Below are 72,089 nucleotides of genomic sequence, written 5' to 3' on the forward strand. Positions count from 1 at the left end.
AGCATTTCGTCTTCTTTTATGAACTTGTTGTACCACTACCTTTTTGGGGGCTTCTATCATCTTTTGAGGGATTTGGCTTTTTGGTTTGTTTTTGCTTTGGCATTAGGATCACATTTTAAAAGGGACTGAATAATGATACCTCCTAAAGAACTACTTCCATCAGGTTTCTAAATGATTTGCTTTTTGGTTTACATATTATTTCTCGGATTGGCTAATTGTGACAACACTACTTTGATTTTTGAGAAAAGCATTTGGTTTGATGGGTTTTGTGAATGATGTCTTGAAGTATCTGACATGCTGTCAAAGTTAACCATTGTAAAACTTGTTTGAGACCAACTTCTAACAAATGTGCACAGACTTGTACATTTGTTGTGTGATTGAAGTGATACAGTACATCAAACAATATGGCAGGAGAATGAGACTGAAAGGAGGTCATGTTGATTACTGTTTGAAAAAAAGCAGTGTAGAATGTTTGTCTAGACTTTTTTCCTGTTTTTCAGAGAGAAGCCAAAGGGGATGTGTAAACAACAGGACCTCCTCCAGGACAACAATGGAGATACACATTGGAATGAATTCTAAAATAACTGGAGTGGTGGGTTTTAAATCAATGAGTAAATGCACATTAGGAGTTTGAGTGGAATCGTCCTACAATAATTCAGCCAAGGGGTTCCTAACTGTTTGGCTTACACTTGCACTTGATATTTATCTCTTGGAATTTTAAATAATATCATGTTGTGGCTAAATGAGATTGATGATGTGATGTGATGTGATGGGCATTACTTTGTTGAATTTTGTAATGGAATTATATTGGTGTTATATCAGAAGGGGACCACTATATATATATATATATATATATATATATATATATCAGGATCTACTTTAGAATAGTATGCATTTCACTTTGCCAATGGAATATTATACTTGACTACAGGAATTATACATGTTCCTCCAGGCACTATCACTATATGCTGATATAAGCCAATGGACTAAATCTATTAATGCCTTCTTCTTTGGTACTGTTCTCCTATAACATAGTTCTCAAACTAAAGGTCAAATTAAAGGTCATGGCCCATTTATGGGCTGTGAACTTGCTGGTGATATATTAGCCATACACAATATACCTGGAAGTGGGCCACAGGTGCAAAGAGTTTGAAAACCAGTCCTATAATGTTGTTTGGTGGAGTACAGTGCCCTTATAAGATATTCACTTTGAATGAAAACAACAACACTATTTGTTATTACAATGTATCAAATAATTGGAATAAAAAATAAATTACATCAAAAACTACTTTATCAACATTGAGACAATTTAACTTGTATGAACATCATTTTGGAATTAAGATTAATTAATTCTTCTAGTATCCATGCTAATAATATTACATATATTTTTTCTTATGAAATAATTACACAATCACATCATGATGTATACAAATAAATACATTTTGAATTATAAACAAAATATAACATCTATCTAGTTAAACAGAGTTGCAACAAGAGACACAAAAAAATCATCCAGAATTTGGAATAATGTGTGAGTATATCTCACATGGTGCACATGCAGCAATGACTAAAACAGTAAGTAATTGTAATCAGTAAACCAGTTGAGAAAATACAAGAACTCTTCATAACAGAAACTACACTGAGAAAATGCTAATATTAAAGAAATTTTTCCATACAGAGGCAACTCACAGATTTTTTTAACAGTTGGCTTACTACATGTATTTGTTTCAAATGTATTAAAACACATTATGCCTAAATTAACAACAGTGGTGTGCACTAGTTTTAGGAATATATTAAAGATAGTTCCTGAAACAGACATATACAAAGAAAATTTGTGTAATAATCCTGGTTCAAATATATTAAAACTATGTAGAAAAGATTTAGCAGAATTATTAAAACATCAATTTCTATCAAATACAATTACATTTTATAAAGTTCCAAGAAAGAATTTAAAATACCTCTCTGAGTCAGGTTAATTTAATCAGTAGATACAATTATAATTTTGGCAGTGTGTTATTTTATAGGATACACAACAATTTGTGCAAAGATTCTCAAATGAACAGTTAGCACAGTGTAATGATGGATTAAAGCCAGTTATATTCCTTGAATTTAAAAGATGGCGCCAAAGAAAAAGTGGGTCGAGGGTTAATGATTATTCTTCAGAAGGTAAGTGACATAGAGACAAACATTAAAAAAATCATTCACAAAAGATTGAATTAAATCTGTCCAACCTGAAAAGGATGTTGCAATAAGGTTCACTTACAGCCCCATTTGAGGAACGAATTTAAAAGGTCATGTCAAAGAAGGAACATGTTGAGAGGTAAGTTATAAACTTAACTTGTAAGACATTTAAATGGCAGCGTGCATGTGAACAAGGAAACAATTATTGTTCAATTAATACTGATATATTCAATTTAAAGCATGTTGTTCATATAATAAATTTAATATTACTCCTCTCCAGATGGCATATTACTTGTTGTCCATGTGACAGCTTAATACTTATCATCTTAAGTTGGCATATTAGTTATTATTTTAAGTAATCTGCCAAAGTCCCTCATCTCCAGTTGTCAGAATGTAAATTGTTAGAGTGTTGATGCATTAAAAATGATCAGACATTACTTCCTTGGCTTGAGACTGACGATGATTCCATCCCGAGGCCTAAGGATCAGCTCTGCAAGGGGGAACAACTCTTCCTTGGTTTGTTTAGAAGTGACATGGAAGTTACGCAAAATGGTTGACAGCAGCACCTTTTCTTCCATTACAGCAAATTTCTGGCCTATGGATAAGAATTAAATAAAAAACAAGTATAATGTTGTAAGAAATATAAAAATATGCAGTGTGTAATAATGAGAATAATTAGTCATATGCGGCAATCCATGTGAATCGATTTGAACTGACATGGAAATCTGAGATTTTTAAAAATGCTTCATTTATCTCAGTGGCCTAAATAAAACCTTTCACTTAAAGACATGTAAAAATGACAGATGTCTAGCTCTTTTATTTTCTTCATAAAATAAGTCCTTTTACTTGGAATTTATTTTAAGTATATCCAAATTTAGTGCTGGAAGTGTACAGTGGACTTTGAGGGGAAAAAAATGTAACAGAAACCTGGAAAATGTAATCTACTATAGGCAATAAAAAAACTAACACAAATACAGTAATATTTCCCAAAACAATTCCTCTGTAACATGGTTTCCTCTGCAGACTGGCCAATACCTCCCTAAAACAGTCATACTGTAACATGGCTTCTTCTGCAGACATACCAAACCCTCTTTACCCCAAATCCCTCTGTAATCTGGCCTCCTGTGCACAATGGCCACAACTTCTGGGTCCTAAAGGGCTGTTCCAGTGATAATGAAACATCTGTAAACTGGCCATCTCTCGTAAAATGGACAATATTCTTCATCCTTCTGGTGTCCAGTTTAGGGAACTTTTAATATACCTGTACTTGAACGTTCCATCTATATTAATTGAACCTTAGGCTAAAAGTTACAACATTTACCTGTCTTATCTATGTCCCAGATTCATGATAGTCTGGGTCAAAATATGTTTATAGCAGGCAAAATGTCCAGTATAAGATGAAAGAAGATAAATTTGTTGCCTACCGATACAGTTTCTGGGACCAGCGGAGAAAGGAATGAATGCATATGGATGTCTGCTGATAACATTATCAGGCAAGAATCGATCTGGATCAAACTTCTCTGGATCAGGGTAGACTTTTTCATCCATGTGAATTGCTGCTGGTACTATTACTACTGTCTGGCCTTTCTCAAACTTATGATTTCCTGAAGAAAAAAATTAAATTAATAAATCAAAAAAATCACTTACTGCTTAAAAAAATACAACAAAACACAAAGAAACACTTGAAGCTCAGACATGGAACCTTAGTTTATTCAACATACACTTAAACATGGAAAGAGTCCGAATAATTTTTAGGAAATCAATTAACATAAAATATATTTATCCAACAGGCAACTTAATGAAACCATTTTTATGGAATGGAACAGCTTGAGTTCTGCAAACAAAATATGACCATATATACTCATTAAGAAAACACACACATGCATGCCTCTGTCATTCATCTTTTGGGAAATAACTCTTTGTTATATTTAGTATGCTAAAAAAAATTGAATCAAGCAAATAATCATCATAAATCTATTTAAAAGATTTTTGTGAGGACAAAACAGGTCGTGCATGGAAAATGGTCTATTATGACCTTGTTTTACTTTATGTAAGTGGGTGATTAACATGCAGGTGAACAACATCAGGCTTATATAACAATTATGCCAAGAATGAACAGCTCTTTTACTTCATATTCTTTTATTCTCTGTCATGATTTTATATGTTTTTATCAGAAAATCTCAATGCTTTCCAGTTTAAGCGCCATCAAATTACATCTTTCTAATTTCACAAGATACAAAAGACCCTGAAATCTATCTGTCAAGTGGCTCAGCATTGTATACAATCCTGAGTTTAATGACTTTCTCATGATAATGATTTCATGTTTGAATACAACATTCCAAATATGGCCTAACAAGACTTTCATAATATCATAAAATTACATTCCTAAGTCTTGATACAGAACGCCTTTTAATGATCCCCAAAACTTGATTAGCTTTTTTAACACATTCAGCACACTATCTGACAGTTTTAAGTCACAATTTATATGGATACCATGGTACTTTTTAATATACATTGGCTATATAGTAATTTTTCTCCATTTATTATTATTATATTGTAATGTTTCTCCATTTATTATATATAAATATATATACTTATCTAGTCAACACATAAGTCTTGGGATTTTTTCACACTGAACATCATTTGCTAACCATTAACTCCATTTATAAATATATAAATATATATACTTATCTAGTCACAACATAAGTCTTGGGATTTTTTCACACTGAACATCATTTACTAACCATTAACTCCATTTATAAATATATAAATATATATACTTATCTAGTCACAACATAAGTCTTGGAATTTTTTCACACTGAACATCATTTGCTAACCATTAACTCCATTTATAAATATTTTCAATGATTTATCTCAGAAGACCAAGAGCTGACTGTACTGTTCAATAAACTTTCGCTTCATTTGCAAATATCTGGATACTTATAGGTTACTACATTTGTATTGGAAAATATGAACGAGTTTTTCAGATGGAAATACTGCACAACCTTGGGAGTGCAGTATATCCATCCGACACAATGAGTTCATATTTTCCCATACAAATGCAGCAACCTTTTTATTCTATGCTCATTTTCTTATTCTACCTAAGGCTTAATTATGTAAACAAAACTACACTGCACAAAGCAATGTAACTGAATGTATGCTATATTCCCAACCAAATACACAAGCGCAGATTCATCATTACACAACAACTACAGTATTAATGTGCACATAACTCCGCCCAAATAAATTTGAACTTAGCTGTGTGCTAGACATAACTTTCAAAAGAAAATTGCATTTTTTCTACTTAAAATTGAAATCTGGAGTCATATTGTGAATGAATGCGCATTGAAAAAACTTTTCCATTTGATCTGGAATGAAGAGATTTTGGTATTTGTGTAGTTTCTACAAAATTTTGTGATTATGGACTGGATTTATGTGCCAATTCTACATGAAGAACACTCTTATTTCAGCGGTGATGGAGCAGCGTGTTCACATCTGCAAGTGTGTTTCTGTTCTGCCATTGAATGTTTGAAATCAATATGTGGGGAAAATATGAAGACTTTCAATTGCAATTATCAAAAAGACACTATGGAATATAATGTTTATTTCATTTTGAGTGCAGTATAGAGGATGTAAATGCACCTGGAATATAGTCAAAATGACAGTACAATTTCGAAATGTGTAATCCAGCTTGAGAACCCATGACATGGCTCATTTAATTCGGATCTGCAGAACTAAGAAAGTACATTTTGAGGAAATTCAGGATGTAAAACTGTAAGTATATTTTTTTCTTACTACCAGCTAAAGAAGACAGTTTATGCCTTGTCACTTGGATGTTATTTGTAAGGACCCTGTCTGGCCTCTATAGCTAGACTAAATCCAAAACTTTGTATCAAAAACATTAATGCGTAATTTGCCAAAGCAACTGGTATGTGGCAGTCCACAAAATATTTGCTTTAGTTCATTCAGTTGGTTTACTTCATCTACAGACAAATAAAATAAATCAAAAGTGCTGGCATCTGCATCCATTGTTTGTTTACAACAGAAACTAGTTCCTTTATTCACGTGAGTTCAGTATGAATTGCACGCGAGTTTAATATTGTAAAATACTGCACAATTCTGACAATGTAAAGTTAACGTAGAAAAAAATGAGCATATAATAATGCTGGATACTAAATTGTAGTGAAAACTAGGCCAAAGACAGAACACGGAATAAGACCACTTTAAGTACTTGACGAATATCGCTAAATGAATATAGCTTTATGTAGGCACAATTTAACTAACTACCTAACTGACCATTTAATAGGCACAATTTAACCCATTAGCTTTCTGAGAATCCTTTTGTGTTGACACAATTAGCTAAATGACTAATCCTTCCTGAAGGCACAGTTTAACCAATTATCTAACTGACCATCCTTTCAAGTAGGTACAGTTTAACTGATCAGCTCTCTGACTAGTTCATAAAGGTACAATTAGCTAGCAGACTATTCCTTCAAAAAGGCACAGTTTAATCACTTAGTTAACAGACTATTCCTTCAAAAAGGCACAGTTTAATCAATTAGTTGACAGACTATTCCTTCAAAAAGGCACAGTTTAATCAATTAGTTGACAGAATATTCCTTCAAAAAGGCACAGTTTAATCAATTAGTTGACAGACTATTCCTTCAAAAAGGCACACTTTAATCAATTAGTTGACAGACTATTCCTTCAAAAAGACACAGTTTAATCAATTATTTGACAAGACTATTTCTTCATAAAGGCACAGCTTAATCAATTAGCTAACTGACCATCCTTTAAAGTTCATACAAACCATTTTTAGACATGGCTGAAGACTGTAATGTTATAACTTGATAATGGATGCCTTCATCATGTCTTGCACCCAGGCAGAGTATAGTAATTTTCCAAACTGAGAGTTTTATCTTTTTGCTGAACAAACTAAGAAGTGACATAGATGAAAGATATGTATGCTTTGTGAGCATAGACAATATGTACATTTGTTTAGTAGATATACTAAAACATTTCAAGAGTAAAATGGAAACATTGTATTTTCATGAGTAGCAAACCCACAAGTGACATAACAAAATGTTCATTTCATAATGCATGGGAAGATCACAGTCCAGGCCATCTTTTCTATTTGTGATTTCATCACATAGTGTCATCACACAATGCATGGAAGATAGAGTCCAGATCATTTGCTCTGTTTGTGATTTCAAGCAAACCTGTGTAGACCCATACCTGTCATCACATAATGTGTGAAAGACCCAAGTTCAGGTGATTTCTTGTGTTTGTAGTTTTAAGCAAACAATGTTGACAGAGACCTGCCATCACATAATGCACTGGTGATTTCAATTGCATGGGAAAATCATAGTCCAGAACATCTGCTCTATTTGTGATTTCAAGCAAACAGTGTTAACCCAGACCTACCATCACATAACAGGTAGAGAATCAGAGTCTATGCCATTTGTTGTACTTGCATTTTCAAGCAAATTGTGTTGACCAAGATCTGCTATTTCATAATGCACTGGTGCATTATTGTTCAGACCCAGTAAAACAGATATTGTTCATCTGATTTACATGATTTGACTGCTAATCATTTCATTAAGCAGTCAAGACAGTCCACCCACCTTTATAAGAACACCTTGACCAATACCAAAATAGCATTTCAGCCACTTTGTCCCCATCATGTGAAGTTTCCCCTCGTATAAACCCACATTTTCATTGCAGCAAGGGGAACAACCATATTGTAAGAACACAACCTATGTAAACTATCTCAAAAACTTATATTGTGTCAGTATAAGCTATTCTGCTGTATTTTGATAACATATTTAATATGCATAATCTCTTGCTCACAGTCTTTTTTAGTTTGTTTGGGCTAAGCCCACTTTTAAGTGTTTTGTCTTGGGCAACACAACATTATAACAGTGCTTCATGATCATAATACTTCATTGGTTTTACAAACTTATTATAACCAATTAGTCTATCTATTTAGTGTGCTAATTGTCATATTCTTCATTTTAATTGCTAAAATGTATTATTTTGCTAATTTTACAAATTTTTCTATTGATAAGTTTGTTTCTTATGTTCCATTTTTTTAATAAAAATTATCTGAATTACACTTTTGTAAGGGGAATAATTCTTTGTAACCCCAAACCTGTAATTCATAACAGTCAATATCAGGGATTATATATCTCTTGCCTTCCTATAGAAAGAGAAGAATTGTATTTTAAAACACAAAACAAACTGATTACATAGCATATGAATTGAAAACTATTCCTAACTGGTGAGAATCATATTAATAATTGCTTTTTTCACTCATAATAAAACTCATGGGATATCCTGGTGATGCAAGCCTATTAACTAAGTTTGGTAAAAATCAGATCAAGAAATCGTGACTAAAGTGCTGACCAGCTCAGTCAATCATATACAAAGCTGCTTTATTAATATGCACTGATCTGACACAGAACTGTACCCATCTTAATGATTCAGGATTACTTATTAAGTTGACTCACAACTGTGTAAGAAAAACAGTCTCAAGATTGGTATGAAGTTCAGCCAAACAGATGCAGGTTCACCTCATTAATGTGTGGATATTGCTAATTACTGAATTTATGGGAGATTTTGTAATTACTGAATTTTTGGGATATTTTCATCATATAAACCTATTTTCCAAGTCTGATAAATGTCAGATCAGAAATATGACCTCCAGAGAGGTGACAAAACTGGGCCAATCACATGCAACATGAAGTCATTAATATGTGTACAGTATTACTGTATCTTGTTTAATATCAAACTTGACATTGATGATATAAACAAATATTCTAAGTTGGGTCAAAATTGGATCAGAAATATGGACTCATAGCTGCAACAAGCTCAGCCAAACTGAACTATAGAGTGATTCACTGTGATGAAATCATTAACTTTTCAAGGTTTGTGCTTCCATATATAAATCAACATACCAATGCTAGTGTCCTCAGTCAAACTTCTTCCAAAAAATGGTACAGATGGAAAAATTCTTAAGGCTTCCTATAATGAAAAAGAAGGTTACATGTTTAGGCTCTTACAAAATGTAACAAGAAAAAAGTGAAAACAAGCTTTGTAAAATGTAACATTTTATTTCCTGAGAAAGCAAGGTAAAAATAAGAAAAAAAACTTATGGTTTTACTAATCAAATCCAAAATTAATCCAAGAATTAAAAGAAGAAGTCATGTTATTAATAAGTCCTAAATAAAACTGAGTTCAAATCCTGATGAAATCCAGAATGGAAGATGATGATGTATGCTGTTACCTGTGAAGTGCTGCAGTGTCAACAGTGTCTTGTTGAATCACAGAAAATATTATTCCAGTTTTGAATTCTGTATAAATTTTGATAAATGTCCTTGTCCAAGAATTAATTTAGAGCACTAGTATTTCTATGGAAAATAATCACTTTTCTTTAAAATAATTTGAAGAAAATAAAATAATTAGCCCAAACTGGACACAACATAAAACACCTGGATGTCTCAAGTGTTAAGGCACTAATAATTATTCTTTCTCAAAACATAAGTATTAAGTCTAACTACAACGCAAAACAGATTCCTGGATGGAGTTCATCCTTCTGAGAAAACCAAAAGTTTGTAACAATAAACACATGGTATTTGTCATGTACTTCAAGTATGGCCTTGATTCCACTTTATGAATCTTACTCTAAGAAAGATTTTTAAAAAAACAAAAAACAAATTGTTTACTAAAACCCTTACTGGTTCTGAATCAAGGTCAGGAACTAGGTCATCATTAGATACAAAGTTTCTATTATTAGTTGTTTACTTTGAAAAATAAAAACTGAACAAGATCAAATCCAATAAATAAAGTTAAATTACAATAGTATGTAATGGAATAATAAAAAAAATTTAAACGAACAAAAAACAATTAAATCAAATATAAATTAAATATACATCACAAATAAAAGTTAATATATACCTAAAAGAAACAAATTAACATTATGTAATACATGTACGTAACAAGCACGAAACAGACATGATAGAGTTTTGATCTGGAGAACCTAAAACTCTGACCTTGAGTTGGAAATTAAATTTCCACTATGAGTCAATCAGAAATGACCTCTTGAAAGCAACATAATTTGTGATTGGTCAAAATAAATCTTAAACTTGAACTTGAGAGTTGCATGAACTCAGGACCTGGTGGTGACAGAGCTGCATGTTTTATAAGTCTTGACCAAATAACTTAAAGATTATCTTGTTAACAGTCCAAGCAATTTCAGTTTTTTCCAGTGTTAAAAATGAAAAATTATTAATGAATATTTATGTCTCAATGACTGCACATTGTCTCCATCTACAATTCTTGTTCTGACACAGTGAGAAATTTTAATGAACTTGCCAAGGTCAGGGCAAAAACTAAGAGACCAGCACTCATGGATGTCCCAGTGATGGCCAGGTTTTACACTGGTACAACACATTTTGACAAATTCAGAATCCCCAAATACATGAACATCTGGTCAATTCATTTCTATATAGCTGTTAGGATACAATCCCCCTAACTGATTATTGCCCATACCTCAAGGGTAGAAGGGGATCATACATCCCAGAATAGTTGCACCTGCCCATTTTCATGAGAATTAACTAATGGGTCATGAACAAAGCAGTGATAACAAATTGTCATAGTCAAGAAATTCTAATGCTACTTAAACTACTTTTATCATCTGTATTCTTGAATGTGTAAGACAAATATCAAACATTACCTAGAGTACCAGTATCTATATGGATAAATGTTTGGTTAAACTGGAAAAGATATTCTAACTTTTAGGCAGTTTGAAATTGTCCAAAAAAAAGTATACCTATAGTAACACTGCAATGAAAAGACACCAATTCTATTTGAATGTGCTGAAAAAGTGTGCCATAACTTAACAATAATGAGTATTAAGCTGATACTTTGATTCTAAGACTTTGCTGTTTTTATGTTATTTAAAATTGTTTTGGGGGTTTCACACATATGGGCACATGTGTACAAAGCTTGGTGATCTCCAACTTTTCCTGCATTCATCTATTTTCAGTATGATCTGCCTACCTATCCATATACTTACATATGATTCTATCTACACACCAATCTACATATCCTCCCAACCTCCTATATCTATCTATCTATCTATCTATCTGTCTGTCTGTCTGTCATACCCACTGCTGCAACCCCTCTGATGTAGTACAGCCTAAAGGGATCAGCAGGAAAACTCAGAAACTCCATATTTGTTCTTCAGGTGTCATCAATTAAGCTTTCGAATCCAATCACAGTGGTCAGTGAAACAATTTTTGCTGCAAGCTTGCTATTTTCATAATAATTCAAATGTCAAGTAGCCACTTTTTTCAGTTTTGAGAGAATGGTCTCTAGAGACAGGTGTTGTTTCTAGTTGGAACAAGTCATCATACTTAACACTTTCTTTTTAAGTAAGAAGATTTAATTTATCAAATATTCTCAAAAGCATCTATGCAGCAATGTTGTCAAAATGAAAAAGTCTTTGCAAGTAATCCAGATGTTCTAACTAGGATCTTGATGTGCTTCTTTAAACCTGCTTCATTAGTTTAATAGCTTTTTTAAAATGATAAGCCAGAATAAAATACTCAAAATTTTGTCAAACAAGTTTTATATAAGTGCAGTATGACACTTTTCTTTTCCACACAAAATGTCTGCTGATCATTCCCAATAATGTGTAGGTCTCTTCAATATTCAACACTGCTCATTCTGTTTTAGGCTCAATCTCTTTTTTATGATTCACAGTTCAAGTTTTTCATTCTCCATCTATTATCTGTGCTTTTACATTTTTCTGTCAAAAATGCCCTGTCCTACATAATTCTTCAGTCCGAAAGATATCTGCTGATCACACTGGACAACAAATTTTTACAAAAGTCATGTTACTGAAATAAAATTAGTCAATTCTTATCAATTTTTATGTGCTGAACACGAATATGACAGTCAAATTGCAAAATTGGCTCTAGTTTTTTTGTAATCTGCAAGAAATTAATGTTTACATAACGAAATGCATTCCAATAGTAAAAGGTCAACTGTAATAGCCTACCTATAAAAAATCAAGTCATTGACTACATCTTAGATTTCTTCGCCTGTCTCTTGTACAGCTGTTCGGGAGCATCTCTGAGGAGTGTCCAGCAGTAGTCAGCCAGCATTGTAGTGGACCATTTTCCCTGGTATCTTTGTTCCATTGTTGCTATATCTTGATGAAAACGTTCGCCGTGTTCATCACTAACAATACCACAGTTGCTAGGAAAGAAATCCAAATGGGAATGAAGGAAGTGAATCTTTAGAGACATATTGCAGCCAAGTTTCTTATACTTCATCAACATGTCTTCTACTAGTTCCTTATAGTTTTCTGCCCTAACATTTCCGAGGAAGTTTGTAGAAACTAGGCGAAAAGCATTCCATGCTTGTTTCGCGTCACCTTCCAGCAAGTTGTTGAACCGGTCATCTTTGAAAAGCTCTCGAATCTGAGGACCCACAAAAACTCCCTCTTTAATCTTTGCTTCGCTGAGTCGAGGGAATTTTTCATGCAGGTATCGGAATGCTGGCAAAGTCCGGTCAATGGCTTTCACGAAGTTCTTCATCAAACCTAGTTTGATGTGAAGGGGTGGTAGCAAGATTTTCTGAGCCTCAACCAGAGCTGGGTGTTGGATATTCTTCTCTCCAATGGCTACATTCTGCCTGTGAGTCCATTCCTTCCTCATGTAGTGCATTTCCCTTGCTCGGCTATCCCACTCGCATAAGAAACACATGTATTTTGTATATCCTTGCTGCAGTCCCATTAAAAGGGCAACTACCTTCAAATCACCACAGAGGTGCCAGCTGTACTTGTTATACTCAATGGAATTCAGTAGCTGCCTTAAGTTATCGTATGTCTCTTTCATGTGGACAGCATACGCTACTGGAATAGATGGAAGAATGTTTCCATTGTGCAAAAGCACAGCCTTGAGACTCAGTTTCGAAGAGTCCACAAATAGTCTCCATTCTTGTGGGTCATGAGTGATTTTTAAAGCATTCATGAGGCCCTCAATATCGGAACAGAATATCAGATTACTTTCCTTTCTGAAGAAAGGCTCCAATTGCTGGTGGCGCTTTCGATATGCAGTAATTGTGACATCTTCTTCTAGAAGATTCCATTGTTGGAGTCTTGATCCTAGCAATTCTGCCTTGTTCTTTGATAAGTCCAAATCACGAATCAGGTCATTTAGTTCTTCCTGTGTTATTCTGTGTGGGGTTGATGATGCACCACAGTGAAAATCTGGATCACTGCATGCTGATGGACCAGGAGAAGAACAGGTCGACTCACCTTTGTCTTCGTCAGATGAATCAAGAGAATATTCTGCTGGAGGTTCTGGAATAGGAAGTCCCTCACCATGTGGAACTGGTCTCAATGCAGACGGAATGTTTGGGTAGACTATTCTCGACTTCTTTCGCTTTGTTATTCCACCGGAAAGAGGAGGAACCAAGCAGAAGTAACAGTCATTTAGGTGGTTGCTTGGCTCTCTCCACACCATTGGGACTGCAAACGGCATTGATGACCTTTTGCAATTCAACCACTGTGAAAGCTGTGTTGTACATGTAGCACAGCATATATGCGGAGCCCAAGGCTTGTCTTGGTCACCAACCTTGCATCCGAAGTAAAGATGATATGCCTTCTTCACTTGAGAATTGATACTTTTCTTCTGGTTGGCAAATGTCACTTCCCCACAAATATAGCAAAAATTGTCCGCGGTATTAACACACTTTCGAGGCATTACTGTTCTTTATTGTACGTAAATGGATAAAATAATAAGTTTTATGTAACAGTAGCTTGAACTGTCTCGCACAACGTCTAAAATATTTTAAATGCTGAACCTATCTGATTGGGCTTTATATAGTACACTGCTTACGTCAGCTTCAGCAGCCGCCTGGCATTAGTATAATAGGCCTACACATGTATAGTACACTGCTGACGTCAACTTACTTCAGCAGCCGCATGGCATTAGTATTGCATTGCATCAGAAAATGATGCAATCAACTGTGGATGATGTGAGCATGATGGTATTATGCAATGTTACATCATTATTCCGGATGTTGCTGCAGTCCTACTGGAGAAATTTACACAGTGAAACATAGAAAATGAGGTATATGAATATCTTCAAAACGAGAGCCAATACAAATTTTTCACGGTTATATTCGTGTTCGGCACACCAAAATACTACAGATTAGGGCCTTTTCAAGTCAGTAATGATTTCACTGTTGACCAGTGTCATAGGTCAGTTTACAAAAATTGTTGATACAGTATTAGCTTGAAGTAATGTATGTACATTTTCTGTGTGTAATGGTCTATACAGTGCATACCATTGTGTTATCAGCAAATTTCTGTACCTGGCTATGTCATTCATAAAAACAACAATTAACAATAGTGTGAGTACAGACCCCTGATGTAATCTGACAATCTCAGAATATGATTCAAATTTACAAATGACAATCTGAGTTCAGTCTTTCAACCAGTTCAAGGTAAAACCAGTTAATGGCAAAAGATTTTTACAGCTAGTCATTCTTGTTTTTTTTATCCATAGCCTTGGCAAAGTCAAGATAAACAAAATCAACTGGGATTCTTCAACAAAGACTTAGCAACATCACCAAGAAAAGTAAATTTGAAAGGAACAATTTTTCATTTGCAAACCCTTGTTGTGTATTATAAATAAAGGTGTTGTTCTCTAAGTGCTGAAAAATTGAATCTGTCAAATTTTATATGTAATTTCCTGCGTTGTCTTTGACTTGTGTTAGACTGGTAACCCGCTGCTTGCATCTTACATATCCGTATAAAGACTTTGGATCATCCCCTAATATTGTGAGTCCACTTATGTTTTCAAATCTTCTCACATCCTCAACTATCAACTTCTTTCCAGCTTTACGTTCTTGTACTTGTTGTAGGTCTGTATTTGTCCATTTATCACTATGTTGTTGTGAGTGCTTATGGTGTCTGTCTAACCTCATACTTAGAAATGTCATCCTTAAACCAAGTTTCTGTATTAGCAATAACATTAAGAATATGACCACTAACTAGTACACTTAATTCAAGAAAACTTTAACTTCTTACTCTGGGCATTTGTGTAGAAATACCTTAATGTAATTACATTATGGCTAAATATTTGCATGACTTCATTTTTCTGAGTCTGCACCTTCACAAACAACAGGCATAAATGAAACAATCAGTATTTTTCTATGCAAATTCATTTCATCTATTTATTGACAAAGACTGACATATTAAAATGGTTATGATGTCTAAAGTTCTAACTCAGAAAATCTTTGACATCCATGGTTTGAAAATTAATGGGATGTCTAGTTAGGAGTTATTGAGATAAATGTACTTGAAAAAAACCTGAACTCAAAATATAACCACAATGTGTACACAGTGTAATGCTTTACCATGTAACTGCTCTTAGGGGCAAAACCAAGAGGAATAAGTGTTACCGCAGGAAGAGAAGTATGTGATTATCTTATATTCCAGATAAAAAGGGAATTGGGCAGAGGATACTGAGATACAAAGTATTGGAAAAAACTAAAACGATGTCCAGAGACAAACCCACACACATCAGATGCTTGATATCCCTTGTCTCAGGTACATACAAATCTTGACTTTGTAATATTAACTCCCAGTCTAAATTTGGTTGAAATCAATTGAGTTCTTCAAACGTTTTCAAGCAGAACCAACATTTGTGAGGTGTGGAGCAGATTGGTGAATGGGCATGGTAATACCATATGCCACTTAATAGAGAGTGTGTGTATGTATGTATGTGTGTGTGTTGTTTGGAGAATAAAAACATATTAAACTAACTAACCTTGAGTGCACATTCCAAATACTTCATTTCTTTCAAATCCTCCATTGTAACTGGCCTGTCACTGTCACCTGAAGATTATGCAGTGTCTGATTAGAACAAAAGACATATGCCTTATTTTTTGCTAAACTTGCTTGTTCACAGAATAGAGGATCTGCATATTATCTGTGCACAAGCATCCCTCATGCAGGCTCCAGGTTGTACAATAGTCCTAAAGTCATTTGCTAATAGCAATACATGTACATGGAAGCACTAATTTTCATGCCTGTAAGTGAAAGGGTTTCAAAATTATTAAGCTGAAGGGGAAAGTATAAACCAGATCTGCAAGCTTTACCTGGAACATACAACTCTGAAAGTGATACCCAACACACCTGCTGGAACAAACCCACATACTTTACGTAATTTCATCTCTCTATCTAAAACAGTTATAGGGTAGAAAGGATTGCTGATGAAAATGACCTTTGTCTTTGACCTTGAAAATGGATCCTAAATGTGTATACAGTGCACTGTAGCGACGTGTAAATGTTACCTAGCTCCATCAATTTATCCAAAAGGACATTAAAGTTAAAAAACAATGTGTGGACTGAAAAATGAATGAACTTAAACATGAATGATGAGGTGAGCAAATGGATGGATGGATTGATGGAAGCAGAAGCAGTAAGTCGTTGTTCTTCACAAATGGCAGAGGACAAAAAAACACGATGTTGTTTGCCTTTGCATGATAAAACATTGGTTTTAATTTTTCAAACAATTTTTTCATAGTTATAAAATATGCATATTTATTTTTAACCAGCACAAGACATGCAAGCTGATTTTGAGTTCGCCATAGCTGTTAAAATCACTTGGGCTCAAAAAGGGGTATCATTAAATTAAGTTACCCTGGAGTGACAAAAATGGATGCAATTAATGTCTCTGAACCCTACCACACATTATGTATCTTAAAAATATATTGCATCCTTATTAGTCAATAAATCAATTTTTTCAAAAGAAAAGGCATCGTTCCATTGGCCTAGTGGTTAAAGTATCCGCCTCAGATGTGGAAGGTTGCAGGTTCAAACCCCAAGCTGAGTCATACCAAAGACTTATAAAAATGGTACATACAGCCAACTCGCTAGGCACTCAGCATTAAGAGGTTAGTATTAGGACTGGTTAGTCTGGTGTCAGGATAATGTGACTGGGTGGGACGTCACGCTACATGTCTGCGACATGATGTCCCAGTGCTAGACATCACCATAAACTACCACACTGCAGACATCATAGCGATATGACTGAAAAATTGTAAAAGCTACATTAAAAACCCAACACACACACATGAAAGAAAAGGCATGCATGCTGCCAATCTTCATTGTACAGTGAATGAATGTAGTCTTACTTTATCCAGTTATGAATGGTAGAGCGAATGAAGTTAGTCGTTACTTTATCCAGTTATGAATGGTCATTAACAAATGAAACCATTTCATATCGAATGATAATTTCATTTCTTCAATTTACAAAGAAAGAAATATGTAATGTGTTCGTATTTATTTTAAATTATCTTAACCATAAATGTAATGATGCGTGAATACAATATTTGACCTAATAAGTGCCCTGTGCATTAAGAAAATTCAGTTTTGGCATAAATACTTCACATAAAATGTCTTCCTTAAAAGCACCCTACCACAGTTTAGCTGTATTGGTTGTCATCACTTGAAAAATTTCATTAGAACTAAATTCTTAAATTCATTTTAGCTTAACAACTTATTTTTTTTTAAATTCCATACATTAAATGCTGGACAATGTAGTTTGGGGAAGGAGCTCAAAGTAAGCTCTTTACACACTGTTGACAATGCAAAAAAATAAAATGAAGCTTTCAAAACACTGCTTAATTCCATTGGATAGGGCCACAAAACTAGTACATGTAAAGAAAATGCAACAAAAGCAAAAAATTAAAAAAAACTTTACAATAGCATGGAAACGTCTGCAAATATTGTGGTCACCAAAAAATAGACATATAGTTCTTTCAATGTATAAGATGACAATATTCTGATACATATGAAGACTTCAGTGAACATCTTGTATGCTTAACATGACACTATTTAATGATGTCCATGGACATTTCATCCGTAAGCTAGTCATTTTAATTCAAGGAGTAACAATGTGCAAACATAAAAGTTACCATCACATTTAAGATGTTCAGTTCGTGCAAAGTATTAAATAAAGTTATGCTAACTTTCGGAGAACATAAAAGAGGAGACAAAGACTCATAAATCCCTAATAACAGATACATAATGAGAATTTAAAAAAATACAATAAAAAATGTTATGAGCAACCGCTGCCATGAGCAACCACCTGTCATTTTCAATCACAATCGCAAACCATGGATCGATTTTATTATATAAATGCTCTGTCATGAGAAACCACCTGCTGAACATGACCAGTGACCATGATGTCTTGGCAAAATATGCATTTCGAGGATAAAATCGATCCACTGACCTTCTGTTTAATTCCCGTAACAATGACCATTAATATGTTCTATAAATAAAATAGGATAAAGTACAGCACTTAGTCTGGTTCCCGGCCATATCTCCCATCTGTATAAGTAGGACCTAAGTATCCAGCTCTACAAATGATCGTATCACGAGAACAGAGACAGGCACCACTGACCATAATGTAATCATTTGTAACAACAACTGCTTGAATAGTAAAGATTGTTCTGATAAAAAACAAACATTAAAAGAACAAAACAAAAATATCGTGGCTACTAGTTTTGAAATGTCTGTATATGTGACAGATGGTATGGTCAGTAAACCAGGCTAATGTACACGTCGCACATTGTCATCAGATCATTGAAATTAAGGTAGTGTTATGTATATTGTTAGCCTTGAGAGTTAATCTATATTGTCTGCAGGGTGAATAAGGTCATGTCTAGCAAGTGAGAATCATTTGTGGGATTTGATTGATAGTGTTAAAGACTTGTGATGGGGTTTTTTGGTGGGGGGGCGGGGCTGATGTTACAGTGATTATATCCCAATCACCAAGCTATCGTCTATTCAAATTGGTGCGACCGGGTTACATACTTTGTTTATAGAATTAATCCATGTATGACTTCTTTGAATAAAGCCACTGACTTTTGTATCTGAGTAAATGATTCTGTTTCTAAATGAGATAACTGTTTCTTTTTATTTCATTATTTGTTAGAAAAGCAATGCACATGTATAGATTTTTCATAATTTCCCAAAGCCCAGTAAAAACTGTCCTTACAGTCGATATTTCAACTGAGCACTCATAATGTTAATACCTAGTACCTTAATAACAATGGAAGTACCGCCAACTAAAACTAGACAAATCTGAACACTGGAGAAAATAATTATTGTAACTGAAAGAAGTGAAAAAAAAGCAAACCACTACTAAAATAGTGGTTTAAACATTGGTAAAACAAATTTAGAGCATTATAAAGGAAAAGAAATGATTTCTTATGCTAATATATGTACATGTGATCTTCAAATGAAAATGTGATTTCATGTTTAATGATGGAAGTATATCTTTATTGATATTAAATTTTGTTTTCAGAAGAATGCATACAATGTTTTAGCAAGAACTATTAATAAAGAATTGAATATATGTACCGTGATTGTGGTTATTTTTCTTTAAATTGTTCTGAAACAGGACCTTGGAAACTTGCCTTTTTGTAAAAGACTGTTATGAGAGACCACCTATCTTGAGAGACTGTTTTTTTTCTTGGCAGAAGGGGCAGTCTCTCATAACAGGCTTTACTGTATCACCTTATAAGTGGTCACCTCACAAGGTTTTAAAAAGGGCTGACCTGCTAATCATTGGGTTGACATTCTGTCCATTTGGCATAGATTTGTAACTTCTGGGGAAGCCACGGCAATATACAAGCAGTGCAATATCCAGCTGCCTCCTATGCTAAGTATTAAAGTATAAACATGCTATATGATGGGTAGAAAGCCAAGGAATATTCTTTATGTAACTCGTGCTATTAGGACAATTATTCATATTTGGAAAATTACAGGATGCAGATTAAACATATCCCATTTTCATATACTTTGAATTTTGAGACTTTTAGTTATTTGATTGCAGTCTTTTCTGATTAATTATAAAACATTAACACCAACATTATTCAGAAATGACACTATCTATAATCTTCAACAATATTGAAATTTGTATAAATTTGTACAAATACACTATTCAACTGATGAAAATGCACCCCCATTTTCCCAAAACATCAACAGCTAGTCAACTGATAAAAAAGTGTCCCCGTTTTCCCAAAACATCAATGGCTAGTCAACCGATAAAGTGTCCCCATTTCCCCAAAACATCAATAGATAGCCAATCGATAAAGACAGTGTCCCCATTTTCTCAAAACATCAATAGCTATTCAACTGATGAAAACGTATTCCCATTTCCCCAAAACATCAATAGATAGTCAATTGATTAAAAAAGTGTCCCCATTTTCTCAAAACATCAATAGCTATTCAACTGATGAAAATGTGTCCCCATTTCCCCAAAACATTAAGAGCCAGTAAAGTTTTATAACAGATCATTCGTGATCAATATGATTTCATTGCATCTGTATGTGTTTCTCTGTTGGATCTTATTTTACAATGTATGACTGACTGTAGGCTGTTTAAAGACATATAGCATTTTGCAAGCTCTAATAAAGATTCAGTTCTAAGGGATTCATTTTAGTATAAAGTTAAAATTTGGGGCCAAACATTCTGGGTTTATTCTAAAATGCATGATAATTAATCACATTAATTCCTAAAATATCATGCTGAAAAATAACAGAAAAAAGACACATCACTCTGCAAGCCCTACCTTGTTTATTTGATTAAACATTACCATTATTTAGAAATTCCCCACCATATTGTATTTTAATCAAAAGGGAATTTTTACCCTAAATTTTTTATACCTGAATAGTCCCAGAAAAATTTATTTTGGTTTTCAGAAGAATGGGTTTCCATCTACAGAGCTAAATTTGAAATTAAAGAATGAACACTCTGGACCAGAAACATGATTCACTTTTGAGGGGATTTCAGTTCCTTGAGGTTCTGGTCTTGAGCAGTTTCACTGTAAAATCTTAAAATCACATGAAAGTATATTTTTGAACACTACAAAGATAGAAGATAATTGTAATGCTGTGTTTTAAATTCACTATGCATGCTAAAATCTCTGCAGAAACTATTGCCATGAGTTGTGTGTCTTAGACTGAGCAGTGACCAAAAACAAAATGCTGCAGATATAACGAACAAAATTTCACATACCAGACAGTTGTGTCACTGACTGCCTTGCCAGTTTGGATATACACTCACCAAAGATGGCATCCAGTTCTTGATGAATCTTTTCCTGCACTTCTGGATTTGCCCCAATCAAATGAATGGCCCAGTTGGTTGCCACTGCAGTCGTGTCATGGCCCTGTATAAATAAGATTTTATTGAATAAGTTAATGCTTGATAATACCCCACTGTTAGCAAGGTTTTATTTAATAAAGCTTTCTCAATTATAAGCAACCCCGCATTATACAATCATTTTCAAGACTATCCCATAAGCTCTTCTGGTCTATGGAAAGTAGTAATACAAATGTTTTACAAGACACAAAAAAGGACTTTTTGCACAATTAATTATTAGCAACAAATAATATTATTTAGTGCTTAGATGTGGTGATCTTTCTTCATGGAAACATTAAACATGATACCGTGAATTCAGTGTTCTGCCTCCTGGATTACATTATATGGTCCCTCAGGCCTCTCTCACTTTCAGATGACCTTAATGAATATTTAATTATTTAAAGTGATTTTATTATTGCTTAATACATCACAATTTTCAACACTTATATTAAATTCCATGAAATTACTACAATAATTTCATACAAGTATTTCTTGTTGATACTAAGCTACTGTTAAATGATTTTTACACATTTTTATTCAGTATTTGAAAGTTTACCAATCAGTTAGTACTGATGCTGAGACAACATCTCTGTTTTCATTAATTTCAATTCACTTATTATCTATGACTTCTAAATGCAGTCCACTTGCATTTGTATCAGACCATGACATTTATCTCCAATGACATAAGCATTCAAAATAAAAAAAATATGATATTCTTTAATTCTTTACAATCTGCTCGCCTTAAACTCCAATAAAACATGAGGTAATTTTAATCAATGTGAAGTTCATGCATGGCCTGAGTAACAAATCCAGCATCTTGATGACTGACTGGGCTTGCGTAATATTTTGAGCATAAACTTGAAAACTGTGGCTTTTATGATGCATTGCCAGCATCTGTTCAAATTTTACTGTGCTACAAAGGTGGAGAAAACACTGAATTTACATTGTAGAGAAAATCCATTTGTCATTGAAATGAAAACTACAAAAAATTAGTGATTGTATATACATGCATTTTATGGCAATATGAAATGCTTGTAAATATTCCTCAAGCTATGCGTCTGATCGCACCAATTCAGATTCACTTTCCTTAAGGTAATGTTTAGTAAATATACTATATATATTTTTATAAGCAGTGAATAAAAGAGTGAATTCATTTATTTCGTGTGTATTTATTTTCTGAGTCTTAACATAAAAGATCTTTTTCATCAATTCTTGGTTTGGAATTCTGATGTTTTGACAGATGTATCACTAGCTTTGTAACAACCACAAAATGTTAAAGAAGTTTTCTCACAATTCAAAGTGAATTCAAAAGATCTGACTGTTGACATCTACTAGAAGAAACACCTTGTACACTCTAGTGGAATAATGAGATGAAATAGAATTATTAGTAACCAGAAGCTCACAAGACTCTTATATTTATGTAATAAAAATTAGCATTTTTAATCAATGATTAAACCATGGAAGGTAGGTCTCAATCACACAGTTTTTGATGTAAAGGACATGTTTATCCCAAAATGCAGTCAATTGTAAGTTTGGTAGCAAAAGGTGAAAAGGTATCTGAAATTGACTCATGGCTTGAAATTTAAGCAATGTTGAATAATCTCTGAAAACCTGACCATAACACTCAAGTCTGACAGTGAGATGTGCCTGCATTTTATGATGTAACCATACTGCAAGTTTGGTCTTGAGAGGCGTATCAAACTTTGAAAAAATACAGTCAAGGCAGGGAAAAATGGATATATATATATATGTATATGTATATATATCTTGACAATAATAAAAAAGTACTGAATTAGACAACCTCAAACATGAAAGTATCCACCTCCTCACGGACATCAAGGAATGGCAGCTTGTGGCCATTTTCTACAGCACAAAGTAGCATGTCCAAAAAGGCAAGCCTCTTCTTCTTTCCTATATCATCTTCATCTTTCTCTTTCAACATGTCATCCATTGTCAGGGTCTTCTCAGTCTCGGAGCGGGCTTCTTCTTTTTCTCTTATCACCTGGAAATAGGACAAATGTTTAATCCATAATGGAAGTTGTAGTGTTGTAGTCTCCTAAAACTTTTGCTAATTTACTGTGAATTCATTTATATTCCTGGATATTAAATTTCACATTTTTTCACAAAAGATCTATGGTATTTTGTGGGGTATATATATTTATGGAATAGGAATGGGAAAATAAGTCCATTTGTCTCAACTGATTAAATGTTTTTACAGAATTCCATTAAAAACACCATGAGTTACATGCTAAATAAGAAATTCATTATCAAAATGTAGATATAATCGGTTCAAATGATACCAGGCAAAAGGTGTATTTAATTGATTTAATCAGTTCAAATGATACCAGGCCAAAGGTGGGTTTCATTCATTTAATCAGTTCAAATGATACCAGGCAAAAGGTGGGTTTCATTCATTTAATCAGTTCAAATGATACCAGGCAAAAGGTGTATTTAATTGATTTAATCACTTCAAATGATACCAGGCTAAAGGTGGGTTTCATTCATTTAATCAGTTCAAATGATACCAGGCAAAAGGTGGGTTTCATTCATTTAATCAGTTCAAATGATACCAGGCAAAAGGTGTATTTAATTGATTTAATCACTTCAAATGATACCAGGCTAAAGGTGGGTTTCATTCATTTAATCAGTTCAAATGATACCAGGCAAAAGGTGGGTTTCATTCATTTAATCAGTTCAAATGATACCAGGCAAAAGGTGGGTTTCATTCATTTAATCAGTTCAAATGATACCAGGCCAAAGGTGGGTTTCATTCATTTAATCAGTTCAAATGATACCAGGCTAAAGGTGGGTTTCATTCATTTAATCAGTTCAAATGATACCAGGCCAAAGGTGGGTTTCATTCATTTAATCAGTTCAAATGATACCAGGCTAAAGGTGGTTTCATTCATTTAATCAGTTCAAATGATACCAGGCAAAAGGTGTATTTAATTGATTTAATCAGTTCAAATGATAACAGGCTAAAGGTGGGTTTCATTCATTTAATCAGTTCAAATGATGCCAGGCAAAAGGTGTATTTAATTGATTTAATCACTTCAAATGATACCAGGCTAAAGGTGGGTTTCATTCATCTAATCAGTTCAAATGATGCCAGGTAAAAAGGTGGGTTTATTACCTTCTCTGTAAATTCATGCAGTATCTTGAGGCATTTCTTGTAGTCTTTTCCATCCCTTGTAAGGTTAAAGATTAGATCAGGCCACAGCCATGGACTTCTTTGTCGTAAAATAGTCAGCTCGGTTATTCTATATTTAAAATATTTATACTATGTCATCATTTATATTAGGTTTCAAAAAATGTTTCAAAATTTGTTATGTTGGACAAATGCATTCGTTACACTGCAGAATGAAAATCATTTAGATCTGGTTGGTCAATCACAAGTTCATGCGATACTCTACCTCCCTAATCAGATTGTTTATACAGCCTGATATATGTGACGATGTCAAAGAAAGGAAACTTTTATCACTGTTACAATGGAGCTAATTTATAAATCATCATAGGTAAAATACAAACTGACAAAATTTGCAAGGTCAGGATCAGCTAATCTATCCAACAGATGCTTGCTGTACACTTATAACTTGTGATACAGACTGTCATCATGTTTTCCCAAGAACTTAAGGTTTTAAACTTGAACTTATCTAAAGCAATGATAAATTAAACAATATATCTACATGTAGAGGTCTGGTTCAGACTTCTATTAGTAAGTCCATTTATACTTTTATATTAACTTTGTGTCCTTTTAATCTTAAAATTTCTCTTTGTCTTGCATACTCAGAAAAAGTAAATATTAATGGACACACACACACACACACACACGTTTTGTCCAGTTAGCTGGAAGTCATGGACATGGAAAGGGCTCTTGTAAAGACTCAGGCAATAAAGGTGAGACCAAAAGGGAAAGTCCTAAACTGGAATTTGTTGAAGGATTTGAAGACTGTAAAATGGAGGTATGCATCATGCAGATCTAAACTGACCATGAACATTTCTCTCTTGAATGGTGTTTAGAACCTGTCTCAATTAACATGAACATTCTGAACCATGGTGCTCAAGTTGATGAGTGACAGAAGTGTGCCAATGGCCTCTGGCACAAAGTACAGTCTTGAATAAAATCCTGGTGAGTTTGTTTCAAGCAATTTCTAAGCCCTTTTTGTGTGCAGATTATCTATTTCTTGCTAGAGAATGTAAGCTCTGAATGGAAACAGATCTTCTATGGCATATGTACCAAAGGGAGGAGAGCTGAATATGATATGAAGGAAATTGGATCTGATTTGCAGGATTCATGGATAATCAGGGCAATCTCTTTACCATTCTCTGACAAAATGATTGAGCCTTCCCTCCATCAGGGTATATGAAAAGGGTGGCATGAGAAAGGCAACATTTCTTTCATAAAGGAGGCAGTGTGGAGAGAAACTGCGGAAAATATGACACAGGTCTGTGAGATGGTGAGTTTGTTTCAAGCAATTTCTAATGGATGGATGAAACAAACTCACCAATTTTTTATGGATCCATCATGGCACAATAGTGGAAAAAGTTTTGATGATGGGATGTGGTGCCTGATACTGGATCACTTAACTATAGTCCTGTAAGGCATTAATAGTGGCCATATTGGATTCATTGTTGACTTCATATCATCCACATCTGATGATACAGTCTAGTCATGATAGAACAGGGCCATTGTTTCCTTCATTTTGATACTGAGTTCATGATGCCAGGATGAATTTGGGAATATTAAACCACAATAACTGGTCCCTACCTGCATCACCTGAGGACATGCTGGAATTGATATTTACTGTTGCCAATCAACCTATGATTCCACTGCTGGTCCAGACTGGCTGTTGTACCAAGCTTGAAATGATCATAAAGATACCACCACAAAGATCTGTTTCAACTGTGAAGGCAAAGGCAGGACAAGAGTTTTTGAGTGATGCCTGTTATGAAATGGTCCACTTCAGAATTTGTTCTGAAACTTAACTCTCCACCTGAAACATTTCTGCTACTAGAAAGTAGTTCACTTGGTCAGCAGCTCAGTGTGTCCTTGGGAAAGGCACTTAGCTGCTATTTCCTTAGCATGATATAACTAATGATGTATTAAAAGTGCCATTAAAACCCACAAAAACAGAAATGAATTAGTCTAGTTATGTAGTGTACAACTAATGTAACTGTGCAGAAACTAATTTTATTCTTTCAGTCAATGTAACCTTGACCTTTGACTTTTGATCCCCAAATCTATACAGTTCTCTCTTACCCCAAATGCAAATCATCCACAAAATATGGTACCTGTAGATGATGGGAAAACTGAAGTTATTCTGATAAAACCATATTTATTCTTTCAGTCAGAGTAACTATGATCTTTGACCTTTTGACCTCTACATCAATAGGGTCCTTCAAAGCTAGGCAACTGTAGATGATGCACAACTCAAGGTATTATGTGGAAACAAAATTGGTAACAGGTAGATGACTGGCTCAAAGTACATCATAATATCATGTGCCCTGCCTTAAGGCAAACTTATAAACACCTTTAGTTATATGTCAAGACAAATTCTGTTCAACTTTTATGATTCTTTGTTAGTGCATGGGTATCATCTTATTGGAAGCATTAGTCTTTCTTTCAATGATGACCATAACATGCTTTAAGTTTCCTAGCGATCTATAAAAAAGTGCAAGACATGTTGCATTCATAAGATTCTGTCTCATACTGTATTCACCTGTTGAACAAAAAGGGCAATAACTCTAACAAAACAGCAAATGAGAACAGTGATCTGTCTATATGTGCATCTTCAAATGATGATGATAACATCTACAAAATCTTATGACAATCCAATGAAGACTGTGAGTCTAGTTGCATTCACAATTATATGCCATGCACTACATCCAGCACAAACTGAGCAGTCCCCTAACAACAACTGCAAGCATAAAGTAATTTGAGGAAATGCACATCTTCATATAATGACCATAATAAAATTCAAATTTGACAGCAATCCAATTAAACTGCTGGATACATTGTATTGAAAAGATTCTGTCATGCACTGCATTCAGCTGTAATTCAAAGGGCAATAACTCTAATAAAAATTGTGGTAAAAGCATAAAATTTGTTGATATGAGCATCTTCAAATGATGAATATAATAAGTACAGAAGTTCATGATGATCCAATTAAAACTTGCTGACTTGCTGTATTTACAAGATTCATTCAGCTACAAAACAAAGGGTAATAACTCAAAATCAAATGCAGCAGAGTGATATTTGTCAATATGTGCATCTTATATTACGAAAATAAAACTTCACAAGCTTAAAGATGATCCACTTACATATATGATAATAGTTATGTTCACAAGATTCTGTTATCATCTTCACCTTAACATTATGACTAGTTTCACAGTGATCCAGGGCCCAGCAAAGTGGAATGAATTGCCCACTGAACTTAGACACAAAGACACAGTGATCACATTCAAGAGGGCTATCAAAACTCACTTATTTCAACAGCAAGAACAAACTTAAAGACCTAATAATGTTTTCTACCTTAAATATTCTCAGCATGTTTTTTAATGTTTTCTGATTTCATGGTGTTTATTTTTGTAATCATATCATTATGTTTTTTTATTTTATAGGTGTTGTCTAATGCTGTAAAGCACTTAGAGCTTCTAAAGATTAGGTGCTATACAAAGTCCTCTTTATTATTATTATTATTATTATTATTATTATTATTATTTATAACAATAGTTATGTTCACAAGATTCTGTTATCATCTTCAGATGATAACCTTAACATTATTCACAGTGATCCATACAATTATCTCTGAGACTAGTTTTTGTCTCACACTGCATTAAGTCACAAAGGGCAATAACTGTTATACAAATTGTGGAGAGCAAAGTGACTTGTTTACATATGCATTTTCACATGATTACCATACCAAATTCCATGGCAATCCATTAAAAACCATGGGACAAGCAGCATTCACAAGATTGTATGACAGATGGAAATATAGATGGACATGTGGATTTCTATATACCCATGCCTCTGTAGAGATGAGTTGTAAAAAATGGAGAGATAGTGATACATAATTGGGAGAGCATCCAATACTTACCTATTTACTGCTTGAACATATGCTGAGTCACTGTTACCCTGGGCATTTACATTGCGACCCATTGCAGTTTCTGAAAAGAAAATGGCAACATCTTGTTTACTTCTAAATGGATTAGCATTTCTTTCTCAAATTATGAGCCTATTCAAAAGATGCATACCTGAGAAAAGATACATCAAATAAGATTATAAAAATGCAAGGGATTTAGAAAATACAATGTTATATAAGCTTCTCAATTTTATTTATTTTGAGTCCTAGGATTCTTACTTATATCACTAAAGTATTTTGGGGGAGCAGTTTTTCTGCATTGGCTCCCACTCCAGCAGCAAAAGAATCATCATCAGACCAACAAGGGCAAAATATTAAAAGTTTACATCTGACAATAAAATATTCCGTATCTGGAAGAAATCAACAGTTCTTTAAAATGGTTAGTAGGTTCTATTGGTCAGCAAAAGTAAACTGCTGATGACAGAGACTGGTCAGCATTTTATTGCAACCTGTGCTAACTGAATTGGGCTAGTTAACTGGGCACATATGATTCCAATTTTGAACAGGTGGTTTGTTTTTATATATATGTACAATATAATTGCACTTCATTTCTCTATAGTGATAGATTTTCAGTGAACTGAAACTGTTTTAATTTATGAAAAAGTTTGCACATCAGTAAAACTGAATTGTTATTGTAGTGAAGTAAAATTCTTTTCACTTAAGTCATTCTGTTTGCTTAAATGAAAATGAATTAACCTCAAGTGAAATAAACCCATTTTACAAAGATCAAAAAGAAATTCATTTCAGTAAAATAGCATTCACTTCAGTGAAAAAGAATTTAATGAAATTCTTTTTCAGTTGGGGTGAGAAAAAATTCAATTAAGAAAATATGATTTTATGTTAAAATGGTTTGCCATACAAAGGACACCTATGAAATAAGCAGGAAAGAATATAGAAATGTGATGAAATTACCACAAATGATATCCAAGGTACATAGAGCGATATCAGTATAGATATTAAAATCCCCTCCATCAGTCTTTGCTCTCAACTTTTTCTCAAGGATCTTAGCTTGATCATTAAATACAGACAGGAAATCATTCAGAATTCGGAAATGAAAGGTTGGAGTCAACATTTTGCGTCTGCTTCTCCATTTGTCACCAGTGCTGGAAAAAAAACAAAGCAGCAAAATGAATGAACATCGCATGTAAGAAATGTATAGCAAAAAGGTTTGGATCTATCATGGCTTTTTTCATCTTCTTAAAATTCCAAGAAAATTATATGCTTGATACTTTCTAAACTCTTTCCCTCCAGGAACAAATTTTCAGTGTTGGAGGTGCCTTATATTTGCTAACTGCTGTCTCAGCATTCCCAAAACACAAGAGTGTAATCAAAGATTACATACCGTATGTACTTGTTCATCAGTAAAGTTCAACTGCAAACTGCACAGACCCAGATCTGCCATTGCATAATGTGCTGCAGATCTGGGTCTGTGCAGTCTGTTAGAAGTAATCAGTAGAACAAACAACATAGACCCTGGTCTGCAGGCACATTATGCTATGGCAGATCAGGGTCTTTGTTGTTTGCAGTTTGACTTGACGTATACGTGAGTATATACAGTAGCTCAAAATCACAACGCTTTTGCTAGTCTCCAGTTGCTGTTGTAAATATTCATCCAGAAAATAAATTCAGAGTGAAATCATCTCAGTGATGAAGCAAAAGTTAGCTGAAATCAAATACAGTAGTTATTTTGTAAGTTATTAAATGGAAATGAAAGTGAGTAGGTCAGACAGTCATGGTCCATAACTCCACTAAATGAGGATGTAGAATGCTGGCAATCGAATCTGGCAATGTCATTATCAGGCAGCATACCAAATTTGGTTGAAATTCATTAAGGCTGTCATTGTACTAATACGAAAGTGGGTGGGTCTGACATTCAGTGGCTATACCTGTGCTAAATAGTGAAAGCTGACATGAAAACTTTGTCAAGCCACATCAATATTAAGCTGCAACAATTTTTTTAAAAATTAAATAATAATTTAGGCAGTCAATATATGAAATGCAAGTGGGTAGGTCAGAGTATCAAGGTTCATACCATCAATTAAATGATTATGTAGAATGTAGAAAATTTGTTCAATATCAGGCAGTATACCAAATTTCGTTAAAATCCAACTATAAGTAATGAAGTCATAGCATATCTGCCATAACATGTGTCATGCCTAAAACAATGATTTATTCCCAACCCCCCTGACACAGCCATGTTTTGAAAAACAATTTTCAGTAATCTTTGAAGAGAAAAACCACCCCAATATATGCCCATAACATGTAGCATGTATTAATGGTAGAAAGACCTTCCTAGAGCTCAAGAAAAACTATCCTTGAGGCAATTTATACAGCAAATTGTAGTAGAAGCAATTAAAATGTAAGGAAATCAGGTATAAACAACCACAATTTCACATATTAGCTAACTGGCTGATGATAACTAGGGTGATATATTATGTCCTTTGAAGACTGCTGTGGGGAGCCTATTAGACAAATTTGCATATGTAAAGTTCACAAAGTGGTTTAACCCAATTAATCTGAAGTTAGGTATATCAAAGCGATGCATGTTGATGAGCAAAAGTACTTACACTCCATTCCTTGAATGATATTATTTAAGCCATCCTTATTAAAAATTAAGTTTGTAAACGGTGGCAACATTTCTTTAAAGTCAGAATTTACTCCATATATTAAACACAAAACACAAGTATTTCAGTTGTCAGAACAGTGTTCAAGTGGGATTAATTCTCTGAAGGAAAAATGTCAAAATGCAGCTATGGTTAAGGAAACAATAAGGCATCAGCAAAGTGCACAAAGCCAAGCAAAACTAAATTTCAGAACTCCTTGTTGATGAAGTTTGATTTTGTGCAGCACAGCAGCAAGCTCTCAATAAGAACTGACTAAACTGAGTATTTGGTTTTCTTCCGCAACTCAGTCAGGTAAAAAGTCTGCAAAACACAAATTTGCAACACCAGTCTTAGTGTTAATTGTCATGACAATAATCATATGAGTTTAGTCAATTTAGATGTGTAAATTACACATATAAACTACTTATCCAGAGCTCTGTATATACATAAAACTTTTTAAAAAAACTTCAAACAAACTTGTCAATGTTGGCAGAAAAGTGATAGCTATGTTGCATGAGGAGATGAAGAAAAATCTATGAATTTTACTACCTTGTAAGAAGACCCGTGCCTAGCCAAGGATGGAGGAACCTGTAATCAACAGATTTATCCATGTGCTTGCTGCTGCTAATAAGGGCCTGAAACCACAAAAACAAAAACAAAATAGAGGCCTCAATGAATGAAAGATACTATGTCCTAAATACATCAATATTATCTAGAAGTGAGAAAGAAGATGGAGATTTGTCTTGTGTATAAAGGACATGATTACAAACATACAAAAAACTGATACAGCAGGGAAACTTCCAAATAAATACTGACTGCAGCTAATTAAAAGTGAAATTTTTGTTATCACATTTAAAACAATTCATATTAAACTGACACAAATTGGCCCAGTAATTGATAAAGAGTATGGTCTTGAGTTGCAGGAAACTGGAGAGCCTACAGACAAATCAAAGTATCCATGATACTCAGTTACCCATAACTTGAATAAAAAAACATACTGATAGCCCTCTAGGTCTTGTATATTGGTGTTTATGAACAATGAAATGGAGAAAATTATTTATATCAGAATTGTTTTATCATTTGACCATGTCAGTAATCATGAAAAAACTGTTTAATAAACAAACAAAAACAAAATGACCCAAATAGCTAACACAGCAATGACAATAACTGCCATCTTCAAGTTAATGAGTGGAATCTATTTATAGCATACTACTCTGGCACTCATCACCTGATACACAAATAAGCAAAAATATTTGCTGTGTATCTTATTATACTCTAGAAATCAAAAACATAAAACAATAGGCACAAAATAATGACCCATTTTATACACTAGAAAAAACAATAAAACAATAAGCACTAAATACTGACATGCTTTACACTCAAGGAAAAGCATTAAGTACAAAATACTGAGATCTGAAAGTTTTAAATATGCATATATCAATATGTAGTTTTCCCAAGTGTTAAACTCAGTGGTCGTAAACTAAGTTACAGAAAGAAGTAAAACCAACAAGTTTTTGTAAAACTTAACAAAGAATTTAATTATCAAAGTTATGAATGAAAATGTAAGAGGAACTTACTGTCATGTGAAGTAAATCCAGAATAATTCTAACAAAGTTCTATGAAAATCCTAAATGAATGAAAGTTCTGTAGAAATTTCAAAACAGGAAATGTACTGGTCTGCTAAGAATCATGACATCAAGATGGCATCATCCAAAACTCCTCTGAACAATTCACACCAGTCCCAGAATAATATTATAGTCTAAATAATGAGAACTTTCTATTGCCACTGAAAAGTCCAAACAAATGATTTTCATCTTGAATAATATCTAAGTAAAACATAAAACGTGTCGGCAGATGTACAACAAGAACAGAAGAAATGAGGATGACTCCAAAATTGGAATGAATCTGAATGCTCAGTTCTTTCCTTATACACACCTTCTACTGTGACCATATCCCACAATATACCCCATGTGACAGATTTTACTACTCATTTTGCCTTGAACTAGCCTATTCATATGACCCAGCCCAACCAATGGAAAGTTACTAAATTCTTCTCGAATCACAAAAAAAGACCCATGAACCAATGAAAAATTAAGCCAATGTCATCATTAAGACAACTATTAGTACTTGCCAACACACATGTAAGCATCTATTTACAGATCCGATGTAAATTTTATGCTCTTAACAGAATCAGATCATGTAGGCAAAATCTAACTAAAGATATTCAGTATAATTTAAAACCATGAATCAAAATTACAAAAATTATATAAAATCATGTACTAAGAGTTACAAAAAATATATAACACCAGGTCAGACCTATTGGGATACAGTCAATCGGTAGCATGCTGTTCTATTGATGTACAATGAAGCAAGAGTCATATATGCTGAGCTGTTGTTCAGGGATAGATGCTATCAAGACAGCTAAAAAGCAGATTAGTGGTATTTTACTAATATGTTTTCTCTACTGATCTATTCTGCATTTCAAACTAATGCAAAGCTAATGGCCATAAGGTGGGAAGCAAATTACAAAGTTAAATTTTGATTTAATACGAGAAACATGAGAAACAAAGATATACATTTTCAAATCTATTTGAAGTAAATTAATTAATAGCAGGTTATATTCACCTACAGCATCTTTTGATAAAATATTGAAAATGAAATGCATGAGCCATGCAATAATGAATGAATTGATTTAATTTGGGGTGAAGATTAGTTCTATAATTTTCCTTTCAAAGAATCTCGTAAAAGCAAACAGCTCTGGAAAATATTCTTTATGTATAAGACTAATTTCATCAATATTTGCCTTTAATCCTCTGCAATCCCACTGCATTATGATTTCGTACATATTTTTATAAATGTGGTACAGGACTTCAAGGAGCTTCCTCTAGTACAATATCAGGAGGCTCTCCAGTTTCCATACTTTCTGGACTTGCACACTAATTAAAGAGCTTCATAGGATCATTATCTCATTCAGGAAGTTGAGATGATTCTTTAATCCTCATTTTACTTGGTTACGCATTATCACTGATGCCAGCAGTCAATGGCTCTTTTGGTGAACCAGTTTTAACTGGTTTCTTTGGGGTAGAGTTTGGAGTCTTCTGTGTCACACTGAGTATGTTGAATGGTGCCAGTGATTTGCTGCTCTTTTCACAGGCAGGATTTAGGTGGCTTGTTATTTGTAGCATTAGGTATTTTATTTGTAACACTGAATCTCTTATCTCTTTCACTCTCAGTTTGGTTAGCTGCTTGTATGGGCTGGTGGCATCAAGACTGTGAATTTGATTTTATGTTCTGACTATGTAATGTCTGAGTAAAGAAGGTATCTGTGGATGATTCTTTTATTCTCTTCACTTTTAGCTGTGCTTGCATAAGATTTGCCAGATGTGTTAAGTGGGGCTTTGGTTTGCTCTTCCTATAATATAGCTCAAATTTCCTGGCCTCTTTTTCATGTGTTGGATCTCCATCTCTTCTTTCCATACAGGACAGCTTCTAGAGTATAAGAAATATTTGGTCCTGGCAATATGTACATGAGATTTACTCCGAGTAGGATTGAGACCCTCTGCCTGCATCTGGAACAGACTGGTTTCCTCTTACAGCCCTTGCTGTGGTGACCGTACATCTGGCTGTTGAAACACCCCAAAAGGACTAGAAATCAACACAGATGTTCAAGAACCCAGCATTGATCAATGTAGATCAGGGGTGTCCAAACTTTTTGCAAAGAGGGCCAGGTTTGATAAAGTGAAGATGCCCGGAGGCCAACAGTTCCTTCTGATGTTTTTTTAACCACAAAAGTTACATGCAAATATACACTGTTATAGAACAATAAATAATAAAAAAAACAAATAAACAATAAATAAATAAAACAATTTTCATTATCCCAATTATCTTTATTTTTCAAATGGCAATGTAACTAAATATAAGCCACTCAGGCAGACATGAACAACTCTGAAAACACAATTCTGCCTTTTATTCATATCTGGAGAGTCAGATAATATTGAACTGTATGTAATATCTTAAATTTCCATGAGTTAGATAAATATCTTTGCCTCATGATCATTTTAAACAGGAGTTATAACTAATGCAAAGTTTTCGGTTATCATTAACATTTAAAACAAGTGAATTTTGCTTTTGTCTTTTAAAAGATCTTTCAGAACATAATAGTTTGTGCCACATATACAGGTACATAACATCAACAGTTATAACCAAATCTTATTCAAGAGTTTAATAAAATAAGTGTTACAAAAAATATATAAAACCAGGTCAGACCAATTGGGATACAGTCAATTGGTAGCATGCTGTTCTATCGATGTACAATGTAGCAAGGGTCATATATGCTGAGCTGTTGTTCAGGGATAGATGCTATCAAGAAAGGGTTAAACGGTTCAGTGCACTTTATTGATAGCTAAAAAGCAGATTAGTGGTATTTTACTAATATGTTTTCTCTACTGATCTATTCTGCATTTCAAACTAATGCAAAGCTAATGGCCATAAGGTGGGAAGCAAATTACAAAGTTAAATTTTGATTTATTACGAGAAACATGAGAAACAAAGATATACATTTTCAAATCTATATAAAGTAAATTAATCAATAGCAGGTTATATTCACCTACAGCATCTTTTGATAAAATATTGAAAATGAAATGAATGAGCCATGCAATAATGAATGAATTGATTTAATTTGGGGTGAAGATTAGTTCTATCATTTTCCTTTCAAAGAATTTCGTAAAAGCAAACAGCTCTGGAAAATATTCTTTATGTATAAGACTAATTTCATCAATATTTGCCTTTAATCCTCTCCAATCCCATTGCATTATGATTTCGTAAATAATTTTATAAATGTGGTACAGGACTTCAAGGAGCTTCCTCTAGTACAATATCAGGAGGCTCTCCAGTTTCCATACTTTCTGGACTTGCACACTAATTAAAGAGCTTCACAGGATCATTATCTCATTCAGGAAGTTGAGATGATTCTTTAATCCTCATTTTACTTGGTTATGCATTATCACTGATGCCAGCAGTCAATGGCTCTTTTGGTGAACCAGTTTTAACTGGTTTCTTTGGGGTAGAGTTTGGAGTCTTCTGTGTCACACTGAGTATGTTGAATGGTGCCAGTGATTTGCTGCTCTTTTCACAGGCAGGATTTAGGTGGCTTGTTATTTGTAGCATTAGGTATTTTATTTGTAACACTGAATCTCTTATCTCTTTCACTCTCAGTTTGGTTAGCTGCTTGTATGGGCTGGTGGCATCAAGACTGTGAATTTGATTTTATGTTCTGACCATGTAATGTCTGAGTAAAGAAGGTATCTGTGGATGATTCTTTTATTCTTTTCACTTTTAGCTGTGCTTGCATAAGATTTGCCAGATGTGTTAAGTGGGGCTTTGGTTTGCTCTTCCTATAATACAGCTCAAATTTCCTGGCCTCTTTTTCATGTGTTGGATCTCCTTCTCTTCTTTCCACACAGGACAGCTTCTAGAGTATAAGAAATATTTGGTCCTGGCAATATGTACATGAGATTTACTCTGAGTAGGATGACCAATTGAGACCCTCTGCCTGCATCTGGAACAGACTGGTTTCCTCTTACAGCCCTTGTTGTGGTGACCATACATCTGGCTGTTGAAACACCCCAAAAGGACTAGAAATCAACACAGATGTTCAAGAACCCAGCATTGATCAATGTAGATCAGGGGTGTCCAAACTTTTTGCAAAGAGGGCCAAATTTGATAAAGTGAAGATGCCCGGAGGCCAACAGTTCCCTCTGATATTTTTTTAACCACAAAAGTTACATGCAAATATACACTGTTATAGAACAATAAATAATTAAAAAAACAAATAAACAATAAATAAATAAAACAATTTTCATTGTCCCAATTATCTTTATTTTTCAAATGGCAATGTAACTAAATATAAGCCACTCAGGCAGACATGAACAACTCTGAAAACACAATTCTGCCTTTTATTCATATCTGGAGAGTCATATAACATTGAACTGTATGTAATACCTTAAATTTCCATGAGTTAGATAAATATCTTTGCCTCATGATCATTTTAAACAGGAGTTATAACTAATGCAAAGTTTTCAGTTATCATTAACATTTAAAACAAGTGAATTTTGCTTTTGTCTTTTAAAAGATCTTTCAGAACATAATAGTTTGTGCCAGATATACAGGTACATAACATCAACAGTTATAAACAAATCTTATTCAAGAGTTTAATAAAATAAGTGCCATAAGTCCAAGTGCAGAAGTGTGCTTTTGGCCCACTTGAAGAATCGCTGTTGTGATGCCAGAGCAGCTTGGAGTTGCTTCACTTTTTCAGTGCGGTCACTCCCTGTTAGCTTGTCATATGTGTTAGCATGTTTAGTCTGGTAGTGTCTCTTTACGTTGAAATCCTTAAACAAGGCAACCGTCTCGTTACAAATGAGACAAACACAATTGCCTCGATTTTCAGTGAAAAAGTACTGTAATTCCCATCTCTCCTCAAAGTGGCGGCCCTCACTGTCAACTTTCGTCTTTTTCTTTTCAGTCACCATGGCAGAAATGAGTGGAGAAGTCTTTGCGTCCTAGCGGGCCATAAATAATACATTATATGACCGAAGCTGCAGGCCATATGAAATCTTACCGCGGGCCATGATTGGCTCGCGGGCTGGACTTTAGACACCCCTGATGTAGATAGACTGGCACAGTTTAATGTCAAGATGAGAACTGAGATTTTCAAGCATTTCAGCTTCAAGGAAGGCAATAAAGTCTCTAGATCGAACACCACCTCTTGGTGAGTTGAGAGATCTGTGTGGAAATACCTTAATGGGTATCTTGACTATTTGAGTGAAGTAGATTGTCAGAGTGAGCTTTGCAGCAACACTCTACAAGTGACTGGCCTGAACTAAGTTTTGTAACACCTGTTGGCTGTCCATCTGATCCCGGTAGCACTTTAGTTATCACAAAAGGTAACAGCCTGGTTAGGTTTTGGTTCTCATCATTGGATTCAGTGATGAGATATTTGGGATAACATCCTAAACTTGAACAAGTTTCCTCATTTGAGTCATAGGTTGAATTATTACCATTATTTTTAAAACCAGATCTCATGCCAATGGTTGAAGTTCTGGTTGATTTCCCATAATATCATGTTATTATTTCATCCTCTGTGCCCTCCACCCACCTCGGACCAAACAAGGGTAAAGAGATTTACACACATTTGTTATTTTCACATGTCAGGTCTACACAGGATAATGTACCCCAACTTCACACACTTGATCCTAACCATCACTATGTTCTTTACAAGGTTTGAAGAAACACATTTTGTTGTTTGATCAACAAGATGATTCTTGAAATGTATATAATTCAGTTAAACTGGGCCTATTCTACAACCCAATCTTGGGGGGGGTGGGCATGCATGGGGATAGGGTAGGAGGTTGGGAATGGAGATGGATGGGTATGTAAGCTTATAGCCCAAACTCTGTCTGTCTGTTCTGATTGAGAGAGGTTGATCATATGCTATGTGTCAGAACAATACACAGAGACCAGAAGAAGACTGGGGAGGTCGTTGGTTTGGAGGAGGAGGAATGGTAGGATACAGGCTTGTAAGATGAATTTTGTATACAGTGACTTAAAGAAAGTGATCACACTTAGTACGATGTTTCACTGAAATGAGTAGATAACAGCCATGTTTAACACACTGGAATCGTAGCACAGAGGATGGGGAGGGAGTGAGCCGAGAGGTGAGAGTGACAACTGTTAAACATCATATTTTCCTTGTAATAAAATAGTGATATTTGTGATGGTTTCCAGTTCTTACCTCAGCTTCTGGTGCTCTGGTAACAGCAATTAAAGGGTACCAATCAAACAGTGTCATCCTTATGACTCCACTGTGAGAATATTCCTTGCTCAAATCATACATCTGTTGGGTAAACTCTGAAATTAATCAGAAATAACATATAGCAGATGGCTGTATCCTATACAAACCTCAGCTTCCTCAGCTCTGGAGACAAGTACTAATGTGTACCAGTCCAACAGCATTATTCTGAAGACTCCATGGTGGGAAAACTCTTTGCTCATATTATACACCTGCTGGGTAAACTCTGAAATGAAACATTAACAATTTTAAGATAAAATTTAATACATTCCAATTGTTGTTTGTTACCATTAAACAAGCAGGAGTCCCAAAAAGGGACTGATGCTTTACAGATGGAAAAGAATTTCCAGAAATTCAAGAAAAGGCCATTTGTTCCTCTTAACTGCTGAGTGTTGAAACTATCTCTATTATTCTTGAGTAAAAATATTTTAAAATTAGCCACTGTGGCATCCATATTGGATGTAAGGTCAGCATTGTTTTCATGACGGATAAACTAGATACATTACAAGACTTTTGGTGAAAACACCATGTTGATATTATCATCCATTCAGAAGAATATGTGACAAGACTTTCAGTGCTCATTCTAGCAGCCATATTTGATGTTAATCTGGAACCATTTTCGTTCATGACCAACTAGATATCACAATTAGTCTACTGGTGAAAATCCCATGTTAATATGACTTTTTCTTTAGAAGCAGTAGCAACAGGGATTTCAAAATGGCTGTTGTGGTAGCCATACTGGATGTCATCAGCACCATTTTCTCTTAAGACCATCAAGACATCATAAGAAGTCTTGTGGTGAAGACCCTATGCTGATATGACTTTCCATCCAAAAGGAATAGCAATAAGACTTTCAAGATGGCAACTGTGTGGCCACACTGACTGTTAGATCAGCAACAATTTTCTTTACGACATCACGACACCATAAGAAATCCTCCACCGCTGATATGGATTTTCATTAAGAAGGAGCAGCAATAACAAGGTTCTGAAGATGGCTACTATGGCAGCCATAGTGAATGTCAGATTGGTACTATTTTCATTTAGGACCAACACGACATCATAAGAAGTCTTTCACTGAAAACTCCATGTTGATACACCGATCCATTCAGATTGAACAGAAATAACAAGATTTTCAAGATGGCAGTTGTGGTTACCATATTGGAGAACCATTTTCATTTAGAACCAACTAGACAACATAAGCAGTATTCAAGTCAAAATTCCATGTTGATTCAGAAGGATTAGCAATAACAAGATTTTTAAGATGGCCATAGTGGTACCCAACTAGATCAAGGTCTTTTTTATCACTGAACACAAAAAAATCTTGTGAAGATCAATTTTCATAATAAATCTAGTTGTAATCACAGAATGAAAAAATGAATGTTAGAGCATTTCAAGGTGGTTCTAAGTTGACTCAAGGGCCATAATTCTAAAAATGGTGCTGTTCTGACCTCCAGTATGGCCACCACAGCATCATCTTGAAAATCTTATTGTTACTCCTCCTGAATGGATGGTAATATCAACATGGACTTTTCGCTAAATGACTTCTTCAGGTGAAGAACGAAAGTTAGAATATTTAAGTAAATTTATCAAGCTTGTTCTGTAAAATTGAAATGTTTGAATAAAACAAAACTCACAAAAGCAACTGTGCATTTTCAGTGGTGCTCAAAATCATGAATAAGTGAACAACTCTGCAGAACTAGTGATTTTCAAAAGACACTAGCCCTGGCAAAGTGGATCACAAAAAATGTGTTCTCATAAGTATAGTTTCCACTTACTAATATTATTGTTTAAATTAAACATCAATATGTTTGCATTAAATACAAATAACATCATTTTCAATGGAAAGTTTACCACTGAATAAACATATAAATTCTGGCCTCCAATTGCACTGGTGAGAAAGGGCCTTCTGAGCAGGCTTCAGGATATATATATATATATGTCTAGCATAGATGAATCAATTAAATGATAAATACAAATACTTAACCCATGTAAGTAAAGTAAGATACAATGGTCAATGTTACTTTCTTCAGTTTTAGAGGGTCCCTGGAGGCTGAATGGTGTAAGGCACATGCCTTTACAGATCACTCACATCTCATCTCTGTTTGAGTTGGTTCAAGTCTCAGCTCTGCCATCATGGATGTGTGAGAAAACTTGCCAGTAGCTACCCATGGGTCAGTGGTTTTCCCCTAGGTCTTCCTAGGTTCTTCTTCCATCAAATATACTGACTGCCATGTAAAGCCTATCATATACTGAAAGTATGTGTTAAACCCCACAAACCAAACCAAACCATTTTGGTTCTAAGAGTGTTGTAACAGTGATGCATTCAATTATCAAGTTCTAAGATTGGAACATACAGTAAAGAGCACCCAGTAAATGAACTTTTAACACAAAATTTCAACAAAGTCACTAAATCATGAAATATATATCACAAAGACCTATCTTTTGCAAACAGGAAGTAGAACTCATCAGGGTACATCCACTCAAGAAGTTTCATGGTTGTAGGTAGGAAAATACGCTTATAAAAAAAACTTGTGTGATTATGAACTAAATGCAAAAATGTTTACCAAAGCCAGTAAAGATGAAATAGGGGTCACAATGAACCTCTTTTTCTTGTAAGAATGTGATAGTAACAGAGATGTATATCATCAGCAATGTTATGATTCCAGGATGGACACTGCCTGAGAAATGAATATCAAAAACACAAAATTTAACCCAGTTAGGTGAAGCGTAAAATATGGGCCATAATGACATACTGTACTACTAAAATGAAGGTGTAGTGTTCATCCAGATGTATCCCCAAGATTCATGATTCTAGATCTGATGTGTACAGAGCATACCAAAAACCTATAAACTTAACTTAAATCAGTCAAATGTGAAATATAGGTCACAGTGACATAGTCTGGTATGGGTATTGTACTAAGAGTGATCTGTAAAATCATCTAGTTTACTTATTAAAGCATAAACAATAAAACAGCATTTTCAACCAGAGTCAGTGAAATATGGGTTACAATTACCTACTTTTAAGATGAGGATGTAGTTCTCATTAAGATACATCCTCTCCCCAAGTTTCATGATTCTAAGTATAACAGTAGTGAAATATAGGTCAAAATGACCTTCATAAGTTGTAAAGTGTGGTAGTAATAGAGATGCAAATGATCACACAGATTGATGATTTTGGCATGAACAGTGCTTGCAATTTAACCCACATCTATCAAGCATGAAATGTGGGTCATAGTGACCTACTTTTATGACAAGGTTGCATGACTCATCAAGATACATCACTCACAAAGTCTCACGAATCTTGGAATTAATAGTACATGTATGTATACAGGATGCTAAAATCCTATTTGGTCATAAGCTGAACAAAGAAAACTTAAATTATGTCCTATGATACTAGACAGAAATGACATCATGAAGCTTCTTTGGTCAATGTTCAGTAAATCTAAAATGACTGAAAATAATCAGAGCAATTTTTGAAGATGGAGTATGTGTAAATTTTGTTTTATGGCTGTCATTTATTCCAAGGTATTGTAAAACAATTTTGTTGCATTACAGCTTCAACAATTCTTTCATAATATGTGAATTATCATTACTTGATCATTTTTTCAAAAGTAATCACTCAAATAAACTACACTGTTAAGATCTCCATACAGTTTAGCTTATCTATAGGTGCGATATATCCATAAAAGTACATCTGAGGTAGGAGAATTAGACTGATGGAAGAATGGGATAGTGAACAGCATGCATGAACTCCAAATCCTCCTGGTAGATTCCACTGTCTGTCTGTCTTTCTGTATGCCTGTCTGTCTGTCTGTCTGTCTGTCTCTCTATATATATATATCTGTGTCTGTGTCTGTGTGTGTGTGACCCCGCTATAGCACACTCCGTTATAACACAAATTCAGATATAACACAGTTGTGGCATGGCTCACAAAATGTCATATACATATACTTTTCTCACACACGAAATTTTTTTCTTCCTCAAAAGTACAAATAGTAACATGCAAAAAGTTTAGTATCATTTTTAGGGAAGAGATCGTATATGAATTCTAATATAAGATGATCGCAGCATGACTCCTGCAACTTCATATAGATGTATTTTTCTCATACTCAAAAAAACGTATTTTGCTTCTTAAAAGTGTAAAAAATAAGATGTAAAAAGTGTATTCTGGGATAAAGCTGGGCTTCGAAAACGTTGCAAACTGTGATTTATATTCCTTACTGGCCACAAAATATACCATCTGGCGATTTTTTCCCCTGACATAATTGACTGTTTAAACTTGTATATACAACCTTGTATTTGGAAATTCAGAGGCATCGTGAAAGGAAACTGCAAACTTGATATAAAATGCACTGGAATTTATCTACTGTTAGATAAATGAATTCTTTGTACATATTGACAAACCATCTTAACAGTGCATTGTTATATCATAATCCGCTTATTTTGACATCTGGCTGGAGTACTGTATGTTGGCAGATCTCGACATATTTTTTTTAAACATTTCTGGTAGTGGAAATCAATCGGATGAGGGACTATCTCGTAATGGATCTTTCAAACGAAATAGTGTTGGATTATTGGCCGCTCACTAGTAATTAACATATTTATTCTGACTATCCTCTGTATGTTGATGGTAAGTAAAATTCCTCTTATTTTTACTCAAAGAATTAAATCCTTCAGAACACTCATATTTTTTGAGGTAATCCCCGTCAGATCAGAACAAAAAATCACCTGTTGGCCTTTTTTTTAAACAAAAATATATGATGCACGCATGGATGGCAGCATCACTCCGCCATCAAAAATGTCACACACACACACACACACAAATACAAAAACAACAAAAATGGAGATCTACTTGTTGGTCTACTTATGCTATGGGACTAACTACAATTGATCAACTTTTGAGGGCAGGAAAAGTAACTGCTACAATTGACCAAACGATGGCTAATTCCTTTTGTTTTTAAAACGTACCCAGAAAAAATAGCTTTGCTGAAACTCCAAAGGAAACTGATCACCTCTGAATCACCGATCATTCTGTATAAATACTAAGCAAATGAAAAAAATGCAGACTCAATGTTATACAATTATTTTATGTTACCGCCGCAATAAGAAACAGACGTCTGTTTAGTCCTCCTTGTATAACACATGTACCCTTCATCAAAGAAAGCCAACTACAACCTTCAATAAAAGCAAATAACCTTTCATCAAAAGAGGTCAGCACCAAACTTAAGTAAATACAATGAAATATGATATATTGTTGCATTTCCAAAGTGGCTGGAACATGTTGATTGTGCCATGAAAGCTTCATTTTTGCAGGAAAAAAATTATGCTTACGGTCACTACAAACTGCAGCATAAAACGCAAATTAATTTCCAATCTTTTCAAACAACAGATATGTGGCCGTCAAGTTAACTGAAGATGGGTATCTTGCAAAAGATGTTTTTATACTTTTAAATTTGTTCCATTTTTCATTTCCCTATCAAAAACCTCATCCCCTGGGTAGCCTCAGCAAGATGATACTGTCACCAGCTGACCAAAATCTAGGCCAATTTAAGTACAAGTACATGTACCATGTAAACAGCTATAGCCATGTGCTACTTATGACAACTGTAGTGTTTGTTAAGTGACAATCGGATATAGATCAAAATGAGGACTACCATTTTCTTTTATAAATAAGTGTTATTTGTGTTTTCAAACTGGATGTGAGTCATACATGAAGTCTATAATATGTGATATATTCTAGAATTCATGGATTTATTATATACAAGTACAGTACTTAACGGATTATGGATCGTACTAAACAACTGTATGTTGTCATTATACAAGTGTTTGTCCGACTAGTTTATCTTCAGTTGATCAAAAGCATGTATTTTTGTGCCTGCTTTTATTAATCCCCCCACCACAATATTTTAGGTAAATGCACCACTTTCTTCAGCTAACTGACTTGGATGGTTATAACATGGTTCGGTTTATAACATGGTCGGGTTCTATGGACCCCAACTACCATGTTATAGCGGGGTCACACTGTATATATATATCAGAGGTCTGGAAGATTTGCTAACTGTTGTTGTGTTGGTTAATGTCACATACCTCCACTCCTTCATTTATCTTACCTTTGAAAACAAACATGAATAACATACAAACATTTCATAGTAAATTTTATTAGCATCAATATACTTGAAATATTATCCAATTCATTTTATTTTCCTAAAATGTAATTAAAAATTCTGATGGCAGCTTCATATTACTCACATGCACGCATGACTAGCATTAATTATGATACTAACAGACTGAACATTTAATATTTTTGGCATGGAGGGGGGCTAGCATTTCTTTATAAACAGGTTTTTTTCTTCTTGTACCCTAGGATAATTCATTTCTCTCTACTAATTATTTTTTTATAATAAAAATTATAGGAATAACCTTTTTTGAAGCTATTTGGGGTCCAGAAAATGAAATGCTTGGTCTCTAGGAGCTAGGTTATTTGAAGGGTACTGGTAGCTGGACACTATAGCAAAACCATTTAAGTTGTAGGTGTATGGGCATACTCTGCTATAAGTGGACTTACTATTCAATGTTCTTTCTTTGCATTTTAGCCCATCTGCTCTCTGTCAAAGCTGGGAACTAATTTTCAGCTAGAACACTGTAACATTTACACGAACCTAATGGCAGTTTTACAGCTGTTGTAATGTACATCTTCAGTATTATGTGAGGTCCGTACCAGGAAATAACCATAACTATATATTTATAGTATGTTGATTTGACATTATCATTTATGATTTTTGTTCAATGGTAAACTTGAAGCAAAATGTACTGATGCTCTTATATGTTAAAGTTCAAAATATCAGTGTATGTTGCAGTAATTTTTATAAATGGTTGGACTTTTGTTGCACAATATTGAGCTGCATTTTAATTTTGTTAAAAATCATTTATAATATTATTGCTTTCAACAGAGATTATTGCCAGCATTTATAAGCACACACACCCCCCCAAAAAATGTATATAAAGCATCTTGATACACCAGGTATTCATCAAATCTTAAGGTTTATGTTGTCACTTCCTGTTCATTACATTACACCATGCATTTCGACCATATGACTTAATATGTGCAAGCAGTAATGATATATTAAAATTATTTATAACAGAAAAGTCAACTTAGATTACATTATTACAAATTGTAAACAGTTAATTAACTGCTACTAGAACAAGCAACTTCAATATTTTAGTTTTCAAAACTTCACTAAAAGTAAACCAATGTCAAAAGATACAGATTTAATTTTGAACTAATCCCTACACATGTAGTTGTAAAGTTGAGGTCACTCATCTGTACCACCAGTAACCACTGTAGTCTGAAAAGATGAACACTATGGTGTGGAGACACTTGTGCATGTGCTTTCATGTACATTTACTGTTATGTATTTTTTTTAAAGAAAATGTATAAATGTTTTTTCACTGTCATTTCCTGTGAAGTTTTATAAAGAAAAATGAAAATTGCTTGTTTAAGTGGCATTTGATTAAATATTTTTAATTCTGTAAATATAATATTAATGTAATCCAGATACTCCTATCAGTCAGCTTTAGTTACAATGTATACTTTGTGTTGTATACATTGTAAGTTTTATGGACAAAATACATGTTGCAATGGCCAAGAAATAGTACACAACCATTAAATTCTCTTGCATATGGAGCCTGGAGGGTTGTCAAATTTCAGACCGTTCGCTGTGTTAAAAATTGCATCCAGGGTCTCGGTTTTATTAGGCTTGAAAAATGTGCAGGTATGCATGAAAGTCTGAATAAAGTATTTATTTTCAACACCCCGGGGTTTGGGACTTAACCACTTAAATTATAGGACTGACTGGTGAGAGAAAGAGAGAGAGCAAATCGTTATGCTGTGACTGATTCACAGTCACTTGATTATGGGGAAAACTAATGAAAACATTTCCCAATTAGGCCTAACAATTGTAAATTGATGAGTGTACACATTAATTTCTCTTTGAATCAAGTGCACGTGGCCTTAGTCCTACAATGTAAGACGTATCACATCTTATTTATGTTTCGGTAGCACCAAAACAAAAATATCGTGCGATACGTCTTACCTTGTATGACTACCGGCGGCCTGTGCACTGAATCAGTGAATGAAAAGAGTTGACCTAGTTCCTATTTATCAATTTACCATCGCTTCGTCGACTTAGCTGATGCACATTTCCCAGTATAGGAACCGTTGGCCATCCAGGAACTTTGTTGAAGCGAAGCCTTTTTCTTTCTAGCTTGATGATAATGATGGTTAACAAAACAATGATAGCCCCAGCAAGAATTCCTATTACGGACACCATTTTGTATCCTCACGTGACGATGTACAACAATTCTGTTCTATTTTTAAATGTACTTTGGACTCTCTCTCTCTCTCTCTCTCTCTCTCTCTCTCTCTGCTATTTAACTAGCAAAGCAGTAGAGTTGGAGTCGTGTATTTAATTTGCAACAGCTTTTATCAACTAAATTTCAAAAATATGTTTAACATACTAAGGCCAGGGCATATTTATAGCATGTTAAACAGTGGTGAAATTTATATCATCTTGGTTTAAACAACGTTTATTTTCTGAATCGTTCTCATCAATATAAATACCATCGGGCTAGGAAAATAAAGACGAATCTCTCTCTCTCTCTCTCTCTCTCTCTCTCATATAGTTTTATATGAAAACAAATGTAAAAAATTAAGAAAATGCCGCACCCACCACCAAGCTCTGAGTATTGAAGTCATTTGACATATAAGGCAAATATAACAAGATAAAAAGATTAAATCTGAGATTCGCCTAAATTTGTATTGGGGAATAATAATAATAATAATAATAATAAATAAATAAATAAATAAATAAATAAATAAATAAATAATACCACTATCATCTTTAGTTGTACTTTCGACAGCCGATAGCTTATATCAGCAGCAATTTACCATATAGTATGCATTCCAGTGTTTTCTCGTTGTTTTACTTGGCTTATCTTATTCCAAAACGAGAATTTCAGAATACTAAATAAACAGATTTGGGATATGTTTGGGTGGTAGGGGTGGGATAACATAGGAGGACCGTCTACTGATAAAGAAATCTTCTCCTCTTTGCCACCTCATCTTCGCTAACCAATGTTCCGATACGTAGATTGGGTTAACATATCGATTCTCTTTATGTCTCATATTAGTATGTATAAAATCCCATAGCCCCGCACCCCATCCCACCCGCCCAAAAATAAAAAAGATAAAGAAAATACAGCAATAACAAAAAGTTTTAATGTTCGGTAACAAAGGGCTTTGAGAAGTATGCAAAACTGTCTGGGTTACAATTTCAGGGAGGTTGGTTACGATTTGAATGCATACTGATAACAAAATGTTGTCTAAATCTTGATGTTTCAAAATTAAAATATCCAGAATACAAACGTTTTGTGAGCGATATATCTTGATTAGTCATGCAACCTTGTCATAAAAGTATGTCACTTTGACCCACATTTCATGCTTGATAGACATGGTTTAAATTACAAGCACTGTTCATGCAAAAACCACTGATTCTGGTTCAAGCTGATGTTTTATTGTTTATGCTTTAATCAGTTAACAAGCTGATTTTACAGATCACTCTAAGTATAATACCCATACCAGAAAATGTCACTATGACCTATATTTCACATTTAACTGTTAAGTTTATACATTTAGGACTTTTCTGCGAAGGCTTTTGGCATGCTCTGCACATATTGTACGTGAATCATGAATCTTGAGGATACATCTGGATGAACACTACACCTTCATTTTAGTAATAGGTCATTATGGCCCATATTTTACGCTTCACCTACTCGGGTTAAATTTTGTGTTTGATATTTATTTCTCAGGCGCTGTTTATCCTGGAATCATAATATTGCTGATGATATGCATTAATCACATCAACTCCACGTCATGGCGGCATGTGAGTTGTCGAGTGTACGTTTAACCAGAGACATTTATAACATGTATATATGTTAAACATGTTTCTGGTTTAATAAGTAGAGAATTTAATGTAAAATCTAAAAGCAAAGATGACAGGAAATGATAGGATCATATCATGGATGAAGTTAAAGTGAAAAGTGCTGTTTTAAACTGATAAATATTATATCTAGCACTTGAGGGGCTTATGAGGTTTACATTAGAACTCCATGATCAAACGTCTTAACCACACCACAACATGCAGTTTCGACCAAACATCGTTTGAACTAGTCCAAACCACACTCACACTGGAGCAAAGGTCAGTCCTTTTTTTCCGAATCTTCTGGACTATGGAAATTCGATAAGTGGCAACCTGGTTGTTCTTGGAGATTTCAACTTTCACTTTGACTGTCCCGGAAACCCAAACACATCGAAACTCATAGATTCCATTAATGTTTTCAACCTCAAACAGTCAGTTAACCAACCCACTCATAAACATGGTCACATTTTAGACTGGATTCTTCATAGACCTGATGATAACATTCTACAGTCATCCCTGGTATCCCATGACCTTGCATCAGATCATATCTGCATTATATGCCATCTTGACGTATCAGTCCCTAACCCTCCACATTTATCTGCCGCTAAGAGAAACCTCCGTATGATAAATAGAACCAAACTATTGCACGACATCCAAGCACACCTAACAACTTGCTTACGTCCTACAGCAGAACAACTCGATAACTGCCTGCGTTCATTGCTCGACAAACATGCCACAGCTACCAAGTGCAGAGTATCAGTTCAAAAGTGTTCTCCGTGCAGTGTTAGGGACCAGCTTCGCACTGCTAAAAAAAGGAACGCCGTAAAGTTGAGAGGCTTTGGCCTTCCACCAGACTCACTATTCATAAGCAAATCTGTGAAGCCGCTAAGATGAATGTCACAAATATAGTCCATGCAGGAAATCAGCCCACTACACTACTAAGATCAAGGAAAGTTTCAGCTGCAAAGAGCTCTTCGAGATTACTAACAAGCTAATGTCAAGGAACAAATCTACACCACTTCCAACTACTTTCTCTCCAGTCGACCTTCCGGACATGTTTGCAAATTTCTTCCGTGACAAAGTACAAACCATTAGAGATAAGCTTGACACCACAATTTTAATTGACTCGTCGTCACCATACAGTTGGGATACAGAATTTGAGCGGCAACCATTAGCAGCATTTGAACCTGTCTCTGTGGATTTCGTACGTACAATCCTGACGAAGAGTGCACTAAACTTGATCCAATTCCAACATCACTGCTGCTTGAGTACTTAGATCCAGTATTGCCTTCACTAACTGATGTTATTAATACCTCTCTCTCATCCGGGGAATTCCCATCATTTTTCAAAACTGCCATTGTAAAGCATCTGCTGAATAAACCAACGCTAGACCATAACGATTTAAAGAACTACTGCCCAGTTTCTAATCTCCCATTCATATCAAAAATCTTAGAAAAGGTTGTTCTATCCCATCTTGTATCTCATCTGAATTCAAACAGTCTTTTTAGCAATCTACAATCTGCATATCGGCCCTGCCACAATACTGAAACTACTCTTCTAAACGTAGTTAATGACATTCTCTCTGCGTTGGATAGCGGAAAGATTACAGTCCTCACCCTCCTTGATTTGTCTGCAACATTTGACACAATAGACCATGATATATTACTTCACCGTCTCCAGCATGTATTTGGCATTCATGATACAGTCTTAGTATGGTTCAAGTCCTCCTTGGTCAACAAGACACAAGTTGTATCTGCAAATGGAATACACTCCAGCCCAGTTGATCTATTTTGTGGTGTTCCGTAGGGGTCTGTTCTTGGACCTGCTGTCTTCATTCTGTACACTCAGTCGCTCTCAAGTGTCATAGATCATCATCCAGTGTCTCACCAACTGTACGCTGATGACACCCAAATATACAAATCTAGCCACCCAGCTGAAGTTGATGCTACCACCCAAGGTGTAGAGAGGTGCATTTCTGGTGTGAAATCATGGATAACATGTAACAAGCTGCAGATGAATGATGATAAAACTGAGGCCATTCTGACAACAACACAAAGACTTTCTCATTCACATCCTTTAACTCAAAACAATAAATATCAGCAACACCAACATAAAATTCACACAATCAGTACGAAACCTAGGTGTTACTCTGGACAGTACTCTCACATTGCACCAGCATGTCATGAACATACGCAAGGCTGCATACCTTGAGCTGGGACGCATCAGCTCAATTCGTAAATATCTTTCAGTTGATGCCACTAAAACACTTGTGTATTCATTAGTAATTTCAAGACTGGACTATTGTAACTCAGTTCTGTCTGGTTCATCTCAATATCTGCTCCAGAAACTTCAAAAAATTCAAAACACAGCTGCTCGGATCATACTTAGAGTACCACGATCAGAGCACACCTCTCCGCTGCTCTGGTCCCTACACTGGCTATCAGTGGCGTCGCTAAGGGGGTGCGGACCGCACCGGGTGACACCATCTCAGAGGGGTGACACCAAAATGAAAAATTGCAAATTTTACAGAGCACACACTGCTCGGTCTAGTCGGATTTCATAAGCGGATAACCGATCATAGTTAAATACATGACTAGTAGGCACAGCAGTGGCGTCGCTAGGGGGATGGGGGGGGGGTGCGGACTGCACCGGGTGACACCATCAGAGGGGGTGACACCAAAATGACATTACTAAGGATTCTGTATGGTCTGTTACGGAAGGAGGACCATGGGGGTGACACCATGAGCTACCGCACTGGGTGACACCAACCCGAGTGACGCCACTGCTGGCTATTCATTCGATCCAGAATCAAACACAAAATTTGTTCTCTACGCTTCGTTTCACTGTCAGACTCTAGTCCAACATACCTATCTGACCTCACTCATGTGTACACACTAGCAAGATACTTACATTCCTCTTCTGACAATCGTATACTCATTATTCCCACTATGAAAACAAAGTCATATGGACAGCGTTCTTTTGCATACCAGGGCCCAGCAACGTGGAATGAATTGCCCACTGAACTTAGACACAAAGACACAGTGATCCCATTCAAGAGTGCTCTCAAAACTCACTTATTTCGACTGCAAGAACAAACTTAAAGACCTAATAATGTTCCTAACTTAAATATTCTCAGCATGTTTTTTGTTTTCTAATTTCATGGTGTTCATTTTTGTAATCATATTATACGTTTTTTATCAGTAGTGAATGGGGATACTTTACGGACAATGGGAATTAGCATTAAAAACACCCCTGGGACACTTTACGGACAATGGAAATTTAACATGGCGAAAAATCGTGGGACACTTTACGGACAAGGGGAATTAACATGGGGAATAAATCGTGGGACACTCTACGGACAAGGGGAATTTAACATGGGAATAAATCGTGGGACAATCTACGGACAAGGGGAATTTAACATGGGCTTTTTTTTTAAAAATTTTTAAAAAAAGGGGTAGGCAATGGAAAGGCTATCTCTTTTCGAGAAATATGGGGGCCCTGAAAAGGACCTTTGGTTTATGTTAATATGCCCTTAACATAAAGGGCATTTGCGACATCTTCTTTTCCTCAAACTTCGTCTTACAGCAGGGCCATACATCAGAGTCCTCTTGAGGCAACCTTGTCTCTCTATATAGACTCTTCTTATCCACAGGCTGCTGTTGGTCCTGTGGACAACGGTCCACTTGGATCGGACATACATGAGCATGTCCGTCCTGAACATCATCGTTGACACAAGGGTTGAAGATTCAACGTCTGTCCACATGTTGAGGCTCCGAGAATAGGTGAATCAATGCAGTGAACGGCGCTTATTTATAGGGACAGGAAGGATTGAAACGGATTGAGTTCATTCACCAATCCGAACACGCGTTACAGAATTCAGTCAGCCCGCATCCAATCCGAAGAGAGTAGTCTGTGACGTCACGTAGTCTATATAGATTCGCTAGCGCTTGTGTGCAGTCAATCTATGCGACAGTGATTCAACATGACGGAAACTCAGAAAACGATCCATTGGGGTGCACCAGCAGGGGAGACTGCCCAAGGGAACTCGGACTTACTTTCAGAAGAGGTGAATTGGGATTTTGTGGATTTTCTCTCCTCGCAAGAATTTGTTCCGGAACCTTCGTTACCTTCTTCATTACCGCAAGTGGAAAATTTTAGACAGAGACAGAAAGAAGAATTGGAGAAATTTATACAACGACAAAAGGAAGCGGAACAGGCTTTTCTCCTACAGCAACAGCAACAAGAAGAAGAGGTAAGAAAAAAACAACAGCAGCAACAGCAAGAAGAAGTAGCAGCAAAGAAACAAGAGGGTGAAAATCAAACGGTCACGGTACTGTTGGACATTTTAGCGGAGTTAAGAAGTCTGAAACAAATGTATCAGACTTCTTTATCACGACCGAAGAGAATACGACCTTCCCGAGCTAAACACGTCAACCCTGTGACTAAGCCTACCGTACCACCCTTAGTGATTTCAACCCAATCATTATCAACATTACGCAGTCCAGAAGTAGGCCTTGGCCGTGGCAAAGGCATAAGGCAGTTAAAGTTGATTGCTTAAACTCACCCTTTCACCATGAAGAAAAAAGGCCCTTTTCAGGGCCACCCACATTTCTCGAAAAGAAATACAATTTCAATTTGCCAATAACTCAAAAAAAAAAAAAATAAAAAAAATAAACCCCACCCATTTTACCCTTATAGTACGTGTCTGTGTATGAGTGCGTGAGTGTACGTTCTTATTTTAAAATCACAACTCAAAGACACTTACCTTATATCATTCATTTATTCTTTTCTCCATTTTTTACAATCCAATTCACAATTCACAACACATCACTTTAATAAAAAGTTCATTGACTCCTTCTTTCTCCTTGTTTAGTCTCTCTGTTTTTTGAATTTCTTCACCGTCTTTTCCTCATTTTCTTCCCTTCTTTTTTTCTTCTCCTGTTTCTTTGCCTCTTGTAAATAGAATTGTCTTTTTTCTTCCTCTTCTTCCTCTAAAGAATCCCTCTCTTCTTTCGAAGAATCCCTCTCTTCTTCTGAAGAATCCCTCTTTTCTTCTGACTCCTCTTGTTTCTTTTTTGGGCAATCTGGAGACCAATGTCCTTTTTCTTGACAATAATAACAGGTATCTTGACTTTCGTCTTTTTTAGTCCCTGTTTTTGTTCTTTTTTGACGGTCTGGACACTCTGAAGACCAATGCCCTTTCTTCTGACAGATATAGCAAGTATCTTGACTTTTATCTCTAAAGGAAGGAGAGTAGTCTGTCGGCTGGTCTGAAGAGAATTTTCTAATGACCCCTCGCAAAGCTCTGACGAAACGTTCCATCTGGTTAGTCTCTTCCATCGTTGTGCTCGGCTTGAGAGTGAAATGAATAGTGAAAGGACAAGACACACACCCTTTTATATACGCTGGTCTGCCATGACTATAAAGTAGTTTATGGTGTTTGAACTTGAGTCATTTGACTTTTTGCTTTCAAGATGAAACGATCTCATTCATTCGAGAAGAAAGAAGAAGAAAGAAGTAAGAGGCAGAAACGTGATCTATCGCCTCGTACCAGGGCTGAAATCTTGGCACAAATTCATGCCAGTGATTTTGAAGAGGACATGAGTGAACCAGAATCCGAACCCTCTAAACCAAGTCCACCACCCTTTGTCAACCCTGAAAAGTACTATTCCATTCGAGAGACGGAAAAGCGCTCCTCTAGAAAATTTAGAACCACGGCTTACAAATACACGGTGAAGTTTAAAGATTTCAAGGCTGAAGTACCGTTAGAGAAAGCAGAAGTGTTCATCACCGAGGTGTGGGATTCTTTGCTCACCGCACTCAAGCGACAATGTCAACCCAAAGAAGACGATCGCTTGAGACTTTCCATACAACACGACGGTTTGAAATCCCCTGTTTGGATCGAGTTTAGCACCCCTGCAGAATTGACTGCTTCCAAAGTCATGGACAAGATTCAACACGTACAACAATCTAATGATCAGTTTGACATCACCGATGGTAAAGCCACACTGGACATGACCCACGTCTCTCCTCCTCAAGGGACAGGACGCAAAAAGATGTTATTGGTGGACGACCTTCGCAACACCAAAAAGAGTCTCGTCCGAATTGACAACCCTCATGACCAGATGTGCTTAGCCCGTGCCATCGTGGTGGGACGAACCTATGCCAACAAGAACGACACGGTAGAATGGAAAAGAACCTGGGACACTATTCAACGTTCCGACCGAGCCAAACAACGAAATGAAGCAGAACTCCTGTTACAACAAGCCGGACTGCCCAAAGACACACCCTGCGGCATTCCTGAGATGCAAAAATTGCAAGATGTCCTAGCTCCACGATACACCTTGAAAGTGCACCCTCAAGAAATGCGCGGACCTCTATTGTTTCGAGGCCAAGATTTTAAGGACGGAAAATACATTCATGTTTATCATCACGATGACCATTTCGATACCATTACCAGTATCACCGGATTCCTAGTATACGGTTATTACTGTGAGAAATGTGACCATGGTTATAACAATCGAGAGCAACACAAGCATTGTGGATCGAAATGCACAGGATGTTTGGCCTCTTCACCCTGTCTGAGCGAAGAACCAGTGCCTTGTTCCACTTGTCTGCGCACGTTTGTCAGCCCTACCTGTTACCAACAACATTTGAAGACGCAAGGTTCACAGAAAAAATGCGCTTGTCAACTCCTGAGATTGTGCTCTACGTGTGGACAAGGCATACGTACCAATAGTGTCAAGGCACACGTATGTTCAGGAAAGAAAAAATGTCACATTTGTCACCACATCGTGGACTTGGAACACCAATGTTACGTGCAAAAATACCAACCCCCACCAGAGAAAGAGGACGGTCACAAGAAGAAAGGCAATTTCATCTTTTTCGATTTCGAATGCATGCAAGAGACTGGCATTCACATTCCTAATTTCTGCGTGGCTCATCGAGCGTGCGAGAAGTGCATTCAAGAACCTATCTTCAGTCATTGCCCTCACTGCAGCAAGATTCCTGGAGGGCGTGAAAAAATCTTTCGGGGACCGAACACGTTAGCCGATTTTGCCCAATGGGTCTTAGACCCCGTCGACAAGACGTGGAGCCAAGAGGACATCGAACGTTACGGAGATTGTCATCGTCATGCCACGGTGATGGCTCACAATTTCTCCGGATACGATGGACAGTTTCTTTTGAGGTACTATACGGAACAAGGCACCGAGCGTCCTAAAGTGACTTTGAACGGAGCCAAAATCATTTTCATGCAAGTGGGACAAGTACAGTTTAAAGATTCGATGAGCTATTTGGCCATGCCTTTGAGTCGAATGCCTAAAACGTTTGGAATGACAGAAATGGCTAAAGGGTACTTTCCACACTTTTTCAATACGGAAGCCAATCAACACGCCGTTCTACCCCATTTACCTGAGGCTCACTATTACGACCCCGACAACATGCGTACCGAACAACGAGAAGCTTTCTACGCTTGGTACCAGGCTCACGCCTCGGACCCTTTCGACTTTCAGGAAGAAATGCTAAAGTATTGTCGTTCCGACGTGGACATTTTACGACGTTGCTGTGGAAAATTTCGAGAACTGTTCATGGAACACGGAGGGGTCGATCCTTTGAAAGAAGCTTGCACCATTGCCAAAGCGTGTTCCTTAGTGTACCGCCAACGATTCATGCCTGAAAAGACCGTGGCTGTCATCAGTCCTCAAACGACCCACTTTGTCAAACGTCAATACTCGGTCAAAGCCCTACGTTGGTTACATTACTTGTGCGACAAGGAAGACAAGTGGATTCAGCATGCCCGCAACGGAGGGGGCGAAAAGACCATCGGAACGTATTCGGTCGATGGCTGGGACTTAGAAAACCCCAAGATCGTGTACGAGTTTAACGGTTGCTTATTTCACGGATGTCCCGTCTGTTACCCTGACCGTGGCACTAAAAATCAGTTTTTGCAACGAACCATGGAAGACTTGTACCAGGACACTTGTCAGCGTCGCCTAAAGTTAGAACAGCAAGGATACCAAGTGGTGGAAATGTGGGAACACGAGTACGATCACCGTATGAAAACCGATCCCGAGTTTAAACGTCTCGTGGAAAGTTACCAGTTCATGGACCCGCTGAACCCGAGGGATAGTTTGTACGGAGGAAGGACCAATGCCACCTGTTTGCTGTACCAAGCCGACGAAGAGAAAGGAGAAGAAATCAAATACTTGGACGTGTGTTCGCTGTATCCCTACGTGTGCAAATATTGTCGCTTTCCTGTAGGGCACCCGCAATTGCTGACGGAACACATCGACCTGGTCAACATTCGACAATACGAAGGCTTGATCAAGTGTAAAGTTTTGCCTCCCACGAACCTCTACCATCCCGTCTTACCTCACCATTGTCAAGGCAAACTAATGTTTCCCTTGTGCCGTACTTGTGCCGAAACGTGCAACCAAGACCAAGCTTGTCAGCACAGCCAGGAAGAACGGGCCTTGACGGGAACCTGGGTAAGCGTAGAATTGTTCAAAGCTTTGGACATGGGATACCAACTGTTAGAAGTGTACGAAATTTGTCACTTTCCCAAGACACAACAATACCACAAGGGTGACCCCAGTCAGAAAGGCATTTTCGCCGACTACGTGGATGCCTTTTTGAAACTGAAGCAAGAAGCCAGCGGCTATCCTTCCTGGTGTCACACTCCCGAAGACCAAATACAATTCGAAGAGAAATACTACGAACAAGAAGGCATCACTTTAGACCACATCGAGAAAAACGAAGGCAGGCGATCGTTTGCCAAAGTGATGTTAAATTGCTTGTGGGGTAAAATGGCACAACGACCGTGTTTACCCAAGACGGAATATTTGACAGAACCTTCCCGCTACTTCCAGATGATTCACGACAAAACCAAATACATGAAACACGTGGACGTCGTTCGAGAGAATTTGATCTTGGTCAATTACGAAGAAGATCTGGACTTTGTACAAGACGACCCTTTTGGAAATGTCATCATTGCGGCTTACGTGACAGCCCATGCTCGCTTAAAATTGTACGAAGCTTTAGAACTGTTAGGGGAACGCGTCCTGTACTTTGACACGGACAGCTGCATTTACATCCATCACCCGATTCAACATCACCCTAACATCGAAGGAGACCGTTTAGGAGCCTGGACAGACGAGCATCCCGACGACAAGATTTTAAGTTTCGTCAGTGGCGGTCCCAAAAATTACGGCTACGAATACCGTGACAAACAAGGAGAAGTGCACACGACGTGCAAAGTGAAAGGACTGACTCTGAATTATCGTACCAGTCGAGTGGTCAACTTTGGGGTATTGAAAGAAGCCTTGCAATCGGGAGAGGATGGAAACTTTAAAGTGACCACCTATCAACCGAACAAGATTGTACGTTTACCCACTCACCACATCGTCAGTCGACCCTTGGAAAAAATCTATCAAATTGTATACCAGAAGCGAGTTCGACTTCCCAATCATTTCACCTTACCGTACGGTCACGTCGGTATTGGTCTGTATATAAAAAAGGAACCCTAGGCAAGATCGATAGTTCATCGTGACTACCAAGACCGAGCGAACAAGATGAATACTTTGAAAGAGACATCGTTCCAGTTTGGGGATTGTAAAAAAGTTGTATCTTCCTCTAGTGTGACTAATATTGGATGGATAAGACCCATGCATTGCGACGGAAAATGTCCGGAAGGAAACTGCGATTGTCCATGTGGTTACCATTGTAATTGCGTAACGGAGTTTGCAGACGAGTGCGATTGTGAGCCTTGCGATGGATACGATGCTGTACCTTGTGACCTGAGCGATGCCGTAAAGCATCATGGGAACTTTAGTGCCCCTACCCCTATCATGGAAAGTGATGCTGTGCGTGTCAAACCTGTGGGATGCGAAAGCGATGCTGCTCGTCCTCTTGGACATTTTACTGGGTTTCGTTTTAAAGGGGAATGTTCACCTTCACGTCTACCCCCCTACGGATGTCATCCAGCCCTGAGCAAACTCCTGTTCCTGTCACCCAACCCTCATCGAAACGAACCTGTGAAAGACGAATATTCGTTTCCTGTGCGTTTGTCGGAATACTGCGACTTTGAAAATCGTCTTCAATCGTTCAAAGGAAAATGGCCTAAGTATCTGGGAGGACCGACCCCCGAAGAATTAGCCAGAGCCGGATTTTTCTACTTGGGCGAAGGAGATAAAGTCAAGTGCTTCAGTTGCGGTGTGTCACTTCACCACTGGGAACCGCAAGATTCGGCCTACGTTGAACATGCTCGATGGTCACCGAATTGTCATTACTTACCCTTAGTGGGACCGAGACATTGAAGTAACTTCTTACCATAATAATCTGTTCATGGATACTTTGCTAGAGAACATTCGTGCCTTGCCTGTGGAATTGAGAGAATGCATTTACCGAGAGCTGGTCAAAATACAAGTGAAACGTAAAGAACAATTGCATCCGTTACGTCACCGGTGTTTGAACCACTGGTACCTGAAGGCTATACAAGGACTGATTGAGTTGAAAGTGTTCCATTGGACAGACATTGATCAACGACCTCCTGGTTATAAAAAGGAATGGTTTGGTATGGACGATTCTATCTACTACATTGTAAACGTACTGCATCGAATTCCAGAGGAAGAGTTAACGAATTACCAACATCTTTCACGCAATGTCAACTTGGTGAAAGAGGAAACTTCTGAACGAATTGTAATGTGTAGATTAGTGGTGAAACGATTTAGATTCGACAATGAATTAAAACCATGTTTGTGCAAACAGTACATTTCTTGTGTCAGACCAAAGAGGATTTAGTATGACCTATTCATGGATACTTTACAAGAGAACATTCGTGCTTTGCCTGTAGAGTTGAGAGAACGCATTTACCGAGAGCTGGTCAAAATACAAGTCAAACGTAAAGAACAATTGCATCCGATACGTCACCAGATCTTTAACCACTGGTACCTGAATGGTATAAGAGAACTGATTCGTCAGAAATTCTTTCAATGGTCAGACATTGTTCAAAACTTTGAGGTCGCTAATGATCGACATGTTCATGATCATGGTTACTTCGAGATTCACCTAGTGCAACGCATTGAGGAAGACAAGTTAAAGGATTACAAACATATTTTACGTGGAATCTGCTTAGCGGAAGAGGAAACACCTAAACGAACTCTGACGTTTCGGTTACAGTATGCAAGATTTAGATTCCCTACTGGAGAACGAAGATCTCTGGCTAGAAAGTACGTGTATTGCATCCAAAAAAAAGAGAATATAAAAACAGGCTGCCATGCCACGGTTTATGTCACATGTCATCCAACAGATTCCGTGGAAGGAACTCAATGACCATATTCAAACCGTGGATCATTACCATCGATTATTACAAGAACTGTATCCATTCAATTTGGGACGACAAGTGGTGTGTGTCTTAGTGACTTGTTTTCTGGGATTTCGTTTACCAGCCGATTCTTTGTGGACTCTTTACGATCAGTACTTACCACCTCCATGGCCTTAAATGGTCACGAAAAACTCCTTTTGCTCAAAGCCTTGCGGTTTCATCTGGATACTTCTCGACCTCAACAGGAAAAAAAGATTCGTCAACTTTTAGCTACCCAAGACGTGTATGACGATGTGTGTGTAGCTTGTGACTTACACCCTCATTGGACAGATGTTCGTGACTGGAAAAAGGGGGGTTTTGAGGCTTGGACCCAAGAAGTGGCCCAGTATGCACAAGAGTTGTTCAAGGAAAAAAGTTACTTTTCAATCTGTGTTAGTGACGGTGCCAGAAGAACCCGTCACCGAGAACAACCACTCGCTTCAGGACAGGACTGTCATGGACATTCATGAAAGGTCATTCCGGGAGGACACTTGTGTGACAATACCTCATGTAGAGACTATAAGAACATTACACACTGTCCCTAGGACATCTTGGTTACCCAAAACATGTTGTACAGACACTTGTTTATATTCCACTTTGATCGCTTTGCTGTGTTTTATATTCCTGTACATCACTATTTGGGTTGTATGTATTTTTGTCTTTCGTGTTCATATTTGAAACATTCAATAAACGTGTTCTGAAAAAGTATATAAACTCTTGTCTTGTTTGTTTTTCGTGTCACAAGTGACATTTCTCACACCATGGCTACCTCTGCTGTCTCTGCTCCCTCTTCCTCTACTGTCAAAGTCATCGACGAACACTTAGATCGTGCCAGTTGGGAGGCTTTGTATCTTCGCCATCCCTTTAACATGCTCATTGCTGGACCTAGCGGTTCTGGCAAAACCGAATTCGTCAAACGTTTGATCGAACATAAACATCATTTGATCGATCGGCCCCCTCAACGGATCGTGTGGTGTTACAAAGAGTGGCAATCGGCGTACAGCCTCTTGCGAGAAAGTCAAGGCGATTCCATCGTGTTTGTGGAAGGCATTCCTAAAGAAGACGACGGCATCGTCTCTGACTCCCGTCAAACCCATTTGGTCATTTTCGACGACATGTTAGGAGAAGACGAAGAAGAAATTAAATTGTGGTTCACGCGCAAAGGGCATCACCGTAATGCCAGTGTCATTTACATCACCCAAAATTTGTTTCAACAAAGTAAAGCCCATCGCACCATCAGTCTCAATGCGCATTACGTGGTCTTGTTTAAAAGCCCTCGAGATAAATCGCAAGTGCAAGTCTTAGCCAAACAGTTAGGAACGCCTTGGCTGACTCAGGCGTACGACGATGCCACTCAAACACCACACGCCTATTTACTCGTCGATTTGAAACCTACGACCCCCGATGATTTGCGATTTCGTACCCACTTGTTTCACCACTGGTGCCAAGACGGAGGGCCTGTCCTGTACACGTCTCCGTCCTCGACTTCATTTCACTCCCCATGAAAAAAAAATCTATAAAAACCTCAGACCCTTTTTCGTCTGTCTCACACAGTGTGAACATGACGTCCCTTCAGTCGCATCTTCCCGTCAAATTGATTCGTTCCTTGTATGGCATCAGTCGAGAAAAAGATCCACAAACACGAGCCCGTGTCTTAGAAGCTAGTCTCAAAGAAGTCTTACGATGGTTCACGGTGACGGCACGTCAATTACTCCAAGGAATCATTCAGATTCTTCATCAAACCCAACGCTTTTTTGATCGAAACAAAGTCGCTTTGGTCCAACTGGCCGATCCCCGCATCGACACTCAAACCAAAAAACAAATCATTTTGAAACCTGGAGGGAGCGGTACTCTAGGAGGGGTCATCATTCGCTCACTCTTAAGATGGGATCCTAATGCCCCCAAAGTTATCCCCAAGACAAAAGTTCAACGAAGCCCCAAGAAGAAAAAGAAAAAGACCAAGTCCCCAAGAAGAATAACTTCTCCAGTGGCAGGACCCTCCTCTGACCAGACACCACCCCGGAAAAAGAAAAGAAGTCCCCAGAAAAAGAAACAGAGAAAAAGTCCCCAGAAAAAGAAAAGTCCACAGAAGAAGAAAACTAGTCGCAAGAGAGGCACTTCGGCCAGGACGCAACCTTACACTCGCAAACCACGACCTGCCACAGCGTCTCCGGCAGCCTCACGTTTGTCCACTTCTCCGTTGATGACACCAGGAACTGAAGAGTACTTGGAGACGTTGATTACACCAAGAACTTCTCCGTTGATGACCCCCAAAAGAACTTCCCCAGTGGCAGGACCTTCCCATTTAGCGGCAGTGGCTGCTGCTCACAAAGTACCTTCTCCCAAAATCAAAGTCCATGAAAGATCGGGCATGTTACAAAGTTTACTGGATTTGTCCAAGCAAGAACTGGCTCGATTTAGTCCGTTGCGTACCCCTGCACGACGTGTCATGCCTGTCCTCAAACTGATACGCCGTAAAGACAATCAGTGGCGACGCGTTCCAGTATAAAAAAGGCCTGTGACCGAGTAGGGTATCAGTGTTTTTAGGTGCTCCTAAAGACTCAAAGATGTCACCCTCCAGAAAACCCCAAGGAAAGAAAAGGAAAGGACTGCCACCACGTTTAGCCAAACATGGGGACCTGTTATCTGTCCTGTCCAAAGCTTCTCCACCTCTACGAAAAAAACTCATTCAAACGGCCTCCAAAGAGGTCATCGATACCGTGTGCGAATGTTGTTTGAACGTTTTGAAAGGCACGATCCCTTTGTCCAAACACCAGAAACAATGCTTAGGCAAACATCGTCACGTTCTTCGGAAAATGGTTCAAAAGAAAATTCCCATTCGTCAAAAAAAGAAGATGTTGGTCCAACGTGGAGGCATTTTGCCTCTCTTGTTAGGCCCCATACTGAAAGGAGTCTTGGGAACCATGTTGGGAGGACTGGTGGGAGCAAGATAAAAAGGCCCTCGGAAGTCCCAAGATCTCAGAATTCACCCCTGACAACCCCATGGAAGGACGAAAACTAGCTTTAGTGCCTTACAAACGATGGATGGAATACCATCGGTGGCAAGAACAACGCACCCCGCATTTACCTCCCAATCCCAATTTGAGCGAGATGTCCCAGTTACAACACGAATTGCAATCCTTGATGGATCGCCAAGATTTGTCCGAAACAGAAAAATCACAAAAGTACGGTCAACTCTTGCAACGACTGTAACTCTTTCACCAGAAAGCTTTAGACGAAACAGCTCTACCCACTCTGAAAGATTTTAAGACCTTGATGAAAAGTCCAGCACCATCAGCAGTACCAGTACCAGTACCAGTGACCAAGACAGAAAAAGGAAAAGAAGAAGAAGAAGGGTTTCAAACTCCACCAGAAAAAGTACGCAAGTTAACAACACCACCTACCTCCAGAATTGGATGGATTAAAAAGATGATGACCACCCCTTCTTCATCACAAGAGAAAAAGAAAGTGAAGACAGAAGTGAAGACAGAAGTGAAACAAGAACCGATATCCCCCGCTCAGACATCCTCCTCCTCTTCAACACCTATTGCCGGTCGCACACGCAAAGCATTGCAATCCAAGAAAATACCCCAAGAGAAAAAGAGTAGCATCCTCCAAGAGTGGGTGCCTTATTAACACACCAACACAAAAAATGGAAAAAGTCTTAGCCAGCATTTACTACGATCCCTCCCATCCTGCAGGTTACGCAGGAGTTCAAAAATTGTATCGTGCTGCCAAAACGCAACTGAAAAGTCTCCGTTTACCTCAAGTGCAACGATGGTTACAAGAACAAGCTACCTACACTTTACACAAACCCATTCGACGCAAGTTTGCCAGAAGTCGCACCCGAGTGGAAGGCATCGATCATCAATGGCAAGCCGATTTAGCCGATGTCTCTCATTTGGCCAGCTACAATCGCGGCTACAAATATTTGTTTTGTGTCATCGACGTCTTTTCCAAATTTGCCTGGGTCGTGCCTTTGACTTCCAAATCGAGCAGCGAGTTAGTGCGAGCCCTGCAACGGGTGTTGAAACAAAGCGGTCGTCGCCCTCTTCGATGGCAAACGGACAAAGGCACCGAATTTCTGAACCAAGCTTTCCAAAAAGAATTAAAGAAACGTGACATTCATTTTTTTACCACCGAGAATCCCGAAACCAAAGCCAGCATCGTGGAACGTTTTCAACGCACTTTGAAAGAACGCATGTGGAAATATTTTACGCATCACCACACTCTGAAGTACATCGACATCTTACCGCACCTGGTGCAAGCGTACAACCAATCTTACCATCGAAGCATCGGACGTGCCCCGCAAGACGTGACTCCCTACAACGAAGTGCTGGTGTTTGAGCGCCTGTTTGGTACGTCCCCGACGAGGGCTGTCCCCAAGAAAAGTGGAGAGTTGGCCGTAGGAGATTGGGTGCGCATTGGCAAAACCAAACGCACTTTCGACAAAGGTTACTTACCTAACTGGACGACCGAACTGTTTCGCGTCACTGGACGAGTACATGGCCGTCATCCTGCCGTCTATAAATTGGAAGACATGAACGGAGAAGTACTCAAAGGAACGTTTTATTTGCCCGAGTTACAACGTGTCATCAAAATAGAAGACGACGTGTACGACATCGAAAGCATTCTCGAACGCAGAACCCGTAAAGTGGGCAAACGACGTGTCAAAGAAGTCAAAGTACGTTGGAAAGGATATCCACCCAGTTTCGATTCTTGGATCGACGCTTCGCAAGTCATCGACAATAAAAAGAAGAAGTGACCATCATGCCCTTTCACACATCAGACGCAGCTACGTCGACCACTCCTTCTTCCCCTAGTTCTTCTGTGCAAGATTTACAAAAACAACCCTTGTGGGTGTGGTGTGGAGAACGTGTGCCTAAAACGCAAATCGTCTTTTTCTGCCAAATCTTCGTGGTGTATTGTGTCATCGGGGCAGCCATTGCCAATTTGAGTTTGCAACAAGGAGACAAACAATTGTGGACCATTTTATTGAGCAGTTGCATCGGTTACCTGCTTCCTAATCCCTCCCTGAAATTCTCCTCGAACGGAAACGTTGTGTCCAGTGCCAGTGCCAGTCACCACTCCAACAACCACAACCAGAACCCCATTTTGGGCGGAGACACGCCTCTGACGTCCACTAACCCCTCGGACAGCCACAGAACTCTGGAATTATGAGTCACGAAAACCAATTTTACTTAACCTTACCCAGTGACAGTTCCATGGAGGTGTTTCCCAACAACACGTTGTGCTGTTACACGGCTAAATTACCTCAGGCCATCCCCTTAGATCACGAAGCCCATTGGGAAGTGGCTTTAGTGGAAATCATTCACCCGACCCAAGTCCTCAATGTCCTTCCCAATCAAAATAAATTTGATGTGGAAGTTCATGACGTGCCATTGCAACAGGAATTGGATAAGAGAGCCATGTCTGACGTTAAAAAAACCTATAATGAGAAAACTCAAAAGTGGACCTACCACTTGTCCATTCTCCCAGGCTATTATTTCAGTGGTCATCATTTGGTCAGCGCCATAGCCTCCAAGTTTAATGGCATGTTTGGGAAAGCTTTTGAGCAGATCAAGAACAAAAGTGTCACCATGGAGTACCACAAAGTAGCTCGTCGCTTCTTGATGAAATTTGAGCAGAGTAAAATCGTGACCATTTTATTTTGTCCTGAATTGTTTGACATGTTGGGCGGAGACATGAACATGAGAATGGCCATGCTCAAGAAAAGCGAATTACCAGTCATTCACGACAACACGACTTTTGCCCAGTATTTTCGTACCCCGGTAGAACTGAACCAAGGACTGAATTTGATCTTTGTGTATTCCGATGTGGTGGAATACAACGTGGTGGGACACACCTCCGTACCGTTACTGCGTGTCATTCCTTTCAAAGTGGATTCTGCCACGAACGCTGACGAGGAAGGTGGAAACACTTACCACGTCCACCGCGAATTTGTACATCCTCATTATTTACCGGTCAGCAAGTCGTATTTGGACACGGTCAACATTGCTATAAAAGGAGATTTGGGACAAGATATTCCATTCACCAAAGGAAAAGTCACGGTGAAACTCCATTTTCGAAAACGGTTCTCTCACGATTCGTAAGTAAGTCATGTATCCAGTGTACCAAGGGGTGGCTCGACAGCGAGGACACGGTTTAGGAGACATGTTAAAATCGGCCTTTCGTTCGGTGGCCCCGGTGTTGAAACCGATGGTGACACGCGGATTGCACGCCTTGAAAGATGCGGCACTGACGCAAGGCAAAGAATTTCTCCAAAATGTCATCATCGACAAACAAAACCCTAAAGAAGCCTTCATGAGGGCAGGCAAAAATGTCTTGCTGCAAACGGGCAAAGACATTTTGGGCCAACGAGAGACACCTATAAATGCCCTGCACGCTACCGAGTCTGGCATTCAGCAAGGACAAGGCAGAAAGAGACGACGAATAAGAAAACACCCTTTCACCAGACTTCAAGCGAGAAAGGCCAAGACAAGAAGAACCGTTCGAGACTTAGACGTTTTCGATTATTGAAACACAGAACAAAATGATGCACCGAGAGTCTTGCGCCTGTTCCAAGACGGAACTGGATCTGTTTGCCATGCCCCCTACCATGATGACGATGCAAGAATCCCAATGGGTGGAATTTAATCCCGTCTCCTCATTGACCGATTCCGCTCCCATCGAGTTTGAAATCAAAGGACAGCCCGAAGATTACATCGATCTGAATAGCAGTTACTTGTACTTGAAAGTCCAAGTTCTAAAAAAAGAGGATAGTGGAGTAGATGACACTGACGAAATAGCTCCCGTCAACAATTTCATGCATTCCTTGTTCAGCTCAGTGGATTTGTACTTGAATAACAAACTAGTCAGCAGCAGCATGGATACATACCCTTACCGTGCCTACTTGGAAAATCTCTTGACGTACGGAATAGATGCCAAGGATAGTCATCTCAATGCCTGCGTGCTGTGGGTAGCTGACGAAGCGAACAAGTTCGAAAAAACAGATGGAAGCAATTCCGGCTTTGAGGCAAGAGAAGACAAAATCTTAAACAAGAAAAGTTTAGAACTGATGGATCGTTTGCATTTGGACATGTGGTTGCAAGAGAAATATTTGCTGAACGGGGTGAATGTCCGCTTGAGACTGAATCGCAGCAGTACCGCTTTCCATTTGATAGCTGCTGATGCTACTAAGGGTCCTAAAAGCACAATTTTAGAGGCCAAACTCTACGTACGACGCGTGGAAGTGTTACCCAAAGTGGGTAACGACATCAGTCAAACGTTGAGCAGAACGACCGCCAAGTATCCCATACGACGTGTGGAAGTGAAAACGTTCACCATTCCCGCTAACCAGCAATCCATAACCGAAGATCATCTGTTTCAAGGACAGCTACCCAAGCGTTTAATCCTTGGTATGATCGAGAATTCAGCCTTCAACGGAGCTATCGCTAAAAATCCTTTCTACTTTCAACACTTCAACGTGAAGAAAATCGAAGTCAGTCGCGATGGCAAGACCTTGTGTACCCGACCTTTCGAACCTGACTTTGATCCCAAAAAAATGAATTACTTGAGATCGTACTTGTCCCTGTACGAAGCCACCGGCCAGTTAGGAACCAACACCAGTCACGGCATTGAGTACGACGATTATGCAGGAGGCTATGCTTTGTGGGCTTTCGATTTCACTCCAGACCAAGGCAGCGACGAGGGACATTTCCACCCTATAAAATCTGGCCAGATTAGTGTGGAACTTCAGTTTGCAGAAGCACTGAAACAGACAGTGAACGTCATCCTGTATGCCGAATTCGATAATACCATAGAAATCAACAGTTTGAGAGAAGTCATTCTAGATTATTAGAAGCTATGGAAGACTGTTATCCCTCTTTACCTAATGGAGAAACTTTGGAGATGGAATGTAAGGAGACCGTGGAAAAAGAAGAAGTGATCATGATGAAGTCGAGATGGCCAGAACAAGAAGCCCATTTAGTCTCCTGTTTTGCCAAACACTTGGTCGACAAAATGACGGAATTGATCAAGAAAAATTGCTATGGATGTCAAAACGATCATCCCAGTCAAATTCAACACGATAAATGCCTGATGTTAAGTCAAGAAGAAAACTTGGACGAGTATCTGGACGAAGCTTGGAGTCTCATCTCGAACAAAGACGTGTTGCACCAGTGGTATAAAAACTTGCGTGAACATTCTTGTCCACCATTAACCACTCAAGAGATCCATCGTATCGAAACTCTCCTGAATCAGAGTGAGGAAACAGAACGAATAACCGTTTATTCGTCAGACATTTTCAAGCAAAAAGTCAGGATCGAATTGACGACGTATTATTACCTGTGAAGAAGAAAAAAAACACACAAAACAATGGATACCTGGGAACATTATTACCTTTTGAACCACAGTTCGTATACGGCTTCTTGGAATCCTGTCGTCTGTGCTAAAGATGAACTCCCTCATCGCAAACCTAAAGACCATCAAGCTTACGTGATCAACACGGACGACAGTCATCTCCCAGGAACCCACTGGGTAGCCGTCTACTTTCCTCAAGAAGGATGTGTGGAATATTTCGATTCGTACGGATTGCCCCCTTTGGAAGACGATATCATCGACTTTATGAGAAGAAATGCTCAAACCACCCGATTCAATAATGTGAAATTACAAGGCACAGATTCCTTGGTGTGTGGACAGTACTGTGTGTATTTTCTGCATCATCGCAGCCTGGGCTATTCCTTAGAACATTTAGTGACTCATTTCGATCCTCGTTCTTCTGCTAGAAACGATGTGAAAGTAGATCGATGGTTCTGTGACCATTATGCTTATCTTTTGTCTCAAGCTAGGAAACGTAGTGTCCATCAATGGCCTAATGATTTCCAACAGTGGAAATCACAATTTCATTCACAACGTTGTCAGCCCTGTTTAAAGTAAATTGTAGATTGAGAAAAAATGTTTGTGATTTGAAAAAATTGTTTGATGTTATAGTGTTGGATTATTGTTAAAAATGTTAGAAATGTTGTTGTTTAGTGTCAAGTGATTTTTGAATAAAAAAATGTTGTGTTTGGAAAAAAAATGCCTTTGTCTTTTGTTTAGCTATAAGAATATTGGATTGATGCTCTTTGATTTCTTAATATCCCTCTCATGACACTCACTAAACGTTGCGGCTCGAAAACCGTGTGGGGATGTTTTCCTTCACGTCCGCGCTTTGACTTTAAGAACCGGTTTGTTCCCAGTCTAACCATCCATTGTCGACTCATCCTCCTAAGAAGATGTGCTCCAAACTAGCTAAGCTCAACGAAGCCTACGTGAATTTGCATAGGGTCAGACACAGTCTGATACCGAAGCCAGAAGAAATAGAGAATGTGAGAATGTTAAAAATCACTGAAGACCTGATAGAAGAGCTCTTCAGAGAAGAAATGAACAGGGAGAAAGAAGAATGGACAGAGAAGTACAGACTTCAGAGACAGCAGCAACAGCAGCAACAACAACAACAGCAGCAGCAACCTGAAGCTGACAGAGGCTTTGTCGATTGTCGTATCGACACTAAAGAGTTCTTCTTTTCTTTCCGAAGAAGCAGACCTATCGCCAGAAAGTCTATCCTCAGAGGACATCGCATTCTTAGAAACTAAAAAAAGAATGCCATAGCAAAAACAAAAAAACAGCCCTTTTCAGGGCTACCCAATAGTCTAGAAAAGAAATAACGATCGATTTGCCAATGTGTGTAGGTAGAGTAGTGTGAAAATAAACACTAACTCTTTCTTAAAAAATGTGAGGGTATGTGTTAGTGTGTTTGTATGATTGTGTTTGTAAGTGATAAAGTAGGTTGGTGTGGATAGTAGATTAAAATGATGTTTGTTTTTTCTTGGGCTGTTTGAGGTGTATATTTGGGGTTAGATTGGATTGCCTTGCGTATGTGGATAGTCTATTGAAGTGATGGGTAGCATAAAAAAGTGAGTGAGTGTTTCTTTTAGGTCCGCGCGTTGTTGTTGATTTTGGTCATGATCTAGGTAAGATCCATTTTATGTTTTTTAGGGGGATGTTTTCCATCACGTCCGCACTTTCACTATAAATTGAAACTCGCTGGGCAGTCTAGCTACCCTTGTTGATTGATCAACACAGCCAGAAGAATGAATAGCAGAATAGTGAAACTGTTAGAACTCCAGATGCACCTGGAATATGCCAGGCGCATAGTAAACGAACTATCAGCGGCGGCTATCATAGAAGAAGCAAGAATGAAGAAAGAAGAGGAGGAGAGAAGAGAGAGGGAAGAAGAGGAAAAGAAAAGAGAAGAGAAGATGTCGTTCAATATTCCCGAAACAGAGGATTGGGGTGTTGAAGCGAATCATCCTCCCTCTGCGCTCCCCAGAAGAAAGGTGAAAGAAGACTGGGGAAGAAGATGCGTGTGCGGCGCCAGGCCAGGAAGGTGCAACCATTAGATAGGTGCATCAGGAGTTCAAAAAAACAGCCCTTTTCAGGGCTACCCAATACTCTAGAAAAGAAATAACTATTAATTTGCCAATGTGTGTAGGTAGAGTAGTGTGAATATAAACACTAACTCTTTTTAAAAAATGTGAGGGTATGTGTTTGTGTGTTTGTGTGTTTGTGTTTGTAAGAGCTCAGGTATGTTAGTGTGAATAGTAGATTATGGGTTTCTTAGCGTATGTGAAGAGTATAGTTAGGGTTTTATTATATGAAATGAGAAAGTAGGGGGATGTTTTCCTTCACGTACGCGCGTTGTTGGGTCATGATCTAGGTAAGATTAATTTTATGTTTTTAGGGGATGTTTTCCATCACGTCCGCGCTTTCACTATAATAACCCACCACGTTCGTCGTTCGAACCATTCTACGGAATAATAAAAACGAAGATGGTGGTTGCAAGTGACTTGTTCAACAATTTGGTACATATATACAACTGGATAATAGATGGTATCTATGTAGTGGAGAGACTGGAAAAAGAATGGAAGATAGCAGAGTACCTGGACTACGCTAAATGTCTAAACATAGCAAAAGAAGTGATAGCAGGAATGATTGAAGAGGAGGAAAAAAGATTGAGAGGTATGATAAATCCCACCTATGTCAGAGTGGGAAGCCTAAAGGAAGCACTTGACAATGCAAGCAAAGTCAGGTGCTTTCTTGAAAAAATGTCACATGGGACAGAGTGCTCTTATGTGGAGAGAGGCCAGGAAAGACTGAGGAAAGGAGAGGAGTTGATGAGAAAAGTGATGGAGGTAGAAGTCAAGAAGATTAAAGAGAGATGGTATAAAGAAAGAAAAGAAGAAAATAGAAAAAAAGGGATGAATTTGAAAAACTGAACACAAACTGGATGAAAATCCAAGAGAAGTTCCTGGCCATGGGCCACCCGGACTGGCTGCCGGAAACAGAAAAGAAAAAGAAGAAAGGAATGATGGACAAAATAAGAGGATGGTGGAAGAAGTTAAGAAGTTAAAAGAAGAAGAAGAAAAAACCCAAAGGCCCTTTTCAGGGCCCCCATATTTCTCGAAAAGAGATAGCCTTTCCATTGCCTACCCCTTTTTTTTAAAAATTTAAAAAAAAAATCCCATGTTAAATTCCCCTTGTCCGTAGATTGTCCCACGATTTATTCCCATGTTAAATTCCCCTTGTCCGTAGAGTGTCCCACGATTTATTCCCCATGTTAATTCCCCTTGTCCGTAAAGTGTCCCACGATTTTTCGCCATGTTAAATTTCCATTGTCCGTAAAGTGTCCCAGGGGTGTTTTT

The 72,089-nt window shown here is 37.3% G+C and overlaps 1 protein-coding gene across 2 annotated transcripts; it reads right to left on the reverse strand.

The window, feature by feature from the left end:
- Positions 1-1,239: 1,239 nt before the first annotated feature.
- On the reverse strand, positions 1,240-47,363 carry LOC149803549 (cytochrome P450 4V2-like). Of its 2 annotated transcripts, none has more exons than XM_089953283.1 (12): positions 47,177-47,363; positions 38,950-39,065; positions 31,707-31,792; positions 29,467-29,657; positions 28,510-28,579; positions 24,546-24,672; positions 23,214-23,414; positions 21,338-21,440; positions 16,029-16,096; positions 9,138-9,204; positions 3,606-3,785; positions 1,240-2,776 (listed from the first exon to the last, which is right to left on the reverse strand). In XM_089953283.1, exons 1-12 carry the CDS (start codon positions 47,334-47,336, stop codon positions 2,616-2,618), a joined length of 1,530 nt encoding a protein of 509 aa, XP_089809409.1. In that variant the 5' UTR covers positions 47,337-47,363; the 3' UTR covers positions 1,240-2,615. The 2 variants fall into 2 exon arrangements, with proteins under 2 accessions (XP_089809409.1, XP_089809408.1); XM_089953282.1 differs by lacking the exon at positions 38,950-39,065 and adding an exon at positions 39,117-39,232.
- Positions 47,364-72,089: the final 24,726 nt, after the last annotated feature.

Source organism: Sinohyriopsis cumingii, chromosome 3, assembly GCF_028554795.1.
Source record: "Sinohyriopsis cumingii isolate HCF-2022 chromosome 3, ASM2855479v2, whole genome shotgun sequence".
Lineage (NCBI taxonomy): Eukaryota > Metazoa > Mollusca > Bivalvia > Unionida > Unionidae > Sinohyriopsis > Sinohyriopsis cumingii.

What these genes read in the sequence shown, in the direction of transcription:
- LOC149803549 (XM_089953283.1), bottom strand. Translation starts at nt 47,336, where the DNA reads ATGGTGTCCGTAATAGGAATTCTTGCTGGGGCTATCATTGTTTTGTTA. An exon ending in GGCACGGGTCTTCTTACAAG is followed by an intron (nt 29,658 to 31,706) that starts GTAGTAAAATTC and finishes TTTTTTTTCCAG; the next exon opens with CACTGGTGACAAATGGAGAA. An exon ending in TACCTTGGATATCATTTGTG is followed by an intron (nt 28,580 to 29,466) that starts GTAATTTCATCA and finishes TTTTCTTTTCAG; the next exon opens with AAACTGCAATGGGTCGCAAT.